Consider the following 70,869-nt stretch of genomic DNA (forward strand, 5'->3'; position numbering starts at 1 on the left):
CCTGGCCGAGCTCAGCGGCCAGCAATGGGCACTTGTAATGGCACCAGCATTCACCACTACGTCAGGCTTCTGGGATCTGACCAGGATTAATCCTTTACCGGGCTTCTCTTCAGGCGTTTGTCTGACAGATGTTATCCCGTGCATTTATTTTCCATTTTTAAATCACAGCAAAGAAACGATGCACGGCTTTAACTTCATGTGTGAAATTGTGGGTTTTGCATGGGCTGTCGCCGTGTGCCCTGCAAACCAGGGATCTACCTTGTCACTTCTCTCCCAGTTCCCTTTCTCCCCCTGGGCTCACCTACAGCTGTGGGATAGAGCCGGGAGAGACGCGTTTCCCTTCGCAGCCCCGAGCCTTGGCACGTGGTGGCCGCGGAGCCGATGCCGCTCTCCTCCTGCCCCGCTGAGCCCCGCGGCGCTCCCGGCCGCCCCCACCTGCTTTGCCCTTAACGGGGCCGGTGCTGCCGGGGGATTATTTCGGCCCCGGCTGCGGGCGGTGGCGGGGGGGGCTCGGCAGACGCGCCTTATACGGCCGGGCCCGGCTCACCTGGGCCGGGGCCAGGAGCGCCTTCTTTGGGCACCGCCGGGCCGGGGCCGCGCCGGGCCCGACACCAAATATGGGGACGGCCGGGGCCGCATTCCTGGGGGCCGGTCGCTCTCGCCGCCCGCCGTGATAAAAGGCTCGGCGGCGGCCGCGGCGGCCACGAGTGACCCGGCAAGGAGCGGGAGCCTCTCTCTCTGCCCGACGCGCGCAGCCCGCAGCCAGCCCAGGTAAGCCCCGGCCCCGCCGCCACCGCCCGCGGCTGCCGGCCGGCCGTGAGGCTCAGCCCCGCTGCCCTGTGCCCCCGCAGACACAGCCGAGACCATGTGTGACGAGGACGAGACCACCGCGCTCGTGTGCGACAACGGCTCCGGCCTGGTGAAGGCTGGCTTCGCCGGGGACGATGCTCCCAGGGCCGTGTTCCCCTCCATCGTTGGCCGCCCCCGCCATCAGGTACGGCGCACTCCCCCTCCGAGCCTCCCCGCACGCCCAGCCACAGCCGTGGTTGCGGATCCCTGCTGCTTTCCAGCCCTCCGCATCCTCCCGTCCTGTCGGGGAGCCCCGTGCTGCCGCCCGTGGAGAGGTTGCTGAGCCCCCGCTTTCCTCCCCTGCAGGGCGTCATGGTGGGTATGGGTCAGAAGGACTCCTACGTAGGAGATGAAGCCCAGAGCAAGAGAGGTATCCTGACCCTGAAGTACCCCATTGAACATGGCATCATCACAAACTGGGACGACATGGAGAAGATCTGGCACCACACCTTCTACAATGAGCTGCGTGTCGCCCCAGAGGAGCACCCCACTCTGCTCACTGAGGCCCCCCTTAACCCCAAAGCCAACCGTGAAAAGATGACCCAAATCATGTTTGAGACCTTTAACGTCCCTGCCATGTATGTGGCCATCCAGGCTGTGCTGTCCCTGTACGCCTCTGGCCGTACCACTGGTGAGTGCAAAGTCCTGATGGCTCCTTGTCCTCGAGCAAGGGTGCCCAGGACAGGTCCCCTACCTCTGACAAGCACTCTGCCCCCAGGGCAGGACCCTCTGTGGGCCACATCTCTCATATGACTGCTTCTTGTCTCCCCAGGTATCGTGCTGGACTCTGGTGATGGTGTGACACACAACGTCCCCATCTATGAAGGGTATGCCCTGCCCCACGCCATCATGCGCTTGGATCTGGCCGGCCGGGACCTCACGGACTACCTGATGAAGATCCTGACTGAGCGTGGCTATTCCTTTGTCACCACAGGTAAGCACCATTCCCTCCTCCAAAAAGTTCCCTCTCGCTTCCAACTCTTGCACTTCTAGAGATGCTCTCACCCCATTGCAAGCCCTGAAAACAGTTCCCGGGGGGAGCTTATGTGTGCTCGGGGTCTGGAATCCCAGCAGAGCTATGGAGGCAGCGCAAGTGCTCCCTGTTCCTCCTCTACAAACACTGATGCCTTGGCTCCCCCCTGACAGCTGAACGTGAGATTGTCCGTGACATCAAGGAGAAGCTGTGCTATGTGGCGCTGGATTTTGAGAACGAGATGGCCACGGCTGCCTCTTCCTCCTCCCTCGAGAAGAGCTACGAGCTGCCTGACGGGCAGGTCATCACCATTGGCAATGAGCGTTTCCGCTGCCCAGAAACCCTCTTCCAGCCTTCCTTCATCGGTGCGTGCCCCCCTCCCTCTCTCTTCCCTGGGCAGCTCTCCCCTCTCTCCAGAGCCACCCCGCAGAGCTCTCTCTTTGCACTTAACCTGTGCCTGCCTGTTTCCCCCTGCTGCCCCCAGGCATGGAGTCCGCAGGTATCCATGAGACCACCTACAACAGCATCATGAAGTGCGACATCGACATCAGGAAGGACCTGTACGCCAACAACGTCATGTCCGGGGGTACCACCATGTACCCAGGTATCGCTGACCGCATGCAGAAGGAGATCACAGCCCTGGCCCCCAGCACGATGAAGATCAAGGTAAGGCTGAAGCACAAAGCTCCTTGGAGCAGCTTCATGGGGCCGAGCACAGCCCCGTGCCCGCCCCCGCAGCAGAGTCCTGTGTACTGATCCCAGCTCTCTCCGTGTTTTCCAGATCATTGCCCCGCCTGAGCGTAAGTACTCTGTCTGGATCGGTGGCTCCATCCTGGCCTCCCTGTCCACCTTCCAGCAGATGTGGATCACAAAGCAGGAATATGATGAAGCTGGCCCATCCATCGTCCACCGTAAATGCTTCTAAACATGTTTACATGATCACTTTGCCAACCATGCTCAGGATGACAACCTTCAAGGTTGCAGGCAGCCGAGGGCCTGCAACAGCCATGTAACTTTCTATTTTGTAACGATTTCTGGTTACTGTTGCTGCAAAGCTCCATGTGACACAGTGTATGTAAAGTGTACATAAATTAATTTATTTTATCTCGTTTTGTTTGTTTTTAAAACCAATGCCCTGCGGAAGGAAACAAAAAACTTCAAGAAGCATTAAATCATCAGTCATTCTGTCACACCCCTAATGCTGTCGTTTGTCTTCATTTGCTCGGGTTCTTCCGTCACTTGCGGACTTGGCGTGGAGGCGGTGGGGCTGAAGTCCCAGATAGGAGGGGGACTGGGGAGGGGACAGGACCCAGCCAGAGGAGCCAGCTCTGTGACTGCCTTGGGCTGCAGGCTGCACGCCCTGGCACTCTGCAGTGTGCCAGTCCCAGGCAGGAAAGGGTTACCTGGAGCCTTTGCTTGCAAAACATTTCTTTTGGCTCAGCCTGCCAAAAAAGTAGCCCTGGCATGCTCCCGAGGAAGGCAAGGCTGGGGCTGAGGGCAGGTGGCGGGTGCAGGTTAAATAAAGAGCTTTCCACTCCACTTATGGGAAGCCCACCTGCCGTGGTGCTGTCCCCGGGGGGCTGAGGGCAGCCAGGGCCACTTCCTCACCCTGCCTGACTCGCTTGCCCTTGCCAGTGGTCAGGCACGGGGAGCTGCCTGCTGAGGAACCACCCCCTCCTCTGCCTCCTTGAACCACCCCTCCCGGGATCACATCCTGCACTCAGGAACTCCCCAGGAGCCCGAAGGAAAATCCCAGGGGCTTCCCCTTGCCGAGGGCGTTTGCCTGTCCTGAAATGATTTTCAGATGAACTTCCACCCTAGGAAAGTTTTTTTGTTCTGCTGTGGCTATGCTAAGGACAATTTGTTTTGCATTCTGGCTGGTTTTACTTGCATTAAAGTGAGACCATGACATGAGTTCACACTCATGTAACACTTTTGTTTAGCGCTATCCCAAAGCAAAAACTTGTGGGAGGAGCTGCCCTGGTCGTTCCCTGGTACCTGAGAGCAGGGAGGGCCGCAGGGCAGCCCTAGGGGCTCTCAGTGACTGGGGAGGCACTGGAAACTAGTTGTTTCTCAAAAACCAGTTGCTTCTCAAAAAGCAAACATGAATTTTTGTTGCCATTTGTGTAATGGCACACACTCCCTCTGTCAGCTCCCTGCTGGGATTTTGGGAGGTGTTTAGCCTTAAGTCCTCAGTACTTGACCCCTGACCTCAGGTTCACTTGTGGTGATGTTATGAGATGGAGTTTAGGACCTGCTTCTGCTATTTAACTGAAAGACTGTTTTAAAAGCACAGACACAATTAGCTTAGAATAGTAGCCTCATGAGTTAGACAGCAATTTCAGACTCTACTTTTTCACCTATAATTTTAATTTATGGCCCTAAACCCACAATAGAACAGGATGATTTTTGAAAGGGGGAGTGATGCTGAGCCAGCCACTCACCTCCAGCCTGATCAGAATCAAAGGGATCAGGAGATGCTTACTCCTCCTGAATGAAGGCCTATATTTTGCAGTGCCAAACTTGGGTTTAGGACCCCTCATGAGCACAACTGTGGGCAGGGCAGAAATGAGTCCTTCAGTAGTCAAACCACCTTGCACTGAGAGTCTGATGCTGCCACTGCCACGTCATTATCTGCTGCCTCTAACAGCAGCATTTGGTCTCACTCTAACCCACAGCATCAGGTATTCTCTACAGCCTCTGTGCCAGTTTCATCCAGCTGAAGATAAATGACCTAAAGTACATTCTTACAGCTGAAAAGAAATGACTAGTTTGTTGTTTTTGTTGCTTACTCAGTGAACAGAGATGCCGTGAGTCTTCAGCCCATGAAATCATCCTGTTCAGGTTTAAATTTCAAACTGAAACACTCTCTTTATCCTGAAAGCAGCCTTTTATTTGGGCTTTGGGTTTTCCTTAATATTTTTAACAACTGAAGACGCAGATTGTTTGGAACCAGGTGAGTTGGATTTTCATATGGCTCACAAGCCCCATTATTGGGAAGGTGCTTTGGAGAATTGTGCAGTGGTCTGAGTTTGGTCTTTATTGTGCAGTTGTCAGGAATTTCATTGCCCTCCCTGTGCCTCTAACAGTGCTTTTGGCAGCAGGCAGGGGATCCCCAGGACCCAAAGGACCCCCAAGACCATCATCCTCTGTTTTGAGAAAGGTAGAGCGATAAATGGGACATCAGAGGAGTAAAAGGGGATAGAAGGAAGGATGCAGGACACTCACATACTGTGGGAAGGAGGGTAACAAAGGGGAATGGCTCTTCCCTGCACCAAAAACATCCTCTGGGGCTGCAGCTCACTGCTTACTCCACTGCCATCTGGGTCCAGGGCTGGACAATGCTGGACAGCCCTCCATAACTTCAGTCTACATCCAGTAGGCAATGCAAGAAGCTGCCCTTGGTCCAAATATCACCAAGGGATGGACAATCTCCAGACAGGAAGAGTCCTTGAAAGGACAAAAATGATGTGGTGCTGTTTAAATGAGCTTGGGAGGCACAGTCATGGCTGGGTTTTGATGTAAGCTTCTCCCAGATCTGCAGATGCCTGGGCCATTACCTGAATTATATCAGGAGATAAGGGAAAACCTGGATTCTGAGGGAAAGTCTTGAGGGAGCCTCTGAACAAAAGAGCACAGGAAATCCTGGAGTAGATGAGCACACTGGAGGGATTTCCTAATTTTATTTTGATGCCGATTTTTCTGAAGTAGAAACCTGCATTTGCACAGAGAGCAGAATGTGGCCCAGGACAGGCTACCCTCTCACAAAGGGGATGGCTTTGTGCAGGGGGAACTGGCACCCACTGCTTCTCCCCTTGGGTTCTAAAGCTGCAGAAATAAAAACACACAGTATTTACTGGGCTTGGCTTTGCTGGGAGGACCTGAACACCCCCTCAGACCTGGCATCAGTGCAGCCCCACTGTGTACTCTGTTGTCTGTGTGCCTCTCATGGACGTTTGGCCAGTACTATTTATTTAAAGAGTTTTACTAAAAGGACACTTTAAAATTATCACTGCTTTTCACAGGAAACTCCTAAAGTGAGGCATTAAAATGAAGCCCTTCAAAGATTCAAACAATTTTATTTTATAGGAAAATTTTGTGCTGTTTCTATTTCATTAATCCACAGGAAGAAATAATCGAACATTTCTTGTTAGGGCATATTTGTTTGTTTATTTATTTTGAACCAAACAAGCATTTTTTCTTTTAAAAAAACCAACCAAACAAACAAACAAACAAAAAAACAAAAAAAAAACCCCAAAAAAATGCTGTGCAGTTGTATAGATTTCCATGTCTCATCTCCTGGGGCTGGAAAATGGAGTGCACAAGGGTGACTGTAACCTATTGATCAGCCAGTGGATAACTGCAGGCAGTGCTGGTGTGCAGGCATCCCACGTGGGACAGATGCCACTCAGCGTGGGCAGCTTTAGCCACAGGACCATTGGAAATGTCCCCCAACCCTGAGCGCTGTCCTGGGAATTGCTGGTGGCTTTGGGGATCCTCTTCAGATCATCTTGGCCAGAATGTATTTTGGAGGGACCAAAATGTTCTGGCTGCAGGCTTTGGGAAGCAGTTGCATTTGCAGCTTACTAAGACTCTGTTTTTCATGTGTCCTGGATCTGGAATACAAAGCAGCTCCTGATTGCTCTGCGGCACGGAAAGCTGGAGCGCTGCTGGCTCCCACTCAGGCTGTGTGCTCTGTGTGATGGGGGTGAGCAAATAGTGGAGAAATCTTTCACTTCCCCCCTCCAGGGCACCCTGTCAGCCTTGGAACTGCACTGCCCGGTGCAGAGCTGGGGCCGGCAGTGAGCAAAGCCCCGCACTGTGGTGGCTCCGGGCAGCTCACCCTGTGTGCTCGCAGGGACCGCGGCCAAACCCCGGCTGGTCGCGGCTGCTCAAGGCCACGCTCTGAAAATAAAGCTGCAGCTTGGAGGCACTTCTGGTGTTGATGTTCAGGGAGTGCCACAGGCAGCCCGGGAATGAGCCTCGATGTAACCCCACCTCAGGGAGCTGCATATATATATAGATCCCTGGAAGCAGTTTTCTTCCTTGGCACATCACTCCCACCCATAGCTCCAAACAAACACTCCCCGCTCCCCTGTGCCCTCACTGCTTGGCTTCCAGCAGCTTCTCTCTCTTCCAGGGTAAACAAGTCTTTAAAGTTGAGAAATCTATTGCTGGAGGGAGGAGGGAAAAGGGGGAAGATGGCCTTGTAAGAAGACTCTGGCACTTGCTTGGAGATGAGCAGCCCAAAGTCAGCATCAGCAGGCATCAATCAGCCCTTGAGCCTGGCTCACAGAGACACAGGGACCTGGGCTGTGTTTGCCCTTGAGCCTGGCTCACAGACACAGGGACCTGGGCTGTGTTTGCCCTTGACCTGGCTCACAGACACAGGGACCTGGGCTGTGTTTGCCCTTGACCTGGCTCACAGAGGCACAGGGACCTGGGCTGTGTTTGCCCTTGACCTGGCTCACAGAGACACAGGGACCTGGGCTGTGTTTGCAGTGGAGCTCACGCCCTGTCATGCTCCTGCTGGTTTGTCCTCTCTCCAAAGCAGAAGTGCTGCAAGGCTTCAGGTGCAGTGTGTGAGGAGACCTCTGTATGGGTGGAGCTCTGTTCTTTTCCCATGGGAAGAGCTTCCTGGTGCAGGCAGGCAGGGACAAGAGTGCTCCCATGGGCAGAGTGATGGTGGTCACAGGAGAGTCACCCTTCACCTCACACTGCTGGTTCCTCAAACCCCCAGACAGAGACAATATCTAATGTATTTGAGTGCAAAATAAAGGGATTTACACTGCTGCTTGGGGTGGCCAGTGCTGAGCTGCTGGTGCTGCATGGCTAGGTCAGAGCTGGGAAGGGGCCATGCAAGAAGCACAGCACTGCCAGCCGTGCTGAGGGAGCAGACAATGGCAGAGCAGTCCTGCTCTTCCCAAACCTCCCTGTGCCTGCCTGCAGAGGGAAGGAAGGAGATCTGAAGCAGATCAACACGAAAGAAGCCCACAAGGTTTCCCAGGGCAACTATACCTGCTTCTGTAAGGCTTTTAAATTCCCTTTAGCAAGAATGATCACAAAAAATAGTTACAATAACAGAGGCATAGGAGTATAACCAGTTTGAGTCTGCTAGCATTGAACAATGCTGTCACTGGGGTACCTGCCTGCAGAGCACAGCCACAGGGCACTGTGGGGAGCTCTGCCTGCCCTGCACTACATTCTGTGCTGAAAATTAGGAGGTCCAGGTGCTAAAGCTGCCCACTTTCTTGCCACAAGTTTTTCAGAGTGGTCTGGGGGGACTGAGGCACTTTTCCAAAGGCAGGGTATTGTCTCTACAGGGATTTCTCATCCTGGAAGCCCTTATCCTCAACACATGAAAAATTAAAAAAAAAATCTACTAAGAGCTACCAGAAATTCTTTATCCCAATCATTTTATAGTGATGTAGTGATGGTGTCATTCCTACTTAATCCCAGCAGCACTGCAGCAGGTGACAGGCCATGTTTCTGTGACTGCAGGAACCAAGCAGTTCACATTGAAAAGTTGATTTTCTTTCTCCTTTCTCCTTTCCCATACCAAATCTCCATCACAGTTTTCCTCTGTGACCATGAGCATGTCAACATTCATAGCTCTGTTTGTTGCCAGCAATGTGGCTTTCCTATTTTCCATCTCAAAGGAAGATAAAGAAGAATAGCTAATACCCATAAAGGGTTTTGAGATGTTGTCATAGAAGGTGTTTGGAGAATGCGAAATACTTGTGATCCTAAATTTAGCTCTGAAAGTCATACAGACCAGTTTCCTGGCACAAATACCAGAGAAAGTCTTGAAATCTGAACATTTTCCAATTACAGCCACAAACTGGAGGCTGCAGCAGCCACAGGTGGTTCTGGGAATCTCTGGCTGTGCCTCCTGCAAGTCCTTTGCCTTGCTGAGAGCCCAGACCTCCCACTTCCTCCCAAGCTGTTCCCACCAGCAACCCAAAACACCGGCAGTTTCTGTCCTCATTTGGGTGTGGTGCTTCTATATTGGACCTCCAACAACCCTTTGTGATAAGATTATCTTTCAAATCTAATAGAAGTGACAAATTTAGGAGAATTGCAGTGTTCAAACCAGTCTACTCAGGGACTATATGCAAAATCCTTCTTGGGATAAATCTTTCAGGAGAAACATGGTGGTTGATTTTAGATCTTCTACTTTGAGATATATTCCTTTCTTCTTTCCTTAATTTTTGTTAGTCCACTGAAGACAGCCCATCCTGGCTGGCCAGGACTGCATGGCCAAGGTGTTCTGATTCCTTTGTTCACATTTGATGGGTTAAATGCCAGACAGGTTAATAAATAAGATTGGTTCTGCTTAGACAGCAAAATATGGTATTAAGTGGAACTTGGGCCTAAATTCCAAAGTCAATTTTAAAAGGGTGTAATTTAATCCTTGAGCTACTTATCTTCTGCTGACTCGTTGCTTTATCTTTTTTAGTGCCTGCTGCACAAGTGCCTCAGTGGAGAAGCTATTGTTTGACAGAAAGTTGATGTAACCCCTTCCACAAAACCTTGACCAAAATCCAGAAACCAGGTGTGGCTCTGCCCAGGCTGGAGGTGCTTGGTTTCCTCACCAGTTGCAGCTTCCCATGGCAAAGGCTGCAGCAGGACAGTGGGCAGCCCGGGGAGTGCACCTGCTGAATGTGCATCACTGTTTAAAAATAAAAGGGGAGAGAAAAGAATAACATGGAAAATATTGCAAGGTCAGCGGATGGCAGGGGAAGGGCTCGTGCCTGGGCAGGGGAGTTTGGGCAAGGACAGGACAAATACTGGGATGGAGGCATAGCCACGTAAAGAAGAGGTGTCTGGGATGTTCTGCAGCACAGAAGTAATGGAGAAGGCTCCGGGTGCTGCAGTGACATTACACTCAGTATTCATTTCTACTGTTTGTGTGTGGTAGATTGGCTCTATTTCAGCTTTGCAGCAAGGTTTCAGCCATGTACACAGTCTCAAACACCCTCTGCTGCAATGCAAACATGCTGGAGTTGATTCAGCCCCACTGAAGCTGAGGGGGACCTGCAGATTTAGTTAATTTTTAAGTGTTTGAATGGTCAGGGGTCAGATCAAGTGAAAAAACCATAGCAATAAAAGCAATCACAAGAGGAAGCAGAAAGGAGAAAGAAGGAATAATTAATTTTGCAGCTGTAGGTCCAGAGAAACCTGGCTTGGCTTGAGGCATGGAATATATAAGATATATGCATTGAATCAGTTGCCTGTTCTGCAGAGAATTTATTGCTCATTTCATCATTCACATAATTTTTTCTCCATTTTCTATGGAAGAATCTGTCTGAATTAAGGATCAGTTGAGCAAATGAGGGTATAGAAGAAAACTGAAGAGCAGTAAGACCCAAGTCTGGACCACAGGTGTTCTGGAGGAGTTGTAGTTTTGACAAATAAGATACATGGGTGGGAAAAAAAAAAAACATTAAGAGAGAAAATGTTTTATGACATAATCGTTATGCCATTGACTTTGTGCTGGGAAAGAGGGCTGAGCTGCAGAGCTGGGAGCAATGGCAGGCTCACTCCAAGGAGGTGTTTTCCTTTCTGACTCTGGTTTATCTCTGACCAGCACAATGGAGTGGCTTTGGAATAGTTTTGGAGAAAGAAGCATGAATACACTGGCTGCACATGGGAAGGGTGTTTTTGTATGGGAGGTGTAACTGTAAGGAGGGTTTGGTATTGCTAAATGAATATTTAAAGCAAGTGTCTGATAAGTTCTTCACTGGCAGTTTGACTTGTGAGTCATGTTGCACAGTCCCCAACCATGCCCCTCTCTATTTATAAAGTCATGCCTTGCTATATCTGACTCTCTAAATGAGCCCTTCAAGTTGTGGAGGGGATTCTAGCGGCACAGTGTGGGAACCAGGGAACAATTTGGAGGGGTAAGGGAAGTTAGAAAGGACACCACGAGTCACTGCATGCTGACTGCCCTCTGAAGACCAGATCAAATGGGCTGCTAGGCTTTTTCACCATGAAAAAGTCCAGGAGGCAGGGGTGGATGGCTTCAGTCTGCTGGGCACGAGGTGGAGGAAGAAGAGTAGGGTGAAGGTTCATCTGAGCCGAGCCCCTGCAGGTGTTCCAGGATGCGTGGAGGAGCAGGGGGAGGTCACTCCAGGGAAGCATGCCAACAAACCCAACAGCCAGTGCTTTTCCCCTGTGCACAGTGCCTGCAGGAAGGCTGGGGAGCTGCTGGAGCTGCTCCCTGCCTCAGCTAGGAGTGGAGTGGAGCCTCAGGGGGTCCCTGCTGGCATCTGCCCTGGAGCCCTTTCCAGGTCACTGCCCCCCAGCTGGCTGTGGCTGTGGGGTGCCTCGGTGCTGACAGGGCTGAGATGTGCAGGACAGGAGGGACACATCTCCAGAGCTGCATCCTCCTCCCCAGCTGGCTGGAGCTGCAATAAAGTGTGTTTCCAAGTGCTGACAACATACTGGTTATCAAGTAGGTGCAGGACAGGGGAGATGAGGCAAAAGGACATGAGGAATGCATGGAAATTGTACTGGGAAGCACAGCAGGGGTGCCAATAAAGGTAGAAGGGAGAGTCCTGACCTGATTTGTCTATCTCTTCACAAACAACAGGCAAGGAGGGACAAACACACACAAATTGCTTCTAAAGAGTGATTTGGATGAATGCATGGTCTTATTTTTCCCTGCCAGTCCTTTTTCCATAGTGCTCATCTGCAAATGACTGGTACATGAGAGATGAGGGCTGAATGTGGGACACAGGTACATCCCGAGCCTGCCTTTGCAGAAATGGGGCCCTACCACATGAAAGGATTACCTGGGGAGACAAATGCTACCACTCCCAATGTCCCCCCCTTCCTCCTTCTTCCTCCCACTTTCTATACTGACATGATGCCATATGGTCTGGAATATCACTTTGGTCAGCTGGGGTCACCTCTCCTGGCTGTCTCTCCTCCCAGACTCCCATTCTCCCCCAACTTCCTCACCAGAACCAAAAGCAGAAAAGGCCTTGGCTCTGTGTAAGCCCTGCTCAGCAATAACAAAAACATCTCCACATTATCAACCCTGTGTTCCGCACAAATCCAAAACACAGTGGATCTATCCATCCTGGCCACTGTGGAGAAAATTAACTTTACCTCAGCCAAACCCAGCACCTTGGGAAGCAGATTGGTGGGGTTGCAGCATCCCTTGTTTCTGAGACTTTAGTGACTGAAGGAACTGGTTTTATTCCTTCTCCCTTCTTTCTGTGTGCAGGAGCTAATTGCTTTCTGCTGGACGTGGTTTGGCTCTGAAGGACTTCACAAGAAGCCAGTTTATTTCCTGTCCAGCTCAGCAGGGCAGCACTGCCATAGTGTTCATTCACCTATCCTGAGCGCCCTCCTCCAAAGAGGGTTTGGAGCAGACAATGGGGCTGAGCACCACATCCATTTGAGCCAGAGGAATATGTTTGTCTGGTCTGGCAATGCATGAGGAGCAGGATTGTGGGGTTCACAAGGGTGCCCCTACAGCTGTGGGATGCTGGAACTCAGGACATCCCCCTGGGTGTCCCGAGTTGCTGGGACCCTTGCCTGTGTGCCTGTCAGAGACCCTGGCACACAGCCCAGAACACCTGTGGGTGTGATTATAACCTGTGGAGCAAATAACTGGCTTTGTATGAAGACCTGCAAGCCACAGCAGTTTAAGTAGTGGCTTAAACTTAAAATTATCACAGGGTGAAAAAGTAGATTTTGGGAATTTTAAGAATAGGGAGCAAGATTTGGGCATGTCCAGCCTTTCTTCTTCTTCTTCTTCTCTGCCTCCATCTTCTGCTGTGATGTTGGCACTTTTAGATTGGTTGAGAGTAGAAGCTCACTGTCTAACATAGGTGATAGGTATTGGAAAGCAATTGTAAACATGTTATATGTAGTTTTTAGTATAAAGACATAACACAGCCCCGGGGGCAGGCAGAGTCCTCTGACTGTCCTGCGGGATGGACCTCGGCTGGGCAGGAGAAAGAATTTTATAGATAAGACACAATGAACAATTCTGAGACAGAAAACTGAAGAACTCTGACTCATCCTTCGAAGGCACGGGCCAAAACAGAGACCTTTCACCCATCTGGGGGTCACAGTGATCTGCATCTTTCGAGAGTGGGAGTGCCAGGAGCACAGGCCAGAGCCCCAGACTCCCATCTCCTCTCTCAAGAGTAAAGCCACCCACCTCAGCAGCCACTGCTAGCAAAATGCCCTGCTCAGTAAGCTTCTCCTATGAGCTTGGCTCAGTGAAGCTTTTTTAGTTCTGTGTCCCCTAGGCTTCTCACAGTGTCCATCATCTCCAACCCAGGGCAAGTATGGCAGCAGGTGAATGTCATTGCTGGGGCAGGATGTGACAAGCTCCACAACCAGCTCCTTTTCTACACCACCCTTGGCTCCCTTCAGTGGCAAAATCAGCACATAATTTTCCAGAAGCAGCCTGGCTGATGCTTACAGTGATGCTCCTGGGCATGGATGGCTCACTTTGTGTGGGGTGGCAGGGAGAAGGGAGTCAGGGCACCAGGGTGGATTTTTGCAGGGAGAAGTCTGGCTCACAGGAGGCTCAGGCTGGATTCCCACCAGCAGGCTGGGGAGATGAAAGCCAGCCTAACACTGCTCTCCAGAGCCAACAGGTTCCCCGTGTTGAGTGGATAATTCATTATAAACAATACATGCAGACGTCAGCCCTCTCTGGAGGAGCAGCTCACAGGTTCTCTTCAAGAGCATCCATTTGTCAAAACCATTCTCAAGATAATTTCTGGTGCCTCAGACGGATGCTGTGTTTCAAGTTGGGGCTTTTTCCACTGGGCACAGGTTTTGCTTGCTCCCCATCCTCTGAGAACTGAAATCTGAGAGCCAAGCCATGCGACAGCAGAACTGAGGTACCCTTCTTGTAGGGATGCCACAGGATCCACAGCTGCTTTTTGATTGCAGCTGGCCTTTTTGGTGACTGTCCTTGTGAGGAGGCTGCATTTCTGGAGGATGGAGAGCACTAGAGGGGACAAACAGGTGCCCGGAGACAAATACATTAAAATTTTAATCTGATGAAATGGCTGTAGTGTTTGCTTTTCTGTATTTTAAATCATTACTGGGTTTGCTGAACGGCTGGATATCCTCCCAGGAAGTGATGAGGAAACCCTTAAGACACGATTTTACAGAATGCTGTGCGATGTGAGGGGCCGCAGATACACACCCTGCTGCCCGCCGAGGGAGGCTGGTGCTTTAACTACCCTGGAGGCGGCTTGGGCTGGAGGAGGCACGGGCTGGCGGCCGTGTGTCCCCTGCTGGCCATGCAGCAGGGGCCGGGGGGTTCAGGACAATGCCAGACAGGCCAGGATGGCTGACATGCAGCTCTGATGGTTTCCCAGCGGTGCTGTCAGGGCTGAGCCCCTGCCGCAGGGCTGTCCCGCCGCCTCGGCCACCAGCGGGTCACCGGCGTGCGTCTCACCCTCCCCGGGGTGTCCTGATGCTCCTTGCCTTGCAGCAGCATTCCTTGCAGCTCCCTCAGGCAGAGCCGGGGGGATGCCCAGGTTGTTTACCCAGACACAGAAAGTCCCTTTCCAAAAGGAAAACTGCAAAGCTGGTGAGCGGTCGGCAGCGCTTAGCACGTATGTGTGCGCTCAGGCTGCTGGCCGGGGCTGCTACCAAGGCAAGGGAAGGGGCACGATAAGACTTTAATCTCCCTCCTCGCTGGGGGATAAACGAACCCTGGCTGCGTGGCATTTGCCAGCCCGGTAGCCAAAAGGCTGATCCCTAGCTGCCGTGAGCTGCTCTCAGGGGGTTTGCACATCTGCAGACTCCAAGGGGTTAAAAATAGATCCCACCCCGCTGATGGCACATTTTATGTCCATTTAAAGGTGTGCCATGCATTTCCATCCTCCGTGAGACCTGAGTAAATGCCTTCATGCTGCTGACATTTTGTTCAAGGCTCTTTCTCTCTGCTAAGCCCACGGCTGCCCGGGCTGGCTCCCCCACTCTGAGCGCTATTTCGGGGGGCTGCCTTTGCCCCCGGCTGCCCTGCACTGAACGAGCAGCTGCAGTGTGAGCGCTGGCATGTCTGCGGTGCTCCTGCCGCAGTCCTGCCCCGACACACAGCCAGCCGATAATGGGTTTGTATTTCTGAGCAAGTCAGGGAGCTGCTCTCTAAACCAGTAGAATGTTTTTCATTTTTTTGTTATAACAAAGAGAATAGCTGTTAGAAAAGCACCATCCTTTCTGCCACTCGCTCGTGTTGGCCGTGTTGGGCTGGCTGTGCTGCCTTTCGGGGTGGACATCCCAGCAGCGTTCCTCTGGCACACGTGGTTCTCCAAGCATCCTCCACGTGTGCTATAGGGAACATCTGGGGCCGGACCTCTGTGCTCCAGCCACCGCAGCTCCAGTGAGCCCCAGCCCTGGCCCGGCCCCTTTGGAGCTGCAGGGCTGAGCTCCCGCAGTGCCCCCTCCCCACCGCCGGCAGGGTCTGACCCCAGGTGTGCCGGGCATGCTGCCACCCTGGGCAGCTCTGCAGGTCAGGGAATTTCCCACCCGGGGCTCCTGGGGCCAAGGAGGCTGCTTAGGGTGTGGATGGGGTCATTGTAGCACACAATCGAGTACCTGAGCATATTTGGAAGAAGGAAAAGTGAAGAGGAGCTGCTGCCTGCTCTGCTGTGGAGAAGAGCAGTGAGTGGGGGCTGGCGTTGATGTGGTGGCACTGGTCTGCAGCCTTTGAGGCGTGTGCCGCTGCTGCTTTGGCAGGGAGAGGGGAGCAGGGAGCAAGGCAGGAGCCATGGCAGGGGGGTACCAGCAGGCTTCCTTCCCAGAGTGATGCTGGCAGGAGCCCTGTGCTGCTGGAACTTGAAAAGGGGATTTCTCCGCTGGCATCCACTAGCTCACGCACAGACCAGGCCAACACCTCATGCCACATGAAACCCAAGAAAGCTTGGATAATCTCCAAAGGGTGGATGAAATTCCCATATCAAGCAAGCTTCGCTGTAGCTCTGCTGAAGTCCAGGGAGGTTTGCCTTTGTGGGAGGACCTGGGTACTTTTATAAGGGGCTCCATTCCTTCCCCAGGAGCCCCCAGCCAGTCAGCGTGGCTGAGACCATATTAGGGATGCCTCTCCCTGAGCCTGAGCTGCTGATTTCCACCAGGTTTTCCCCAGGAAGGCTCCCTGCAAGGTTCCCCCTGCACTGTCTTAAAGAGGCACTGAAGGCAGCATCTTTGGCATGAGAGACAGGGACAATGGGACCCCACTGCTTGTCCTCTAAGCCAGCACTTGTCCCAAATGGGTAAAAGTGAGGACAAGCCAAGGGGGAGCTGTCAGCCTATGCCCAGCCTACTGCTTGTGATTTTCCAGCTTGCCTTTGCCCTCCTCACCACCATTTCCTGTTTTTTTTTCTGCTGCCCCTGTGCAATTTTGGAAGCAGTTTAGAAACTCAGCTCAGCAGCTGAGCCTTACCTCAGTTCAGAGCTGAACCCTCAATGTGACTGGCTTTATTTGGGATGAAATTTTACACCAAGAGGCTGGAACTCCTGCTCACCTGCAGGAGGGCAGGTAAACCCCTCTCAGGAGCTCCCTGCATAGTTTTCCTCTTGTCCCCATTGTGGCATCCTCCTCCACCCCATGTGCTTATCAGGATCTAGGGCATCCTTTGGGACTGTTTTGGGACTATAGGTGACCTGGGAAAGAACTTCAAAACCATTAGGTTTTCTGAGCTGGTGCTGGAAGTGCTTCAGAAAAAAGTGAGGTAGCTGTGGCAACCTTCAGTGACCAACCTCAAAGCACATGGTCATAGCACTGGGATCTGTAGAAGGAGTTTATGGTTGGATGAGGGTTTTTTTTGTGTTGAAGACCCACTTATTTCCAGGGGGAGGAACAATGAGATTAGGTTGCAGAGATTTCACAAACTGACAGTGAAATCATCCCAGAGCCAGCACTGAGCTGCCAATAATTTCTGGTGTTTAAAACCAGATTTGGTAATATGAACTTGAGCCAGCCTTGTTCCCAAGCCTTCTCATTGCAAATTCTGTGAAGCTTTTTCAAGCATTAAATTATTCTCTACAGATCATTTGTTATTACCCATCAATTTACTGCTTGGGAAACTGATCCATCCCCATGCAGGCTGCTGTGAGATGCAGGACTGGCACTGGGCCACCATATGGGCAATTGTGGGGCATGGGTTCCTATGCTGGAAGAAAGATCCCAAAGCCATAGGAGCAGCTTCTGTCCCCACCATCCAGAGGGTTACTCTAGCCCAGCAGCGATGGTCTGAAGGACTGATCTTTCAGAACTCATCATTTCAGCAGCACTCCCTTGCTGCTGTGAGACAGGGAGCAGGTTACAGCACAGGTGTCTCTGTTTTGCCCCCAGATTTATGTTCTCTCAGTGACAGATGGGCTCTCACACACATTACATGGTGGAGATTTTGAATCCCTTGCTTGTGGCAAATGCTGTACCAGCCTCTTGGGTGTCATTCCAAAAGAAGCAGAGGAAAAGAGAGGAAGATCCTCTTCAGTGGCCAGGTGGCTGCCCCAGAGCTCCAGAAGGAAGGGAGTATGAGCCAAGGGCAGCTTTGGGCAGCCATATGAGCTCGAGATGAGACTGAAGAAAAGTGTGTGGGCACAGATACTACTCCATCTCCTGATCCGTCTCTGCCTGAGTGGGTGCACTTGTGCTGCCTCCTGCCCTGAGCCGTGGAGGTGGCATTCTGCAGGTGTTACTGAGACCAGGAATCTGCAATGTCTTGCACACTGCAAGTGACTGTGTTGGACTCTGCCACTTGGAGCATGGTGCCTTGATGACTTTTTTGGGAGCGAGATCCATCCACAGGGCCAACTGCCTCAATCCCTGTTTACCTTTTCTTTCAGGGAAACTTCATAAATAACACGAGTTATTCCTGACACATCCAAAACCCAGGCATTTTCAGACTGGGTTTCTTTGTTTTGAACCACTCTTTTAAGCATGGTGAAGGAGAGCTGAATGCAGGTGCCCTCAGTGGCCCCAAGCCTTTAGCAGAGCCCTTAATTTGCAGGGAATACATAAGGATTTTTAGAGAGCCACTGCTTGTAAGGAGCTGTGGGAAACCCAGACCCATCATGAAAAACACTCAGGCTGTAGCTGAGAGTGGGGTGTCCTGCACTGCCCGTGGAGCTGCACACCTGGAAGGCAGCTCCCTGCCCTGGCCATGGGACAGGCAGAGCTGAGCAGACCCAGGGGTCACCAGTGAGCCTGCTGCTTACTGGGGCTGCTCAGGCAGCACATAAAAAGGGACAGGTGGGAAATGTCTCCCAATTCTCCTGCCTCTTACTCAGCTGGCATGTAACCTCGGGTTTTTCTCAGACTGAGTGGGCAGCCTGCAAATGTGTTGCTGGGAGCAGTGCCTTCACAAGCACCCCATTAGTGCAGGCTACCCTGCTCCCTTGCCAGGAACTGTTCGCTTGACCAGTTTACAGTGGTCTGCTACCTTGCAACCTTAAGGGGCCAGGAAAAATAGAGGGGAAAAAAAGAGCTGACACCAGTATGGACTTTATTCTTTGCTACTGTGACAATTTAAAAGTGGGAGCTGAGCTGTGTGAGCAGCCAGCCTCACTGGGTGCCCAGTCCAAGATTCAGGGCTGCAGTAGCCAAAAGGCACTCGGGTGGGAAATGCCTCTCCCTGCTCCTGGCCACATTCCTAGCACACAACCCAAGGAGCTACATTTCTCTTTTCATCTTTTAGCAAGGTGGACCTTTGACAAGACTCAGAGGAGTTGCTAAGGTTGCTGTGAACTCTGCTGCTGTGGGCGCTTGGAGGCACAGCCAAAAGATTCAAGCAACAGCAAAAAGATTCAAGCCGCTCCAAGAAAAATGTGAGACTTGCACAAATAACAGGATTTGTGATCAGAGCTGCCAGAGAGGTGTTGCAGGGCTTCCCCAGCAGGTTGCAACTCACAACAACTGTCGTCAAGTTTCCCAGAACTCTGGATACCAGGATCAGGCAGTTCTGGGAGACTACTGCATCCATGTGCACTACTGCTGACTGTCCCTAAGAGCATTTGAACCAACTCTTCTGATCCTTCTCCCATGACAGTGTTACCCTGGGGGCAGCTGGTGTAGGCCTAAAAGGGATAAAAGCCCATGAAACCAAAGAACCTCTGCACCTGCAGGGTTAGCCAGGATACTGTGAGCAGCCTGATGGGTTTGTTTTTGAAGTGATTGGGACAGCTACCCCCAATATTTGGCAAAGATACACTGATCTAGGTGAAAGCAGAGTTTACATGTCTAAAAAGATTGTGGTTTTCCCTATCTGGCAAAATTTTCTTGCTGATTTGGAGTTTATGCTGTTAAATACTTTAAAAAATGCATTTCTCTTTAAGAAGCAACTTATTTGTTTCCCCTGGTTTCTTTCTCCTCCAGACTTTACTTTTAAGCAAACTCAGCAGCTCAGTTTCTGACTCTGACAGCTCCTGATTTGGCTGGAAGCCAGTCTGTGGATCTGAAAGATGTGTTGACATGTAATTTTTCCACTCCTACTGCAAATGAACTGTCCACTTATTGCCTGGAGCTAGGGAGAGGGGCAACAGCAAAAGACTGCAAGTCAAAACTGTGTGGAAATGACCCATATGGTTACCCAGGGTGTTTCTGGACCACACTCCACAAAATAACATCCATGCTTATTTTTCATTACCTGCTACTTTCTGCATAAAAGTCAGGCTATCTCTCTGCTCTTGGCTTCACTGTGGTTATTTCAGACAGAAATAAGGCTGTTTTCCAGCCCTGGCTGCTGTCCTCCCTGGTGGGAATGGTGCTCCCATTCAAATGGGGGTAGTGGAGGAAACTGGGACTCGTGGGGTTTGGCATCAATCAGTCATGGATCTGGTCAGAAACTCTTGACCTACCTGCCCACCTGGTTTGCTGTGTGTGGAAGAGCAATAATAGGGATTAAGAGGCATTATAAAATCCTCAGGAAAAAAGTGTTTTAAAGGAAAAAAGTGAGTTTAGAATTTCAGTGTTATGATGCAAATGGTGTCTTTATTTCTTTTTTTTAATGAAGGCAAAAGTGCAGCAAAGTATGCAAGGGAGGAAATTCTAATGATAGTATCAGCCTCATAAATGTTGTACTTCCTCATTTAGGAATCATCTAATAACTGGCTATTCTCAGTACATGGAAGTCTCTGCCATGAGGTATTGAAGCCAAAACTCATTAGGATTAAAATAATAATAATGTTTATACAGCTACACTGAGAATATCCAGAGCTGCAGTGTCGAGGATGGGAAATGATTCTTGTCTGGCACAAGACAGAGCTGCTTGGCTGTAGCTGGAGGGGTGAGGGAGGAGCTGCTCTTTGCCCAGGATGGTTTCAGCATCCTGCCCTGGAGCTGCAGAATGTCTCTGGAGCTGGTTTGGGATGCTGGGCCCTGTTGCCTGGCAGCTGCTGCACTGTACATGTCAAGATTAGACTGTGGCATGGGGAAGGTGCCTGGCAGCCACATCCAGGCTTTTGCCTGCATCAGCCTCAGGTAAGGTGTGAAGTACAGTATCAGCTCTGCTGGGTGTCTCAGCACACTTCTGTCACAAGTCTTCTTACACAAGTGGTCCCCAGTCCAATTCCAAGCCTTGCAGCTGCCCCTTCCCCAGGCACTGGAGGATGTAAACACAAACTCTTGGATTGGGAGGGTTGCACTGTGAAGGAGAAACCTGGGCAGGAGTGTGAAGGTGCAGCTTACCCCATACCACACAGGAGCTGGGTGCTCATTGTCATGTCAGCAAGAGTGCAGCCTGAGCTGTACAATGGAGAGGATGGGTGGAGGCAGCTGCTAACAACAGCCACCCTCACCTGTTAATCATGAAACATTGACACCTTGCAGGCTGTTGTGCAGGTTAGGTGCCTCCTCTGAAGGGTGCAGAGTTTAGGGGAAAAAATTGCAGAAAATGGGAACTCACAGACTGTGTGCCAGGATCTGGAACCTGTCACACTGGCATTTCCTGTGTGATGGATGAGACATGGATTAATGACCGGGCAGCAGGTTTATGAGCACCCCGGGAGGAGTTTGGTTTTGCAAAAGGCAATCCTTTCCTGATAGAGAAGCCATCAAAGAGCATCCATATACCTCTGATACAAATGTGTCTTTTTAAACTGGTGTCAAGGTTCAACCCCAGCTGGCAACTCAGTACCTGGCAGTCCTGGCTCAATCCTCTCACTCTTTGGTAGGACGGGGAGGAGAAAAGGGAGAAAAGAACAGGTAATACCTGTGGGTTGAGATAAAAACAGCTCAATGGTTGAAATAAAGTGAAAGATAATAATACCAATTATAATAACAACAATAATAACATATAATGATAGCAATAAAAATGAGAGGAAGAGAGAGATAGAACCCAAGAGAAACCAGTTGCTCACCATCCACTGACTGATGCTCAGCCTACCCATGAGCAGTGACCAGTGGCTCCTGGGCAACTCCTCCCAGTTCATACACTGGGCATAATGTTTTGTGGTGTGGAATATCCCTTTGGCGTTTGGGTCAGCTGTCCTGCCCATGCTGCCTCCCAGCTTCTGGTGCACCTGCTCTCTGGCAGAGCATGGGAAACTGAAAAGGCCTTGATTTAGGGTAATCACTGTATTACCAACAGTACTGTCACACTGAACCCAACACACAGCACGGGACCGGTTACTAAGAAGAAAATTATTTCAAAATTATTGTCCTGAAACCAGGACAACAGGGAACAGAAGTCCTTTGGGAAAGGAAAGACTGATACTATAAAATATGTGGAGAGAACAGCAGCATTTTCATAACCACATGTGACCAGCTGAAACTGTGCAAGGTGGTTCAAAAAGACATTTTGAGCAAAATAACATTTTATAAAAGGAAAGGAAATTCTGCAACCCCCAGACCGTTCCTGTTTATGTGAATCCACTCACGTCATCTGCTCGGGTAGATTGAGAACAGTATCAGAGTAAGAAACCAGAGTCCAGGTTAATTGGGGAGCAATCTGCTCTCTTCTCCAGACAGCACTGCTACAGCTGCTTTCTCTAGGGCTGTCTCCAGTTACAGGTGTTTATAAACCTGTGGTTCCCTGTTGTTTTCCAAGAAATACCCTCTGTTACAGCAGGTGGTGCTGAGGACATGGCTGGACCCCAGTGGGACCACTAAGGGCAAAAGGGACAACCCAGATGCCACTGGAGCCCTCAGTGGGGAAAACAAACAAGCAAGGCAGCTCCCAAATATAATCCTCAGGACAGCACTGGGTGGGGGGAGAAAACTGCTGCATATGCCTGGTTTTATTCCAGGGAAGTATGTGGGCAAGGCTCCTGCATGTCTGCCTTGGGCAGGGTACCGTGAGTGTCACAGCATGGAGAGAAGAGCTCTCTGAAGGAGCTCCTCTCTCGTTTTTGAGGCTGTTGAGCAGGGGTAGGTGCCCTGTGCATGTCTTCCCAGTAAATACAGTGCTCAGACTCTCCCCTCTGGCAGCCCTATCACCACCACCCACCCCTGAGAGAAGCAGGCAGAGCTGGAGGGAGTTAGGACAGATTTTAGAATGGAACCTAAAAGGTTTATGGACGCAGATCTGCAATGTGTGTGCCTGTAGCACAGGCACCGGGTGTCACTGCAATCGGCCTCTCCTGAGTGCATTTTCTTGAATTGCAGCTGGACACACTGGAATTCTCCAACATCCTGCTGTCACAGGGGCTGTTGACATAACTGCAAGGGCTGGGGGGCTGGAGGGAGATATCCAAGTGCTTCTGCAAAGGTCAGACAACATCTCTGTCCCCCTCACTCATGCCTGGGCACGGGGATGGAAAGCCTGAGCCAGTACATGCAAAACCAGAGCTAAATACTCCTCGATCTGAGCATTGATGAGAGTAAGTCAATTTGGTTATTCTAGCTGTATCGATGATTGCATCACTGCCGCGCAGCCGGAGGTGCTGTGTGTAACACCCGCCCCCTCACCTTAAAGCCACCAACACTTTTGTTTCACTGTACGAGTCTGGGCCATCGTTTACCATCCCGGGGATCCGTGCCAGCTTGTGTGTTTTTTTTTTCTTTTTAATTGTGTCAGTCAAGGGACGCGCAGGGCAAGGCAAGGAAAAATACTGTTTCTGAAAATCCGTCAGTGCCCCCGTGTGTCGGAGCGGGGGCTGGCGAGGAGGCCGGAGAGGCTCTGTGCAGAGCCTGCGCATGGAGAGGGCAGTCCGGTTTGCAGGTGTCCAGAACAGGGCGCTCGCCGCCCGACGGGCAGCGGGTGGGGCTGGGCGGGGGGATCACGCTGTCCCCTCCCAGAGCGGGGCTGAAGAGAGCGAGCCGTGGCAAGGGCTCTGCGGCAAACCATTTTCAAGGACAATCGTCTCCCACAGGGGCAGATTCGCCGCGATGCCCTAAATACGGTGTGTGAGAGAAGGAAATATCCAGAAATCGCTGAAGAGCCGAGGGTGCGTGTCCGTGTGCGGGCAGGCAGGAGGGCAGAGGGCGGCCGCAGAGGCCGCCCCGGTTTCTGCATTTGTCTCTAAAGCACTTCGTATCCCCAGAGACGGCGGCCGCTCAGCGCAGGGCTGGATCAGGCGAATCCCGTTCTGGCGACGGGTTTTTAAAGCAGATTAGTGGAAAATGGAGAGGGGTGCGTGTTGTTGCAAAGGCGTTCGCCTCCCTCCGGCCGGCCCCGGCTGCAGCGCATCCTCTGCTCTCACAGCAGCAGCACGGGAGGCAGCGACTGCCCTGCGGCTGCCCCGCGGCTCGGGTGCCGCAGGCACAAGGCGCTGCTGCTGCTGCATCAGTTCTGACGCACTGCACGGACTCGCTGGGTTCAATGGGCCCCGACAGGCGCCGAGCAGCGCCAGGCTGCCGCTCAGCCGGGCGGCGGGGAGCCTCACCCGGGCCCCAGCACGCCTACTGCTGGGCCCAGGGCTGCGGTGCTTTGGTGTATTTACGATCTATTTTATATTTTCTTTAATGGTTACTCTGTCATCCTGTTCGCTGCGCCTCATGGCCCCGTCTCCCCCCCTACAGGCATCCCTCCCCGCTCGGGGCGGGGCTGGACGCCGCTGTTTGGATTTAAACGTAGCAGCGGGAGGGGGCGGGCTCGGCCGGTGGTTCCCGACTCCCGGATCCCGGCTGCGGCTCCCGGTTCCGCCATGGTGGTGCCGGCGCGACGAGTGAAGACGGAGTATATGAAGCGCTTCAAGGAGCCCAAGTGGGAATCGTGCGGCGCCTGCTACCTGGAGCTGCTGCACTACCGCCTCAGCCGCCGGCTCCTGGAGCAGGCGCACCGGCCCTGGCTCTGGGACGGCTGGGAGCAGGACAGCGGCAGCGGCGGCGGCAGCACCGCCGGGTCCCTTTCGCCGCTGGGCGCCGGCAGCCCCGCGGCCGCGCGGGAGGAGGAGGAGGCGGCGGCGGGAGCGGCGGCGCCGAGCGAGGCGGGACGGGCCAGCCCCGGTAGGGAGCGCGGCGGTGGCGGGGGGGGGACACGTGTGTCCGGTGCGGCCCGAGCCCCCAAGCCGCGGCGGAGCCGTGCTGCTCTGCCCTTCTCCGCGGGGCTCGGCACAGGTGGCTCTGTCCGGGCCGCTCTGCCGCGGCTTGGGGCCGATCCTCGACCCCGGGGGCGCCCGGGCCCGGCGGGGTGACCGTGCGGGGGCACCCGGCCGCCGCCTGGTCCGTCTTACCCGCCCCCAGGACATGGCCCGGGGGTGGCAGAGCCCATCCGCTGCCTCCAGCAGGATCCCGGCTAGGCCTGCGGAGAAGCCATGGCTGCGGCGTCGGAGGTGTCTCTTTAAAGAGCCAAGTGGTGGCAACTCTCATCCTGAGTCACAGCCACTTATGTAAACTGTTGCCATGGGAGCCAAGCATCTCTGCAATTATATAAGCGGGTTCTCCGGCAAAAGCAGCGGCAAGTTGTGTGCCAGTGGCTGGCTCTTAACGCAATTGCTTTCCTGGACCTGCACATGTAATCTGTCTCGGCTGAACTCTTGGTTCTTAATGCCACCTGAGGTTGGATCTTGGGTGCGCAGCTGAGTGGGGTCCACTACGTAGCCTGAACAAGCGCTGAGCTGGTAACATTTTGTTCTCTTCTAGCACAGAGTAATTCCCTTCTGTTGTCTCAAAGCCTAAGAAAGTGGTTAGGCAGATAATAACATAGTCAAGCTTCTCAAACTGGTATTTTTTTTATCCTATAAGATACAGTTTCTTACCTGTAGTGAAAGAATACTGTATCTAGCAGCCATTGACTGGTGTTTTAAAATGCCTTTTGAATCAGCTGTCTCTCTGTTGTGCAGTAGCAGGGAAAACCCTTGAGAACTGTTAAACCTCATGCTGCCTGCTTGTTGTGGTGTGTGGTTTTTTTTTCTTCCCTCCTCGGAGTTAGATGTGCTTGTCTGGAGTGGGGAAACTAATCTGATCCAATGCCCTTTGAGACCTGAGCTTTCCAGAATTATCTGTGTTCTGATAATCAAGACTAAACTCCATTCATTGACCTTAAGAATTCCACATTACACAAAAGCTTTAGCTGTGCAGTCATCTGTTCCAGAGGCCTGGTGTTTCAGAGCATGCTAGTGATGTGGGGTTCTGCAGTCAGCTGGGGGGGCCTGTGGTACCCAGGTCTCACATGGGGTGCACACAGCTGCTGGGGTAATACATTCCATCTCCCCAAAAGCTGTTGTTCTGATTTCAGGTGGGATAATTTTATGCCTGTTAGCTGGTACAGTGCTGTGTGTTGGATTCAGGATGAGAATAACACTGATAACACTCTGATGTTTTTAGTAGCTGCTCAGCAGTACTTACCCTAAATGAAGGATTTTTCAGTTTCCTACGGTCTGCCAGGGAGCAGGTGCACCAGAAGCTGGGAGGAAGCACAGCCATGACAGCTGACCCAAACTGGCCAAAGGGATATTCCATAGCCAGAAAGTCCTGCCCAGTGTACAAATTGGGCGGAGTTGCCCAGGAGCCACTGGCTGTGCATCACTGGTTTCTCTTGCGTTTTATTCTTCCCTTTTCATTACTATTATTATATTTTAATTTATTTCAACTACTGAGCTGTTCTTATCTCAACCCATGAGTTTTTCTTATTCTTTTTCCATCCCCCTGTAGAAGGAGGGAGTGTATGACTACGTGATACTTGGTTGCTAGCTGAGGCTGAATCACAGCAGCTATGCAGTGATGGAAGCACCCCAGCTCACCAGTATGTAACAGAGTATTAGTGGGCCTTGTTTGGCTTTCCTCAATCAGGCCTTGAGGAAGCTAGACTGGGACCATGTGTGGAAGAACTCCATAGTATCTTGGTGAGAAGAACTAAGGGGTTGCAAAAGATCAGGGAGTGGTTGCATGGGAAAAGGCAAGGCTCTCTAAAGGCTTGGCTTCTAGTGGGAGGAGGTGGAAGCTGTTGAAGCTGCACTCAGAACCTGGCATTCCCAGCTTTTCTGATGCACTTTGAATATGTACAAGCCTGGGGCAGTTGTTGTAGGGACCTGAATTTATTTTCTTTCTTCTTGTTGAGCCTATGGGTAGAGCACATACATGTGCTACAATCTAATGGCACTGGCAGTTGCCAAGGCTAGAGACTGCTGGCCAGGGTGCACTGCTCACTCATAAGCCTGCTCCCTGACTCCTTCCCTGGCTCCTCTCTAGGGAAAGGTCCAGCTGGCGTTACTTGGTATTCTGATTCTAGTTGGGATTCAACAAGGAATAACAGCTGGCTAGCTGTGCCTGTGGTCAATGATGCAGTGACTATCCAGTGCATCCAGTTGTGTCCTCAGTCCTGCAGCAGTGGCAAAGGGACTGTGAAGCACCAGTGCCTGCCAGGCTGCAGGGTTTTGGGCAACTGTGCTTCTGTGACTGATATACCTTTGCCATGGATGCTGTAAGAGAATGCCTAAGGTTTTGCTAGGTCCTCGCTATTTTATAGTAGGAGAAAAATCTGTACTTCACATTCACTTCTTTGCCAAATGGCTTAGAATAAACATTTCTTAACTTCTGTGAGTATTTAAGAGCTTTGCTAAGTCTTTAGCAGAAGGACTGAAAACAACTCTGCTTAGGCAGCTGGATTTAGTGGATATTTATTGTATCTTAATGCACATATAATATATAAGAAGGTGACCCATTTAGTATTGGACAATCCTAAGGATACATTTTTCTTCTGCTTAGTGGCTGGCTAATTAAGGCATGTGGAAGAGATAACATAGAAACTACCACTCTGAGGCTCTACTATTAAACTGCCTTTTTTTTTTTTTCCTTTACTCTGAAAGAACTTAATTACACTGAAGTGCTGTGGGGGTAGCTGAGTGTGCTCATGTTGATGACATCTTTTGTCTTCTGAATCTGACATCCACCCACATGCTGGAACATCCTAGCTGTTACCTGGCTACTGCTGCTTCCTGCTGTTTTGCGGGGAATCTGATTTCTGCCTGAGTGGTATTGACAGTGCTTGTTGCCAACAAGCAGGTCAGCACTAATGTTGTTTAATATCTGAGGTAAACACAATTCATAATGGCATGTGCTGCCCTGGTTTCCTCCTTCCTCTCACTGAAATGAGCCCATGTGTGTTTGTAAAAGTTGTGAATGCTCCTGGTGTGTGAAGAGGAAGTGGATGTAGGCAGCTTGGCTTTAATGTTCAGTGGTCTTGGTCTAAAGCACTGCCAGTGTGAACCCCTGGGGCAGCATGTGGGACAAAAGTGCTTTGTTGCTGTGTCTTGCACTGAAGCTACGGCTGAGTGAAATCAAGGTGTGCTCAGAGACAACTTTGGGTGAATTCCTTCTGGCCCTCCACTTGTGGCAGCTGTTTGTGGGATTGTTCTGTGGAACATGCCCAGGGACAGGTGTGCTTTAAACATAATCCCACAAAATCTTGACCTAAATGAACTGGTGTAGTTGTGGTGTAGACACATCCTCAAAGCTGTCAACAGAGCCCAGTGGGCTGGTAAGTAGAAGACAGAAGCTCTTGGCAGCAGTGCTGCTGTCAGACCTGTTGCTTGTGAAATGACACTGCTGCACACACATGCAGGATGAAGGCATCTTTCAATCCTTATTGCCATTTTGCCTTCAGCATTTTTGTGCAGTGGTCTTAAGTGACAGCAGTGACAAGCTGTCATTGAAGGAGTTGTCTCAAAAGTATTTGGGAAGTGACTGATGTGGATTAGTGGAACTAAACAGAAGATTCAGTTTCAAACTTGCTCCCTGATCTTGTGTGTCATCATGTTGCAGGGGCATTTGCTGGCCCATGTATGTGGGAAGAAGCAGTCTGTAGTGGGGGAAGAAGGCAAGGGCATCAATTCAGGGGTTTATAGTACTGTTATTTAAAGTTGCTCCCATTTTTTTTTTCCTTTGGAAACGAGCTTTGCTATCAAGCCAATCCAGTAATTGCTTTCCAAACTGCTGCAAATGAAGCTTGCATGAATCTAATCAACTCTGAGCTGCTGTGTGGCTGCTAGCTCCTTTATTGCTTCACACAAGATCTGCCTTGAAGAAATTATGTTGCAATCTGCTTCATCTGTAGTAATTTACCTTCTATCCAGCTGTAGTTGGTTGATACCCATAACTGGTTATATAGCCCTTCCAAGAGGTTTAGGAGACCTGGCCCACTTGGGGAGGCGATGGTACAAAAACAGGAAACTTGGGAGTTCTGCCTGCAGCAATGCAAGCACAAGTGCCTCTCCTGGTGCTGAGGTAGCGCTGAGGTATGGAGCCAGTGTCTCTATGCAGAGATAACACTGCTGACCCTGTGGCCTGGCCCATGGGTCTAATCAGAAGGCTGTTGATATCTGTAGTAAGTCATCAGGGCCTTTGAAATGGGGGTCCTGTGTGGCAGTGCTGTGGCTGACGGCCGCTCTCCTGGGCTCTTCCTGCCTGAGCCAGGAGCGGAGCTGTTACGCAAGTGGGCGATGCAGCAGGGTTTAAGTGACCTCTTCTGGGCAGGAGCTTTCAGCAGCCGTGTTGGGTGGGCCTGGTCTGCCTGTTAAGCACTTAATCCCCTCCTGTCCATCCAGTGTGCTCTGCTTAGCATCCATGATGCAGTTTGAAACATTTCTAGCTTTCCCCCTCTCCTGTCTAATCCCTGTAATGCTGCAAGCCGGTCAGTTCTGAGTTTCCTGTGTCTGCTGGAGCTGATGCATGGTGCTCTGCATGGGAAGGAGATGGGTAGGAGCTGCTGGGGCCTGGACTTCCTCATGAACAGTAGGGTCTAAGTCCTGCTTCAGCTGCTGCCCTTCTGACTTTGTGTGAAAAATAATGCCTAAGAAAATGGCTTGGATATAAACTGTAGTTTTAAATAAAAGGCTTAAATAACTAGACATCTTGTGCCTTCACCAGCTGAATTCTGTGTAAATGGCACTGTAGCAGTGGGTTCATGGAAACCCCTGCTCTAATAGCAGGTGCTCATAAGTGCTACAGTACACTCTGGCATATAGCATTTACTGTAAGGCTGTGCACAGGACTCTGTGTGCCATTTACCCATATGCTTTTAGTGCTATTTTGGGACAAGCTGGCTCAATCATTTCTGGACCAGCTGGAGCTGTATCCTGGTGAGCAGCATCCCCAGGCATGGCTGTTGCCTTGTATTTTAAAGCTGAACTATCCATGTAATTGCAGAGCCCCCACCTTCCTGTATTTTTAAGTCTCTAAATGCCACTTCTGCTGTTTATGAAGTCAGTGTTGCTCCATCCCCCTTTGCAGAGAAGGAAGATGACATTTTCCCTTGAATGGAGGATGGAACAGCTTTCCTAAAGGAAAAGCAGTCTTGTGGCAGAATTGACAGCAATATGTTCCCTTTCAGAGTTTAATTTTCTCAAAACAGTGCTTCCTTCTGATAATGGACCTAGGCAGTCTTTCCTTTAGAGTGGCTGTGCAGGGAGATGCTCAGATAATATTTTGTAAGGGGATAACTCTGTGCTGCCTGTTTGCAGCCATGATGAATGAGCTGCCTTGTTTCAGAGTGAAGCTGTGTGTCCCAGAGCACAGGGAAAACAAGAATAACAAGTCTAATACCACACTGAGCTCACTGCTGCTGTCTTTTACCAGCCTTGTCTATAATAACTGAAACTACATCCAGCCAATATTTAGGTATGTAAAATTAATCTAGCCATTTTTGCTCTCAACATGCCACTACTTTGGCCTTGACTAATTTTTTTTTCTTTGGTTGTTTGTCATGTCATTCAAGTGAGCTCTCAATAAATACAGCTCTAAATACTTCAACATTGCTGGTCACTCTTTACCAAACACTCAGCTGCACTGCAGTATCACCTGTAGATGAATGCTACACCTGCACATCTTGGAAGACAGTTATAGGCAAGCCTGAACTGGGCCCAGCAGCAGGGCCTCAGTGCTGCTTGGCAGCACATAGAAACTGTGCTGGCCAGGCTGACAGGTAGCAAGGGAGCATAAGGCTTGCCTTAGGGGAATTCTGGGGCATGGAACAAGCCTTGGTATCTCTACCCTGCAAATGTGAAGTGAGAGCTAGAGTAAATGGATGCTTAATCAGTGTGCCAGGCAGGTAACTTCTATTTCATCAGAACTGGATGAATACAGAACTGAGATTAAAGCAGCGTCGGATTGGGCATGCACATGCTTGAAATCACAGCAATTATCAGGAATGGCTGCTATTATGTCACAGGACTGGCAAGCCCTTCTGCTTTTAATGATGAAATCATTTGGGTAAAAACTGCAGTACTTGTCCGTGGCCAACCTGTCAATATGTAAGCAAGCCCTAAACCAGAAGAATTCCCTATGGCAGTGAAGGAATTCCTTCTGTCCATGCCAGTGTATGCTGGTGATGGCTGAATGTGCCGAGACTTGGAACAGGTCGGCGTGGGGCTGGTCCCCTCCAGAAGCAGATGGTGTGATAGAAAACTTGCAAGTTTGGTGTGTTGATGTCAGCAGAGTTTGAGTGATCACTGTGTGAGTCTAGCAGAAGACAGCATCTAGTGATCAGACTTGAAAGGAATTGGTTACTAGTGGACTCCTATACTCTTAGGTGAATAAAAGGCATGTGTCTTGTAGGTGATCACACACTATGGGGCAATAAGATTGGCTCCTATGAAACAGTAGTTCCTCTGTGGTTTTATTTATTAATTAATATTTTATATAATGCTGATTCAGTCTTCAGTGATGATCTAAAACTGCAGTGATTCAGCCTTTAAATTCTTTCTCACAAACCCCACTTTCCATAACCAGTGACTGGAGGACTATTGCTGGCCCCTTGCTATGGAAGGCTTAAATGTGTGGGATAAATGAGCCTTGGGGAGTAATGCCTGCAGAGTGTGGCACTTTAAATGTACAACATAATTCACAGATCAGGTAGCAAAGGTGATGTCTACTACTTTGTGGGGTTTTGCTTCATACTCTCCTTCCTAAGAAGAAAACTGTAACAGAGATACATGTATAAACAGAGAGCTTGAAAATGAATCACTTTTTTCAGTGGAAGCTGATAATCTGAAGGATTTAATATTGCACACAGTCCTATCAGACATCATCTCTGACTAGCTAGCAGCATCTATGTGGCATTCAGTGCTCCATCTGTTTGCTGTCTGAGAGATGCAAGGATGAAATAGTGAAGACAGAAGATCACTGGAAACAGTCTTTAAGCTCTTCCTGGGGCTGTTGGTTATCTGTAACCTCACCAGTGAAAGGCATTTTAAAGTATGGGAAAGCTGTATTGTAGTCACTAAAGAAAGAATGAAGACATTTAAGCAAGGTATATGTCTGTTGCTAAGAGAGCAATGACTTCTTGAATTTCTAAAAAAAGCACAGCTTCAGTGATGTATTGAGAGGCTGTGCAAATCAGACATTAATACGTTGTCATTGGGAGCTTAAAGCATAACTTTTTTTTCTTCTTCAGAGAAAGAAAAAGAAGATCAAGAAAAGCAGGAGAAGGAAGAGCAAGAGAAAACTGTAGAACATACTTCTGTAAAGGAAGCAGACAAAACCAGCCGTACAGGACGACGTCCAAGTCGAAGTGCCTTGTCCAGTCGAAATGATCGAAAATCAGCCAAAAGTCCCCAAAGGACAGATGCACCAAAGGAGAATAAACATCCATTTGCTCTGTATGGGTGGGGAGAAAGACAGACGGATACTGGGAGCCAGAAAACTCACAATGTCCGTGCTTCTGCTTCGGTGAATGAAGTAAGTAAGAGCTTCTGATTCATGAAAAGGCAGTGACTACTTAGTGCCTATAGATGTCTTAACAGCTAGGTAAAACTTCTCAGGGGTCCCTTTATTTGAATGTATGGAGATTCCAGCAGTAGGTTCTATCAATAAACCTGAAGAGTCTTGAGATGTCCAAATAAAGTTCTTTACTATTGGTTTGGAAGCGTCCCGGGTTTGACTAATACTTGCAAGTTCTAATTAAAACGGCCTGTCCTGTTTGTGGCAGTTACAGTGCTATCAGCAAAACTGGCTGTTCTGAAAGTATTTCTGCATTCTGAACTTCATGAGAACAGGAGAAGAGCAGGCAGTTAGCACCAGGCAGCCCACAGCAGGCTGGCATATAAACACTGGGGAAGTCCTTGGCTTTTGCTGGGGCACTTCCTAGACTAGGAGCTTCACTGAGATGGTAGAAGTGCTTTTCTGCTAAGATGTCTTGTCTAACAGCCTGCTTTGGTGGCTTGCCAGTAGGAAATGTTGCTTGCAGCAGAATGGTCTATCAGATGGCTGATGGATTACAGGGCTGGTGTAAATATTACCAAAATAGCACAAATTAAATTCATGTGGCATGGACAGCAATAGGATTTCTGCTGTACTGGGGCTCTGTTTCCTAGCTTAGAAACAGGAATGGAGTGTTTAAACAGATCCATTTCTTTCTTCTCTATAACTCTCCTAGGCTGGTAAAACACAATCATTAATGCATCCCTGCCCATATCTTGTCCATATCCAGATGAAACTGGCCTTTGATGGGCTGTTTTGGAAGGGTTTTGAAGCCCAGGCTTTTCTTTCCTGGACAGCTCAAACCTTTGAGCAAAAGGAGGAACTTGGGCCTTACAGCTTTGGAAAGAGGCTGCCTTTCCTGATAATGGACACCAATGCTAAATTGATAAACTTTGGTCTGTGCTCAGAATAGTTGACTGGTGCTTTATGTTGAATCCTAGAAGAGGCTGAAGCCTGACATGAGCAGAATTTTTTCTATTTTATGTTAGACATCTAATATTTCTTATACTAGAAACAGTAATGGAACACCTCGGCTTGGGTCTTGAGTTTGGACTGAACAAGCAGAACATTTCTGAAACACTCTCAATTATGTAGTGTTTTGTCACTGAGGGTCTTTATGTAGAAACTGACTACTGCCTGCTGAGGTTACTTTATCTTGCATGTTTGAAAGGTGTTACTTACCCCTTATTGAGATGGGAGACAGGATTTTCAATATGGAGATAGACAAACACAAACATAGAAACTGGCTCTTCATATTAAATTTTGGGGAAAATATGATAATTTATTAATATAAAAATGTATGTAATTGTGTTCAGCACATTGTTCAAAATTAAGATCTTTAGTCTCTAAGGGATCCCTAGGGCTTGGTCTTACTAATAGGGCTTAGGGATATTAGGCTTAAGGGATGCTTAGGCATATTGAGGGTTGTTTAAGGTTTTAAATGCTAGAAACAGAGAATTGAAGTTTTCAGAATTCATCTTAGTAAGACTGAAACGTTCAAGAGTTTTTGCAATCATTTAATAGTGGGAAGTGGGAAAGATAATGCAGAACAGAATTTAAAGCACTTCTCATGGAAAAAAAAGAAATCTATGTTCAGTCAGTGGTACAAATTAGAGAAGAAAATACAACCTTGCTCACAATTCCTGTTCCTTCAGGATGAGGACTGGGACAAATAAAAAGTGATCCTTGTTATTTCTGAGGGGTTCCTAGGTTGTTCTCCTTCCATAATACTAACTCTGGTCTTTTAGATTCACGAATCTGCCCTACGAGCAAAGAACAGGAGACAAGTGGAGAAAAGGAAGCTTTCTCAGAGGCGAGTGCGATCAGCAGAGGCAGAAAACACTTGGCGAGCAAAGCCCTCCCCAGCAGACAACCCTTGGATGACAGAGTACATGAGATGCTACTCAGCAAGAGCTCTCTGAACCTGGATTCCCTTAGGCATCCTCAGAAGAAGTCACGCATATCAGGACACTGGTGCAAGGAACCAAACCACTTATGCAAGGTTTTTATAGGGAGTTTCCAGCTGTTAAAAGTATTTGTTACAATGTTTTTATCTTGGCTACCTACCTCACAGTGGGGTGTATCCTTGGAGCCATAACATTTGAAGAGGCTTTTAGATATAACTACCCAAACTTTTAAACAATTCCCCTTTTGGGAATTTTTCTAATGCTTCAGTCAGTTTGTTTTGAGGGTGGGAGGGGGAACCTTAACATACAGGGAGTCAAAGCAAACACTTTTTTGATCATGGTAACAAATAATTTGTTTTCCCTTTTTTGAAGTTCAAGTCATGGGGAGATGGTATTGGGGAAAGACTTTAAAGGAGTGATGGAGGTGCCTTTGTATTTATAAAACTATTTAACACTTTTATGAAAATAGCATATGAAGACAGGCAACAGGAAGCCAGTGTGTCTGGTAACTAGCACTAATAAATGTAGATGCTTTAGGCAGGAAAATACCAAGTATTGTCTGTACCCAGGAACTTAAAAAAAAAAAAAAAGAAAAAAAAACCAACAAAAAACCCCAAACAAAAACAACCTTGTTTGATTCATTGATTCATTAAATCAGCGGATGCTAACTTCTGTCACTGTTTCTAAGGTCATTAGAATAAACCACTCATTTTCAGGGCAAGAAACAGCTACAGGATCATTTTGCTGTAGCTGTTTCTGTTGTACCAAATAACTAATGTAGACAATCATTTTCTGATAGCTGCCACTCAATAAGCAGTTACTTGTCCTACAAATATAAAGCTGTACCACTGTACTAACCTTGTGGTCACACTTAGTCTGTACTTAATCATGTAAATGCATTTATTGAAGGAGAGGGCTGGCTCCTTTCTGGTGAGGTCTATTTTTAACACTTCAGAGTATCTATTATGCTCAGTGGGGGTCAGAGTGCAATATGCATTCCCCTTGGAGGTATTGTACAGGTATATTGTTAAAGGGTTTAAACTTGAATATTTGTGTTGCTAAAACTTGTAGATGACATCCTGAGAAATTTGCTGCCTCTTGAAATTGGTGCAGAACCCCTCACTTATGGGGGGATGGGGAGGGGGTAAGGGCTAGAGAAAGGAGGGGTGTATCCTTTAGTAAACAAGAACATATAATGAAGTTTGAACATTTTTGTTTTGTAGGTCCTACTTCTGCATAGTAAGACAGTCATTGTGATATCCTTGGTGGTTTTGTTTCCCTCAGGTGGCTGTAAATTATCTTTTTTCAGTTTGCTAACTATGCTTTAGGCAGAGGATCACTGTAGTTGTGAGCTTCAAAGTTTTGTTCAGATGTGTTGTGTGTTAGTTACTTATGCTGGTTATCAGTTTGTTTTGAAGCTTGTGTTTTACAGGCTGGACACATTCCCACAGGAAGCATACTTGCACTTCTAAAGCAGAAACCTGCACTAGTTTTAGCTTCATTCCACAGTCTCAGTGAGTAAGGAGGACTCTAGAATTACTATTGCAACAGAGTATGCATACTTGTGTTCTTGAAGAAAGTAATTGTGCAAAGGGTCCAAGCACTGCTGCCTCCTAGTGTATATTACATCACAAAAGGTTTCATTACTCACAATTTTAATTTTGTTAAAATGTCCTAGAATCCATGAAATTATAACCTCTTTTTTGTTTAACCTGCCTTTTAAGCATAAAGCTATAAAAATACAGACCACTCTTGTTGAAGGCTACCTATTTAAGATCTTACAGCTTTTAAGTCTGGGAAAGCACAGCATGATTAAGAATGTTTTATATGCAGCAAAATCCCTCTAGGGGATTTTGACTGCTAAGTAAACCATCGGCTAGAACTTCCTGAAATTTCAGAACAGTGCCCAAAACTGGGGAAAACTACTCCAGAGAATGCCTTTATTCCATATGAGATTCTTTTGATTTCCTTTTATGCTGTGTTTTCCTCTTTAAATAACTGCTGTAAATATGCTTAGCTTGCTTCTGATGCTATTGCAGTTCCAGAAGCCACCCAAGCTTTGCACAACAGTGTCAAAGCACCAACTCAGTAGTGTTTAACTGCCTTATTCAATAAAAACTTGCCTGTTCCTGTTGCCCACACACTTTGTAGGCTTTATGTAACCACAGCAGATGGATTGTGCCCTCGGTGCATTTTGTCACATTCAACAGTTTCCTTGACTGTGTAGGGCAGGACTCATCTTGCCACGCTTTTGAAGATAGCTTCTACAGTTCTCTCTTCCCACTGGGAATGGAAGAGGCAGGATGACTATGTGCCTGCCTCAAGTACCAGTGTTTGGATAAGATGTATCTTCCATTAGGTGTTGATGTTTCCAATAACTAAAGGAGGCCTAGTGTCTTCTGCCTTGGATACTGGGAACTAAACTTAAAATATTTCCAACAGGCCTGTTCAGGTCTTCAAATGAGAATTTTCAACAGCATCAGGGCAGCTGTATACTGAGGAAATTGTCTAGTCCTACAATCCTTGTCTGGTCAGGAGCTGTTCCCCACAAGGATGACTTACTAAAAGACAGCAGATACACTAATAAGGTCTTGTGAGTTGTTGTTGTGCTTTTTCAAATGGTCTGTAGCCAAAACAATCCTGGGTGCTATGTTGGTACTATCTGGGTTTAAGTAATACAATACCTGAAGTGAGGGGTAAATTATTCTGCAAATCAGGTAGCCTTTCTGCATTTGGGTATTGACTATAAAGCTAGTCTTTTGCTTAGGCTATATGAAATAGTATAGTTCCGATCACTGCAAGCTCTATGTGTGAAGTATTTGGTCTGGAAAACTGCTGGTGCTTTGACATTAACAAATGAAAAGCCAATTGCATTGTAAAGCAGAACTTTCCAGATGTAAAAGCTTTATGTGTATTCCATAGATTCTTACAGGAGGTAGCCATTTGCTTCAAATTGGACTCACTGAAAAGTAGAAAACAATGTCTCCCTATCAATTAAGGAATTTCTAAACATTGTCTTGCATGGACTCTTGAATTTAGCAAAGTGGTGAACAATTCTCACTCCTGTTTTAGAAGTAAAACTTTTTAGTAAGAACACACTCAATTGTCCAAAGTTTTCATTAAAATGACTGTTTATTCCTTTGTTTCTGGAAGTACTTAGCTAAGTGAAGCAAGAGTTTTACAATGTGTAATGCTGCAATTTAACTATAGTGTTGTGAAGATAGTGTTTACAGTGTAAAATGTCACCATGAAAACTGCATAAGAATGTCCTGTAAAATACAGTAGCATGCCTGTTCAGTCACTGCTGTCACATCTTTGCAACTATGAAAAACAGACTTTTTCACAGGAAGCTGAGACAGTAGTCAAGGTGATAGCTAAACTTGGAGCCAACCTTAACAAAACTGAGGAACGGTTTCTGGTAAGAATTTTATCCAGGTAGCACATGCAAATTTAAATTGAATTTTTAACACATAGGGAAGTGTATCTGTTCTCTTTTTTTATGGCATAATGTAGTGCCACTGAACTATAAAGGCCTCTCTGACTTTTTTTTTTTACTATGATAGGGACCAAATGCTAGCAATCTGAGGGCCTAATCTATGGTAACCTGGATGTTCCGGTTTCTTTTCCAGCTCAGTTAGTGCACTCAGCAGCAAAGCCATAAATGGAGCCTGACTCAACACCTTGACAAGTAACCTCATGATATTAGGGGTACAAGTGAATGGGAAGCTGCCTCAGCTATTGTTAGCACTGAATTCACTTTAAAAACAATAGGGAAATACCATCTAAGCTTGAAGCAATATGTGTTTTTTAAAGTTTTTAAACAGTATTTGTTTTTAATGCTTCTGTATTGTCTATGAAAATAGTGTAGTGTCAACTTGTACATGTGAATAAAATCAGTGACACAAAGTGCCTGGACTGCTTGTTCTGTGCTTTTTGGGATCTCAGAGTTTTTATTTTTCCCCCCCCTTACAAGGTCCTTTAGTCCCTGCATGCAAACTGTGGCTTCTGCTTGTCCCAGACATTCTCTCCTGGAATGCAAGTGACAGGCCTCTGTAATAACTAAGTTACATTACAGTTACCATTCCTCCCTCTTATGTTCCTCCTGTAACTCTCCCAGAGACTCTTAACATCCTTTCCCAATCTGAATCACTCTTTTCCCCTTACTATGATAAGATAAAAACCCCAGCTGTACGGGCTATCTTAAATGCTGTGCCTTGGAAAACATAAATGTAAAGCTTTGGAGGAAAACTACAGCTTCCTGTTTTCTCTCTGTTATCCTATGAACAGGTATACTCATGGCAACAGGAAAAATGAAGCTTTTAAAAGCTGGCTACACTGGAGTTCTCTATGCCATGGGTTCTTCAGCAAATGAATGAGACTATTTTTACTGAGGATTTGCAATGTATTTCTTGAGATTTTTATAGTGTCAATTCTTCCAGCATATGAAATATAATGGAAATGAGGTGTACAGACTAATCAGGCTTTTCTATGGCATTGGCTTTTTATAGGTCTTAAGGGAACTCATGAGCCATACTGCAATACCTATTTGAATACAAAGAAAGGATAAGATGAGGCAACTGTGAATCCTATGTGAGTTGCCCAACAGTCATGTTATTGACTTAACAGACAAAGCTTGTACAAGTACACAGGATTTGCTGGAAGAAAATCAAGGAAGATTCTTTATTTGGTGCTAGATACAAGCATTAAATGAAATAGTGTAGGCCAACAGACTCATTAAAAGGCAAGACACAGGCTTTAATAAGACATTTAAATCTCTTCATGAGCTGAACAGCTAAAGCTCCACATCCAATGAAACCTCAGATACAGGTACCTGGTGGTATTTCGTGTAAGACTCCCACCCATCTTGCTTTGTAAGAATTTTACCCTGAAAATGTACTTAGACTATTTATGACTTACTGTTCAGGTGACCTAGGTGTCAACTATAATGCTAAAGCTTGAAATATATTCCAGGGCTGATATTGGCATGATGCTTATTTTTAGAAATAAAAGACTCTCAGAGGAGCAATAGTAAACAATTGAGTTTGCACTGCTGAGAGCTATTGCTTCCAACAGTATTTCTCTAAGGAGTTGCAATTTTAGAAAAATTCTTTCTAGAATGTCAGTAAGATATGCAGCATAAAAGGCTGAGATACTACAAAACATGCACATTAACCAGGTTAATGTGTATACCGTGAAAGTATACATTAAAAATGGTAAAAACATGTCCAAACTCATAATGACACTAGTCTTTCCTTCCAGGGAGGAAGGGGACAGCTTTAAGACAGTTACTGAAAGAATAAAACTGATAACTGCTTTTTAAACCAGAGACACTTGACCAAAATGATCATAGGAACCAAGTATAAAAGAGGCTTTGTATGTAAAAGGGACAGAAAGAAGTAGAAGAAAATCCCTGTGAAACCCCTGAAATTTCTATTTATAAGCAACAGTCCTCTGCTCCTTTCAACTGCTACTGTAATAAGGGAAAGAGGTTTTGATCAATAGCCAACAGCCCTTGCACCACTCTAACAATGACAGGAGAACAACCTCCAGCTCTGCTTGTGCTGTGTCAGTGCCCAGCTTTAGTCAGTGTGCAAAGAAACCTGATTGGGTTGTGGAATGGCATATGGTGGAATAGACCACCCAGTGCCTCATCTTTTCCCAGCGTTCCAGAACTGTTTGGGGTTTTGAACTAATACCCTCCTCAGCTCTGGGGGACAACACATCCCAATTAATAACTGGCTATTTGGACTGGTGGAGGAAACAGCTCCATCCAACTTCCTGCTCCAGAGGACTTGCTTTTGGTAAGTATTTGCAGTTCTGAAAGCCAAACTGAACTGAGCAAGGATTAAGATAGGTAAGCTTCTTTGGAGTTCTCTGATGTTCTTGAAAATACAGTTATGCTGCTTCAAAAAATACTTCACACTCTTACCAGGAAGAGAATACCATTAGGAATAATTGTTATCGGTTCTGTAACAAATCCAATCCTCAATACAACAATCAGAGGAGTGACACAACATGAAAGTTTTTGGACCCAACAGCCTTTTTAAACCTAAACCTAAGCTTTTCAAGTACAAAGCATGCTTAATTCCATTTAATTCAGAAACAACCCAAGGTGCATACTTTTCAGATAAGCATCTATTTGAACCAAAAATGTCAGGACAAAGAAATAAACAGAACTCTAATTTCATGAAAGATGGTATAGCTCAGTGTAGCATTCCTGCTTTGCTCTTGTGCTTTAACTTGCCTTTTCCAACTTGACTATCAGGATACAGAAGTATGGGTTGTAACCACACATTAAGAATTGATCCTGTCAACAGCTTGTTAGAATGTGGCAAACTGAGTAAAAAAAAATAAACCAACAACCTCTCACTGACAGTTGCCAGTGGTTTTATAATTCAGGTTGTAAATACAAACTATTGTGCAACAAACAAATGTGACAAAGCCTACCTCAGTTACATTTGTTTATATGATAAAAAAATAAAATATTAAACTGCTTATAGTGCAACATTCTAATAGCATACATAAGTATACCATGCTTTGTAGATTTACTGTTACATTATTTACAGTACACTGCAATGCTTTAAACTAGAGGTGAAAGAACAAAAACAGGTAATGGAAAACATTTACATACAGTATGAGCCTTAATATTGTCCACCAAACTATCCAGTTCAGTTTGCAGACTTGTGTGGTGCACACATTCCTGCCCCCTACCTCAGGACACCTTTCTGTCAGTGGTCTGCTCTGTTTGTAGATAGTGGAAAGATGTTTTTAAAAACTGCATAGCCTTCAAGCTTTTCTGTTTCTTCGTACACCATTTGCAAGGACAGCTATAAAATACATAAGAACTCTATTAATTAACTATATCTGATAAATCTGAAAACTGAGCTCTTGAAATAAGATCAATAAATTTTCATTTCTGTAGGGCCAAACCAAAGCTGAACTTTAAAGCTCTTTTCCAGCAGTCTCTTAGTTGAATAATGGAATTATATAAGAGGAAAGCAGTTCAAGGATACAATATTTAAAATTCTGGGCTTTAATTGGGAGCTAAGTTCCCAATTAACAAAGGAAAAAATATGAGAATGTAGAATTATGTGGTGCCTTATTTAATGCTCCATAAAACTTCTGCTGTGTGCACTGCTCAAGCTGATGAATGAATACAGTAAAAGTGATGCAGGAACTATGCCTACAGTACTTATTTGATATCACCGTCCTTGTACTAGAGAAATAATGATTAATTACAGCAGACTAATTACCTATACAGGGAGAAAGGACTGTCCTAAGAGAGCCACTGCACACTGCAAGGAGTTACGTAAAATCCAGTGACTATTGAGAACTGTCTTAAGGACAACTCTCTTCTAAACACAAGCAAGACTAACCACGGAGCTATTCTTAGGAGTTTGTGACTTATGTCTCTTCTCCTACAACTGCTAAAGGGAAAAATTCTTTCCTCACTTTCTCTGAACAACATCTTTGGAAGAACTTTAGAACACTGCACACGTTTCCCAGGCTGCAACAGCCCCAGAAGAACTAATTAGATGACAACACTGCTTAAGCAGCAAATAACTACTATCCTCTTGTTTACATTTCTGCTTATAGCAGACAGGAATCAGAATAACTTTAGGCTGCTTTTAGGTAGGGGCAGAAATGTCAGTGGAAGTTTGAAATTTAGTGTTATCTTTAATTTCTGAGTCTCAGTGTTTAAGCCTCATTTTTAGAAAAGACTTTGTAATAGCTTAGGACAAGATACTGTACCATACATTTTGTGAATGCTTACTTGTTTGTTCCCAATGCAAGTGAACTGAATCACTCTCTCTACAGTGCATTGGGCAGCTATTAGGCCTATAATGCATTTCAGGAATAGAGAATTTTAACATATTTCCCCCAGCATTACTCAGATTAAGCTAAGATTTAGAAATACTTCAGTAAGAGGTCTAGTCTTCCCAGCAGATGAAAGAAGAAAAACCAGTGTATAAAAACACCAATCCATTCCACTGTGCATTATTTCAATAGATTCTCTGTAACTTACAGGCTAACTGTGAAAAAGACTAGCACCCAATACAGCACATTTATGAAACATGCTAATTTGCCCAGCACCCCAAGATTGTTGTAGCCTTACCTTCTGTATCTAAAGTAAGTATTTGGGATTTTGTGTTTTGTTTCTCTAACACCCACATTCTTGAGCACTTTGTGCTTGTGCTCTGCGTGGTGATCTCAGCTGTCTCAAGGCAGCATCTCCATACTGAATACCTGAGCCCATTCTTTCTGGATCCAATTCTCCTAATGAGAAACAAAATGGTCACAAGAACATAGATTATGTGCAAATAATACATTCTAAATTAACCATCAACATTAAAGGAAAAGCATAATTATATTCTGATCTATTTATGGAGAGATTATCTCAATTCTATCTGCTTTTAGGCAATTTCAAACCTGAATAATTTTCTCCTCTAATTTAACCATATGCCCTTGATCATGATGACAAAGCAATCTGTCTCAGAGTTAGGCTGCAAACAAGAAATGCATTTGCACTTCCTTGAGCAAAAGAAAGGTCTAAAATGTTTTCTGCGAATACAGTTAAAAACTTCCTGCTTGCAGAGGCTCATAGCAAAGAAAATAGTACTGTAGATACCAAGCCAAACAAAAATGGATCAATCTGATAGAAAGATGCCAAAAAGAACTGTTCCCCAGGGAAAATGATAACCTTTCCAGCTTCTGGTATCCACTTCTGCCTACTTCATACCTTCTGTCTTCAAAGCTGTTCTTATGGCTGTATGGTGGTCTGGCCAAGAGAGACTTCCATGAGATCCTTATAGTCTCCATTTTTTTTGCATGATTCAATGGATGTGTGCTGGCACAAAAAAAGCCAGGAGCAGTTGACAGAAAAGAAGACCTAATTCTGTGGTGGCAGTGCCTCTTTAAAGCAGTCATCAAACTACAGTATTGTGAAAAAGTAGCTATACTTTCTTTTTTCATTTGGGTTTTGGGTTTGTTTAGGTTCTTTTTGTTTGTTTGTTTAAAATGAAAGCTGCTGTTTGGCACTGATTTGATGCAGTAATCAGAAAATTCCTTTGAACATACAATATCATATTAATCTAAAATTTTGTGTTTGGCATTGGAAATGTGTAATTAGAATCCAAGACAGACTTTTTGATATGGCCAATACTTAAAACTTTAAAGATAACAAGCAGCTAGAAAAAAGAAAAACTGGAACACAAATTGGCTGTAATGATATCTAGCACACAGGAACCTGTCTCTAGCAGAAACCTGCCCACTTGTGTTGAGAAGCTTCTGCTATATTTCTAGATCTGCAAAAGTAAAAATTATTTCAACTGAGAGGCAGAGAGGTCACTTCAGAGAAACAGTTGCTAGGAAACATCCCTGAAATTTTTAGTATTACTGTTCATACTCTCTTGACTGTATTTCCTGTTTTATATGAGAAGCAGAATTTAGGTTATGACTGCCCTGATATTAGGTTTTTATTCTGGACTAAAAAAACTGTCTAATGTCAGGCTTGGTATTTGTAGGGATGCAGCAACCCACAGAACCTACACTCAGACTTGACTTAAGATAAAGAGGTCTAAACCTACACTCAGACCTGATGATAAGTTGAACGTCACCCACAATTCACACCACCACCCCTTCTTGGAAATACAGATCTCACTTAGACATCCATTCCTATTAAAGCATATGAGAAGCAACAAGAAAACAAATAGGTTATTTTACCAAAATGAAATTTTGGGTTTTTTTGGTTTAATTCCACTAGAGAACTTTGAATGATGATATTTCCATGTGCACTTTTTATTTATAAAATCTTTTATCTGAAAATGAATAAAAGTTCAATTTACCTGATTCAATTTTATTGAGTATTTTCCTTGCACACTGTACAAAGGCCTCTTCAACATTTTCCCCCGTTAGAGCACTGGTTTCCAAGAACATCAGCTCTGCATTTGACATCAAAAAAAAAAATCCTCAAAACAAGTCTGGAATAGCAGGTATAATAATTCAAAGCATGAAAGCCAGGAACAATAGAAATATTTTTACAGAGATCTACAGTCAAAAAGCATGGTCCAGAAAAACTAACTTTTGATGGCAAAACCACAAAAAACATCCTCTAAAATTTCAGGCACCCTAGAAAGCAGGAATCCAAAGATAACCTGGGCTGAGCATGCAAAACTGCACTTGAAACCAAACTTTATACAGTTATACAGTTTCCCATTAATGGAGGTTATAAGCAAAATCATAGCTGGTAACCAGATTTGGTAGAAAAGACTTTGGTTGATAAAAGCAAAACCAGATTTTGCTGATGGGAGGACTGCAGCACAGAAGCTCAGACCAAGACTGGCTTTAGCTGACACAGAATTGTGTCCTCAGAGTAGAAATTCTGAATACTACAGACCAGGTAATAGTCATCTGGGTCCATGCCCTGCACTGAACTCAGTTTTCAATGAATAAAACTCATTGCTTCAAACTGCAGCATACCTCATACCATTTTGTCTGTTTTCTACAGAGTCTTTAAGATGCTGAAAAAATGGGAATTCATGTCTATTTTCTTCTCAGCTATCTGGAGGCAATGCAATACCTGAAATTGTATTACATTTCCTACTGAATTTATCCCCACATAGAGAGTATTCTTAAAGGAGCAACTGTGAGTGGAAGAACCATTGCTAATGGGACTTAAGCAGTACATGTAGTTTTCACTGCAGGCACTGCCTCTCTGGGCCTCAGGTGTGGTGGTGTTCACAGGGGTCCCAGGAAGAGGGAAGAGACAAGGATCTGACTCCATGTTTCAGAAGGCTTGATTTATTATTTTTTTATATATTATATTAAAACTATACTAAAAGAATAGAAGAAAGGATTTCATCAAAAGGCTTGCAAGCAACGGAAAAAAATGGAATGATAACAAAATCCTGTGTCTGACCAGAGAGAGAAACAACTGGACTGTGATTGGCCATTAATTAAAAACAACCAGATGAGACCAAACACAGAACCACTTGTTGCATTCCACAGCAGCAGATAATCATTGTTTACATTTTCTTCCTGAGGCCTCTCAGCTTCTCAGGAGAAAAAATCCTAAGGAAAGGATTTTCCATAAAACATGTCTGAGACATTCAGGAACTGACAGAACTCTTTTCTGTAGACTGGGTACAAAGTACAGCCTAACTGCACAAAAATATTAATGATCTGAAGGATTATGCATCTTTGAATGCTACATGAAGGTTTTGTACTTACCATTTTCCTGTGCAAACCGGGATGCTTCTAAAAAAGTGACTTCACGATCTGCATCAAGATCCTTTTTGTTTCCACACAGTATTATCACAATATTTTGACTTGCTAACATTCTTGCATCCGTCAACCAATTAGTAAGTGCATTGTAGGTTTCTCGGCTGTGCAGGAAATGAAATCCTTTATTAGGACACACTCATTTCTCGTGAACAGATCACCGAACCAAAACTCAGACAGCAAATCTGTGTTTGTGGCAAACAAAATGCTGGTAGTCAGGCAAGGCACCTACACATTTCAGTGTGCCAGTGATGAACTGGGAAGAACATCAAATTTCTGAAACTATTAAAAGCTTGAGTTTTTAAAAATCAAAATAAAATGAATCACAATATTTAAACATGCAATAATAAAATAATCATAATTATAAACACACAATTATAAATTGTAAAAATGTGTTAATGTGAAAAGCTAAAATTTTAAACTCTTATCTAGTTTTAACCTTTTGTGCATGACATTTTGGGATAACAGAATGAGATATTGTTCCATTTGGAATTCAACTGATACTTAAATTACCAGTGGGATTGTAAGAATTTATGAGGCTTGTGTAGATGTGCTTGCCTGAACTTTCACAGCGGTGTCAGGACCCTCGCTGCAGGCAGCCACCCTGCATACACCACTTGCCATTGTAGCAGTGGTCAGGGTGAAATCTTTCAAGCAGTGAGACTGACAGATGACTCCAGCTGCCCTTAAGCACAGAACACAGATTTCAAAGCCTGCTGAGAGAACTCTTCACTCACAGAACAACAAGCAACAACCTAGTGAACCACCATAAACCAACCCAAAACTCTTCTGACAAGTCAATGGTGGCAGGAAGAATGTGAACACGTGCAATGGTAAGGAGTTTTATTGGCTGCCTATAATATTAAAACATTGAAAGATGCAGAGATGAACTGAATTTTGGCCTACAGTTAAAGAATGTGTAGGCAGAGCTAGATTCTCCAGATGATGACCTTCTATCCCAGCACACTGATCAGCAGCACCACCTTGATTAAGGGTGGCTGAAGTCCACTCTTGTTTCTGTGGCAAGGCTTGCTGAGCCAGTGGCTGCATGTATTCCACCATCAGTAGATCAGCAACCGGGGGGGCCAATCCCCACAAATCTGTGTAACCCTTTAGGATTGTCCAAATCTGACATTCACAATATCTCATGTAAGCAAGCTTAAATATGCACTGTAACAGAAGTACCTCTTATACTCACTTTCTTTTCTTCCTGCCCAATCTTGATTAGAGCATTAGGTACTTGGGGAGGAGTCATTGTGCATTAATTGGATCTGGCAGTCTATGAGCAAAGGAGATGCTGGCTTTCTTACCTGGTTATATCATAGACAAGCAAAGCACCTGCAGCCCCTCTGTAGTAACTCCTTGTTACAGACCTGAAATAGCATCACAAATACACACTTCTGTGGTGTCTTCACTGTTTAAAATCTGGGTTAACATAACACAATCTGTATTATGAAATAGAATTCTTATTTACATCTTTAAAACAATACATGTTTTTAGACAACGTAATCAGCTGTGCAGCAGCAGACTAATTACAACCAGGATTTTGATGAAGCACTTTGATTAAATATAGCTGTATGAGGATTCTGAGTCCATTATGATCCATGTGGTGCTGAAGGTATACAAATCATCATAATACATGACCAGATACAGAACTGGAGGCTGCTATCTGGCCAACACACTGAAGAGACCTCGTTAATGAAGACTATATATCACAGCCCAGCTTTATTTAGTCAGAACTATATCCAAAGGACTTGTCTGATAGAAGACATTTACCTGGACTGCTGCCCAAAACTCAGACTTCTACCATCATTCTCACCTTTGTTAACCAAGCCCTCTCCCAAAATAAAGAGACCTCAGACACACACTCCATCCTCCCAAAATATATTAAAAAAAATCGATGTCCTATTTGATGGTGAATATACCCAGGAATCCATTAGATTTTACTGAGTTTTATCTATGCCTCAGGTGTAGAACACTTAAAATACAGCATTAACAGTACGCTGATTGTTATAAGTTGACAAATCAATTGCTTTTTCTCTAAGAAACTTAAGATATCTCAGTCTTTCTAGAAATGTATTTACCCCAATGAATTTGACTGATCTTTTTTTCTTCTTTTATAAAACTGTATATAATTATACTGTGCATTTGCTTTCATGAAGATTTTGAACAGCTTACAGCTTCCTGACATTTACTTATTCCAGCCAATAGAAGGTCTCCTATACGTAAAGTGCATACTCTTAGTTAAAATAGTTAATTATGAATTTAGCTGGTGAGCAAGATTTTAGGCACCTATTTCACTCATATACCTTAACAGAAAATACCCAATAAAAGAAAGGGCAGAAACTCAGATCCTGCAAGGCAGCATAGCTCTACCAATATCCATGGATCTGTGTCACTGTGTCCAGGTGAGAAGGTGAATATGAAAGCAGACAAACAATTCCGCTGACCAAAAAGCTTTACCTGTTTACAAGCAGAGAGAAATAATATCTACCACTCACAGCAGCTTTTGTACCAACACTTAATAAAATGGCTGAAAAGCATACCTGAACCGCTCTTGTCCTGCTGTATCCCATATCTGCAATTTGACATATTTACCACCAACATTTATGATCTTTGAACCAAATTCCACTCCTATAGTATGATTTGAGTCATCTTTGACTACAAAAAAAGAAAGAAAAAAAAACTTATTAGAAGAATATTTAGAATGAATAGTTTTTACAAAAAACAATTTAGATATTATCAAAACCTCCTCAGTGTTCAAATTACAAACTTCCTGAACCATCAAATTCAGTGCAGCTCATAAGCTCACTGCCACCATACAGAAATGAATGTTCTTACAATTTTTGACAGTTTAGTCAAGCCAAACTTAGTACTAGAAAGGCCTGCTTTAAATAATTTCCAGTTCACTTTAATAGGTAGCAAGATACTTTTTGTCCACTTTTTTCCAACTGTGTTTTCTAATACTTTGATGCCATTTATAATTACAATTAATGAGAATGCACACAATCTTGACCATGAATATGCAAGAGTCAACTCTTCTTTAATGCACAAAGTTAAGATACTTGCTCTACGTATGCTCTTGATATCCCAAAATCTCAGCAATTTACAGCTGCCCTTACTAGAAGCAAGGGCTTGTTTCAAGTTCACTCAGAATCAAGCCATGTTCCTTAGCGCTTACACATCATTACCCTCAAGTATTTCGCAAGAGATAAGATGAATTATTGGTTGTTTGAAAAAGACAGCAGTCACCTTAGATTTACAAAGGTTTCTAAATGCATATTATTTTTGTTTAATCTTGATACCAAATGTACAATCCAACAGAAATTTTCTTTTATGTTATCTGTTCATCTCTGAATAGCATTCACAATTGAATCTCAATCAGGATTTATCATAGACCATAGTCCTTAACAAAGAAAACAGAGTTACTATTTATTTCAAAAGATGCTACAGGCTTTCTAAATCTACTTAAGCAATTCAGCTTTTCTTTCATTATTTTCTCTAAAAGATCCAAGTCTCTACTATATATCCAGGGAATCTTGCAGCTGCAAATTAAACCTCTCAAAGAAAGTAAGTCTGTATTTTCACCAACATCTTGTTATATTTATTTAACAGAGAGTAATGCTCCATATTAGGCTTTAGATTAAAGACAAACAGTGAGCAATAAGAATTTACAGCATGGTTCTGAACATAATTCTTTACTAAAATCCTCACCTACACAAATAAGAGAATTAGGGGAGCTTCCCTACCAATGACAGCTACTCAGGTAGGCAGAGCCTTTACCTCTGGTTCAAGGCAGTGGAGAAGTCTTACTGTCCTTCATATGTACTTACATTTCTTTTCAATAAACTGGTGTAGTAAACAGGATTTTCCAGTTCCAGCATTTCCTATCACCAAGAACTTAAACAGGAAATCTGAATATTGAAAGAAAAAAAAATTGCTAAATTTTAGTATGGACTCACATTTTTGTTACAAGACCAAACCCACAAGCCAGCTACTCTCTTATAGCTGTTATTTCAAAGAGAAGGGAATAGATGACAAAATTAGCAAAATAGCAATAAATCTGAAGAATTATCCAGTGTCTGTAATAGTGATATTACACAGCAAGAACTAATAATTCTTCTTTCTGGAGAGGCAAGACAGACAAAACAAAGCAGAAAAAGCTGAATCTGAGATCAGTTAAAATAGGCTCAACCACAGGTAAATGGTTGGCTTGTATTCCAGGAATGTGTTTTAAGAGCATGTAAGGTATTAACTATCATCAACACAAATATATAATGATATCATTTCTCAAAATCTAAAACTCCAGAGAGGGGTGGTTGTGGTTGTTTTTTTTTTTTTTTTTTTGGGGGGGGTTGGTTTTCTTTTGGTTTTAATTTACCTTAATTTGAAATTCTCCATTAACAGTTTAATACTCATACTTGGTTTTTAATCCCCGTACAGCTGGGACAACCACAGTATTTCTCTGCAAAATTTAGAGGGAAGAAATAATTTTTACTCTGGGATGCCTAGTTTCACATTTCTTCCCCATGTTAAATTAATATACATGTATTTCTCTTACCTATTTATGAGCCATTTATGTCAATGTTCATTGGTAATACACATGTTCAAGATTTATGGCCCATTTCTATTGTTTCAACAGTTACATAAAATGCTTTAATGCTACCACCACAAATCTGCTTTCAGTTTTGCTAAAGACTGAAGAAAGCTTCCCTGCCTTACAGCTCTCAAAAATGATAAACTGATTAAAAAGCTTACAACTGCCACCAAGGCAACCTTTACAGCTCATGCAAGATTCCCTATTTATTTTTCTACTAGCAGCAGAATTTTTACTCTTTATTGCACTGTTTCTCTAAGAAACAGAATGCAAGGAAAATGATTTAATTTGCAATATCAACAAAAATAAAAGCATTAATTTTGTTAAGAGTGGTCAAAGCTATCAAGTGGGCTACATGCGTATTGGCCCAAGGGATGGCCAAATAAAAAGAAAAATAATGCTAAGTAAGTCAAAGAACTGATAAAATCCTCTACCAGGACCTCATTTGAGTACTTAGTTTCAAAAACTGAATTTAAGATGCACACAGATCTATGTGCTCATTCTGTTTAATGAAGGAATTACTTGTTATGGTATATCAAACACTCCCTAGCAATGGTAAAAAGGAACAAGCAAGTTTCTCAAAGGGTAAGAAGATTCCCACTGTTAAAAATACAGAGCTGTGAGTCCTGGAAATGTCTACTGTTCTTTGTCTTCACCCGTCTTCTGGTTCTTATTCATATCTAAAATCAAGTAATGTTTTACTAATGAGTTTTGCTTTTCTACATTTTGTCCCTCTTGTTTGAAATGCTGTAACAGGCTCAGAATAGATTCTGAATTTTACCCTTCTCAGAAGATGGCTGTTTCTTGCTCACAAATATGACCATTTACATGCTCAAGACTTTCTGTTCCAAAATCCTTTCATTTGTCACGCCCCCACCCAGCTGCTCATGCTTTGTGGATTAAAAAAAAAAAAAAAAAAAAGTTACAAAAAGGATTTTCCTTCAGGTTGTGAAAGTTTTATTAACTCCTCTAAAGAAGGGCCCTTCATGTCATCTCAACTGCAAAACACGCTGAGGCTGAGAAGCCTTCACTATATCAAGTCTTCACTGTTAGCATGAAATGTAGGTATCATAAATAGCCCAATGTGTTAGGTTAAGAAAAAATGCATCTCAACGAAAGCCAAGTTTCAATTTTTATGGATCAAATATCACTGGTTAGCTGCCTTTTACACCATTTTGTATATTTAAACTACTCTGTGTGTGTGTGTGTATAATCTCACTGGTTTTATCACTTTCAGAGTACCTCAAAAAGCAAGATATTCTGAGACACTGACATTTAAAATAATCTGTTTCTGATTCTGTCATTTTTCCAAACATAAATCTGAAATCCAATTAAAAGTGGTTCTACTTTGTATCTGGTGAATGTTGTTTGTCAGATTTTCTCCTTAAAAACAATTATAAAATTTATGTTTACCTTCCTTTTTCTCCAACAGAAGCCTCATGTTATTGACAGTAGTACAACAGTCACTGCAAACCTAAACCAGGGAAAGACTGAAACCAAAACTCTATTCCCCCATTAATTTGCACCATAACTGCAAGCACTGGTTGTCAGATGTGGCTCAGGAAAGCATATCTGTACAACTCACAAACCCACATTGAGCAGCAAATTTAACACACTGCTCCCTTCTGCACAGACAGGCTGCAGGCCACTCAGGCCTTGGGACAGCCATGTCACTGCCAGGCACTGATCTGGAGGAGCATCAGAACAGCAGTGTATTTTTCCCTGGGGTGTTTTAAATTTTGCTCTGAAAGCAACAGTGCTATTTGGGGATTTTATATTAATGCCTTTAAATTGACAATATCTTTTAGCAGCACTTCATAATAGACTCCTAATTTCTATCCAGATTCTACTGTGCCAGACAAATTTAAAAGAGACTCTCTCCTACAAATAAATCACTTAGATGCCAGTTCAATGCCTGCTTACTTAGTAGACAACAAATAAATTTCCATCTGACAAAACAGCAAATGGGCTTTTTAAGATGAAACTTGAAACTAGTCACAATTCACTTTTTCCACCAGATGAAAATAAGAGAAATGTGTTTTATTCCACCAAACCAAGAGAAATGTGTTTTAGTCCACTTCATAAAATGAAAATGGCAGCCTTCTAACAAAAAATTTAAAACCTTTCTGCACCAAAGGCAGCAATGTTTCCAAACACATGTAGTGTTAAAGACACTGTTACCTTCACAAATATAACCATGCTTCTATCCTTTTAAACTCCAATTTTATGTAATTATTCAAACTAACAAAAAGCTTTTAGACTTATGTTATCAGTTTATCCATGAACACTGGTTCAGGAAATATGGAATACTCTGCACATTTAATCAACTGCAAAGGACAAGAAAAAGGCTTTGCCAATACCAAATGTTAAAAATACTAACATTTAACAAACTTTTAAGTTCACAGCCCAGCCTATTAACAAATAAGGCAATACCAGGTAAGAACAGGGAGAACATTTTTCATCTTGTTATTCTGCAACTTCTTTCTTATAATGCCTTTCTGTATGACAACCAGTGACACATCAACTACATTTTTATTACTTATTTTAGCACATGATTTAGGATATGAAATGTTTTCTGTTTAAGCTGTACAGATGTATGTAAAAATTAGCAGTTTGGAAGCACAGAAATCAAATTAGATTGCGCAGACAGCTTCTTTTAGACCATCACTGTGGACTCAAACTTTATATATTCATTCTTGGCAATTTCAGCAAATGCAATTCACATTCTAGTGTTTGCACTACTGCTTAATTGCTCTAGTTTTCCTTTTTGGAGTCCTCTTCCCAGAAGAGTTAGTTCATTTCATAGCTATTTTTTTATCTCCTTTTTTTTTTCTCTATTGACAAAGCAGCTCAGAGCTCCAGCATTCCAGTCAGCTGCCAACGCTGTCACCCTAGAGAAACTTTTCTTTTGAATTCTGTTGTTCCTCCTTCATAGAAAAGCTGAAAAGCAACATCATTCAGATGTTACAAATGCTTGCTGCCATGCTGGCTACTGGAAAGGTCTAGAAAAGTTAAAGCACTTCGCCTTTAAATAATATCATCTTTATACAGAAGGGATTTAGGATCAAAACTGAACTCTGCACTAAAGGGAAGAAAGGTTACAAAACATGCACTACAGAAATCATAAGGAGATGAAACCCAGCATAGCATGGCTGTTTAAGGAAATAAGGCATTATAAAGAATCAGCTTACTCCCCTCTGAGAGTTACATGCATCACCTTATCCCAAACAGGGTAGGGGGTGCAGGAAATAAAAAATTTTCTAGCACAGGCAAAAAGGAATAAAACTGTGGCTTCACCCTAAAGATGCACCAGCAGCACAAGCTGTTAAACTACATAAATGACATAATATCTTTTGTGTTTGTTTTTTTCTTTTGGGGGTGGTGGTGCAGTGTGAGCTGAGGGGAAAGGAGAAGAGAGACAATTGTGGGCTTTGACTCAAGCACCAGCAAAAACAGATGGTTGATGTGGCAACCACCCCCAGACATCCAACCTCCTCCTCTGACTGAAGTCTGCTCCAGCAGAAGAAATAGTCAAACTGCTTCTGAGATACTGTAGCTTAGTCCTCAAAACGCAAAGAGAATTAAATTGTTTCCTTCACACTGCTAATACAGTAGGGTAGGGGGGAGTCCAATATTATATTCCCAATCTCAGTTTGAAATCCTCCCAGCTCTTTTCTATAGAGTAGAATTTAAATCACTCATGCTGACCCTTTGGAAACTCATTCGTGGCGTAGGGCAGGAGGAAAGAGTGCTCTGATGTATTCCTACTGGCACATGCTGCCTCTAAATGAAAGGAGGAGCTATTGCCACTGCTTACTCCTTTCTCTAGCAGAAAGTTAACAAGATAAACAGGTAGAACTGATCAACCTGGCTCTATTCCAATCTGCAAAAAGAATGCTTCTGAGTGGGAAGTTCTGCTTTCTTACAAGTGAAAGAGCTATGCTCTCTGAGGAATAAAATCAGATTTGAAACAAACTGAAGACCAGGGTGATAGATGCAAATACCATCAGGTAAACACCATGGGACGGGATGGCGAGAAAAGGATGAATCAAATTGTCCAGACCAAGCAGAATTATTTTCAAATGGATGGAAAGACTATACACTCTCTGCCAATGACAGAGATTGGTAAACTCATGTGAACAGATTGGGATTTGTAGTTGCTGGTGGAAAAAACACAAGGAACTAAGGAGTGAAGAGATTTGACTTAAGTCTTACACATTGCACTTATTCAATGCTAGTACAACTTCCATCCTTCTACCATTTGAAATCCAAAGGTTACTTTGCATTTATTTATTAAGAATAAGCAACTCTCTGTCAGGCTGTCTTTACCACCAAAACACGTATATTTTGTACTGGGAAGTGAGCTAAAACATGCATTTGTTGTTATATGGCAATTATCTACAGAAAGGCTGTTACATCTCAGAAAACTTGAGTTAAAAGAGTTTTCCTATGAATAAGAGATCTGTTTCCAATGTTAAATGTCAAACTTCTAAAAGAATGACCCTTTTCTCCCAAAAGCAGCAGGAAAATATTCTTTCTACATCCAGTCTCAAAATTCATGGAGTTATCTTCTATTCATGTTTGGTTTGGTTTTGGCACTTTGTATGGGAATAAAATGAACACATAAGAATTGAATAGATACTGAATTGAGCACATAAATAATTGAACAGATAAGAAAGCTAAGAACAGAAATACACAACTGATGTAACAGATCTGCAGGAGTGAAAATTTGAATTGTAAGCAAAATTTAGTGTCAAGACTGAGAAACTGCAGAACTTTGTTTGAAAAGAAGGAAGAGACAAGAATCTCAGTAATTGACAGAATGAGTTGTGAAAAGTGAGTGAACAGAAAACCTTCAAAGAAGACAGAATTTGATATGGAGGAAGAAACTAAAGGAGGAAAAAACCCAGGAAACATGAAATTAACAGCGGTGGTCCATGGAAAGGCTCTTTACTCCCTATGGATTGAGAAAAATATAGAAAAAAATAACCCCCCTTTCAACAGAAAGAGAAGTTGAAACCTCACAGCAAAACTAAAGTCATTTAAAAGACAGACAGCAAAATGACATTGGGAAGAAAAACACCAACCCAACCACCAACCAGTTTTCTGAGCCTATCTGTAGGGGATAAAAAGCTTGAGGCTACATAATTAGAATGGGTCATAATTCAGGTGACAAGAAAAATCTAATTAATGACTAAGGATTTACAAGCTACAGGGATTCCAGGAGGGGGATACAGTGACCCCTAGTCTCAGTCACCAGGAGGAAACTGACCTAATACTTCTCCCATCCTCCATGGCCATTGTAACAGCTGGTCAGGAACAAACCACTCTGTTAGGACAGTGAGCACATTAAATTCAGAGAGATCATCAAGCACAGAAGATCCATAATTTAATCACATGGTACTGCTAACTTTGATTTGTCAATGGGCCTGCTACATATGTGAACAGGACACTGCAAAATTAGTTACAGATACTGTTATGGTCAGAGATTGTAGAGCCATTGTATAGGCAAATGTTATGCTATAACTTAGCTTTTCTTCTTCTGTGTTCTCTACAACTTGACACTCTCAAGCCTTCTAGCTCTGAATTTTTTGTAGCCTGTGAGTGCACAGGACTTACAAAGAAACTCCAAAAGGTAATATATCAAACAAGAATTAAACAAATAACAGGAGCAAATACAAAGCTTCCATTTCAAGGGCTTGTTTTCTCAGATACCAAAATAATATTAAAGTATGAACAGCTCCAGCAGGCTTACTATCCCTATTCTACATCACTGGAAAAATGCAAAAAATGCTTCAATGTTCTGGTTTAAGACATCAATCATTTATGTGCCTTACCTAGTATTATTACAGCATGAAAGAAGGAGCACCACTGAAATGCTATCATCTCTGATTTTCTACCAACTCTTTTGCTCAGAGACCACCACAAGCATGGCCAAAGTGCTCTAGATCACAGGAGTACAGAGCATGAAGAACTTGTTTAAACTCAAATCTAGGGGGACAAAGCACTGCCCTCTGGTTTCTACATATAACTTTTACGTGTTTCTAGAACAGGTGGACAAAAGAAGCAGGGTTGGAGTATCCTAATGTTGGCACTTCAAGGGCTGCCCCTCTTTTGGGACACTCTTGCCTTTTTTTGCCCCTTAGTTCTGTGCATTTGCTGTACACCAAAGCACTAACCAGTAGGACAGAACATCAAGCACTGATGACTACAGCATTGAAAATAAAATTACCTACACAGCAGAAACAATCAGGTCACTTGGCCTACTCCTGATGGACACCCCAACTTCCAAAACAGTTTCCAGAGTTGTTGTGTCCAATTCTGCTTTGATTATTCAATTATTCCCTATTCAATTCTGATCCTACTCTCGTGGACTACGAATATGAAACTATCACATGGCTTTTAGAAAATATTTATATGTACAACAGCATCTTTATCCTGGAAAACATCATAGAACTGTATGGAATGGAAAGGGTAGAAAAGAAATCTGTTCAAAGCAGAGATTCAAGTAAAATTATTTAAAAAATAAGTTAATACTATTCAATTGCTTTCATCTCCTCCACCTAGCCAGCAATACCAGCTCTGCTTGCTTCTTTGACTCCTCACTTCTCTTAGATGCTTCCCAGGGACGCACTGGACACACCCTGTCAGCGCCTGCACTCCGACTTACTTCATCGGATGTTTTCCTACCAGCAGCAGTCAGACACCCATTCCAACACAGGGACATACGAACATACCCACTGATCTTTTTCCCTCCAACACACTCTCACAATCAACTCTTTCTGACGCCTGCACGTCTAAGACAACAGGACCGAATCCTTAACCTGACAGCAGAAGCACCCGCCGTCTCCAAGTAAAGGCAGGGGCAGCTTTTCCCAGCGGACACGCACTGCAAGTTTCCTGCTGGACTCCCCGCACCGCAACAAGCAGCGCCCAAGCCGCTCCCTGAAGGAATACTCGGAACGCTCCTGCCGGGCAGCCACGGGCGGGGCAGGCGCTGGGGGCTCAGGGCAGCGGCGGGCAGAGGGACCCGCCCGAGTCCGGGGAGCCCTCACGTCACACCGGCTCCTTCCCCGCTCCTCAGGGGGCACTGCCCGGCCCCGGGCCCGCTACCCCAGTGGGGAGGAGGGAGACGGAGAGGGGGATCCCCTAAGCCCGCCCCCGGATCCTACCGTAGGTCTCGGACATGGCACTCTGCGACATCCCGGGAGGGGTGACCCCCGCCGCCGCTGCTCGCTGCCCACCCCGCCCGGGGTCGGCGCTGCCGGCGGAGGGAACCGAACAGGCCCCGCCGCCCGGGCCCGGCTCAACCCCGCCCCGCCCCGCCCCGCCCCGCCCGCGCCGCTGCCGCCGCCGCGCAGGCGCGACCGGGCCCCGCGCGCGCCCCGCCTCCCCGCGCAGGAGCGGCAGCTGGCGGCCGCGGCCCCGCCCCCAAACACGGCGCACGTGCCCGGGCTGCTCCCGCCCGCCTCCCTGCAGGGTAGGCGGTGTCTGGAATGCGTCCCTCAGCGCCGTGAGGATGGCGGCCCGGCGCGGGCTCCTCACCCGTGCGCGGCACCGAGTCGCACACCGAGGCGCTGCTCCCGCCGTTCTCCGCCTTTTATTCCAGTTGGCGCCGAGCAGGGAGCCGGGCGGTGGCTCACGAGAGGCTGGCTCCCCGGTCGCCGAAACGTTGCGCTATTTATACATTTTAACAAAGGCGCCAGCGTTCCTTGGTTACAAGTTACATAGCTTTTCTTTTAATTAGCTCTCAAACCCGTATTTGCTCGTCATTCTTCTCCTTTCTCACGGTAATTATTCCTCAGGCGCAGTTCCGCTCTCCTTCCGAGCCTGGGGTCGGTTTTGGGCAGTGAGTCGGTGGTCGTGATCTCCCACTGCCGGAATTGCCTTTGCCCCAGGTACTGCTCAGTCCTGACCTCACTGCTGGCGTGCAGACAGCCCATTCATCCTGGGATTGTCTTCCCTTTTCCTAGTAAGGAAAGATTGGCCGAGCATACAATGCTCACAGTGCAATTGCTAATCGTAACTGCGCAGCTATAGCTACTGATAACAACAACAAAAAGTTGCGAAGTTTGGTTCAAATCTTCAGGGGCTCGATACCAGCAGTCCCTGGCCTGTATTACTCTTTCCTGGATGTCTTCACTCCCCTGCCAGCCCTGGTTAGTCTGGCAGCAAAGGGCAGCAAATCTCCCACCACAGCAGCCTTTCCATCGATGCCTTTCCTAAATGATACTTCCTGTGTATCCTCCATGTTTTCCTTTCTTCCAGTCCTTAAAAAAATTCCACTTCTCTTATTTCTGGCTTTTTAAAAATCTTCTTGTTCACAGCTTCCTATTCTTTCCACTTCTCCTTCATCTCCCAAGCTGTAGGAAAAACTGCCTCTGCCTGTCCCAGCCACCTTCTTGCCAAGTCCTTAGCTGGTCAGAGGTCAGCTTTGAAGTTCCTGTCTCTAATCAGTGGAACAACATGTGCTGAGCCAGCACCAAGAGCCCCTCAGAGAATTTGCTGATTGTTCTTCTTGTTGTGGGTACATACAGACAAAGAAACTCCACCACAGTTTTCAAAGAACCAACTCCTTAATGAGTTCATACTACTAACAGTAATTGGAGGTTGTATAAACAGGTCCCCATAGTCAGCACAGTCCTGGTGCACAGAGGATATTGAGGGCTAAGATGTCACATGTGAACATTTCTCTGGGACATCTGCTCTCCAAAATGCCGTGGAAAGCTGAAGAGACTTCACATGAGCTGCACAGACCCCAGTATGTCACAGATGTGAGCTTTGTGTCTGAAAGCTGGCCCCCAAAATGGTACATTCTGAGGCTCAGGTTGGGCTTTAAAGAAGTTTGGTCTAATATCACCAAATCCCTGATAGATGTTGGTTATTTTTGCTCAACCTCCCTGTCCCCACCCCCAGAAAACAAACCCAAAGGATCTAAAAATTCTCCATGAAACCCAAAAACCAAACCGAATGTCTTTACCAAAAAAAAAAAAAAAAAAAAAAAATCCCCAAAGATTCTGAAGTAAACAGATTTTGCCAGATTACCAAAAATATGTCATTTATATCCATGTTATATGCAAGAACAAGGAGATATAGACCTCTTGCACTGCATAAACTTTAGGTTAAGGGGTAAATTAGTCTTGGTTTTTTTATTCTGTGTATCTTGCAAGGTGACTTTGTTTTATGGAGTTTATATTTGATAAATGTGTCATTGTGTTAATACCACATTCGTTTGCTTCCATTCACTCCTGATAAGTTTACATGCACTTATCAATAAAATACATCAAAATTGTAAAGGTTTCCATAAAAGCTATTAGTTTAATATTGAAGAAGAAGGTGGAGATTGGGAGAATGTTAAAGCAAAGGCAGGAGAATGTGAGAGATGAATAGGATTTAGTGTTTTAGAAATTTTGCCTTGAAGAATAAATTAGAACAAATAGTAAAAATCAGAAATAATAAAGACTGCACTAGGTTAGAAAATATATAGCTGATGCCTCAGTAATTTGAGAATGTTGGGCATGTATGTTGATAAAACCATTCTTTCTGAGTAGTAAACAATAAGTAGTTGGAGTTGGCCTTGTCAGTGTCTATCTTAAGTACAAAGGTGAAAAAAAACCCCAAAGCCAAATGTTTAATTCACACAATTTCTGTTGATTACATCTGCTGGAAAAATTTGGCTCATGTAAAAAGAGATCTGTTATGTGAAATTGGATCCTCACATCTCGTACTTCCTCAAATTACTTTTTACCACAGTTACTGTGCCTAAAACTGGTTGTGGTTGTAAAATTGCTGCTCAGGACGTCATGTTAAGGGTTCCCTAAAAGTCCTGATCTCATTTTTTGCTAGTTTTTACTGACCATTGTACCATAATAGGAATGGAAGAGGACCCACAATATCTCACGGGAGCCAGACTCAGGGTAGGGTATTCTGTGAAGTCTCTGCCAAAATAAATAATATGACTCAGGGCTTTGCAGATTTGGACACAGCTTTTGATGACCTAGCACTGCAAGGGGCCAGATTCTTTTGTTTTCTTTTGCCTTTCCTTTCCTCTTTTGTATAAGGGAGCAAAGTTCAGTTTGTAACTGAGCTGGGCTGTGTTTTTGACTCAGCGTCACCATGGGCTGCAGTCTGGACTGGAGCACAGCTGCAGATGGGATTGGCTTTTCCTCGAGGGAGTGGCGGGGATGCCTCGCTCCGGTCTGAAGGTGGCACTACAAGGCTGTGTGGAAGGCACTGCAGCAGCCGGGCGCTGCTGCTGTCTCTGTTAGCTGGGGCTGTTTGGCTCGCAGTCCAGCCTGGCCTCTCAGGTGAAATGGGAATGATGTATTCTGCTGCTCTTCCCTGTTCCTTGCGTGCTGAATACGGAAAGCAACCCAGCATATGTGGAAGCTGCTCGATTTGAAGCAGCAATGAATGTGACTCCAGCAGCCTAAATGCAGTCTGAAGTTGAGTGATTGATTCTCTGAGGAGCCTCTGAGATTGCCATGATCTCCTTGCACGCAGTGCCCTTGGCCAGCTGACTTCATCTGAAAACAACTGGGGTCATCTGAACCTTGTCATCTTCAGCTCCCTCTGGAACTTCCCTTGATCTGTGAACACTTCTGTCAATTTGAGAATGTTCAGCTGGAACATAACAACTACTAGCACTGAAATCAGCACTAGGCAGACATTGCATCACTCTCTTTCAAGCACAAAGTGACATCTATGTATTTCAAATGACAAGAAATGTAGCAGTCTTTCTCATTAGATTACAGCCTTGATTTCAGAAGGACCTCAACCCACTTCATATGGTGTGTAGGCAGTCTGAAGTCCTGATCCTCAGGGATCCAAGGAGAATCTGAGCATCCTCAAGGAACTGAGCACCTAGGAGGTGTAAACTGGTTCAGTCCCACTTGCCACAGCAGTGCTGAAGGTGTTTATGCTGGCATCTCACCAGGGAGAGGGTGACCTCCCATTGTACCAAGTCTGTCACCTGCTCGTGGCCATCCCTAGGCACAGCAAGGGAACTATCAAACCGGCCTGATGCCAGGGAATCACCCTGCTGGGGTTACCAGGACAGTCTATAAAAACTTGTATGCACTCTGTGTTACACCACTAGAAATATCACAGCCAGAGAAATATGATATATAATTGTAGTTATGTATGAAAATTTATAGGTTGGATGCTTCTAAAATCATGGTCTCATTGCGCCACTGCCAGCCCAGAGTGATGAGAGCTGATGAAGGAGACTGCAAAGGTACACTGGTGCTGTAATTGAACTCCTTTTTCTTGCCCCATATTTATTCTTGAAAAAGAATAAATATGAAGACCACAAGCTATGCTACTGAAAGCTGGTGACAGCTATAGAATGTCATGATGTGTACTAAACATCTGCTTTATTCCTTCACCAGTAGGTGTAGTTAGTAGGAGGTGCACCGAGCAGCCTGATATTGTGAAAAATTACCACAAGATGGGGTAAGCTCATTTTAGGATAGCTTCATGCTATAGCTCAGAGATACAAATGTGCCCTGATGTTGGAATGAATACTATGACTTTTCTTTTCATGCAGAGCCCTGCTTTAGGTGTTGTGTTCAGGGAGGCACTTTTACTAACATAAAGCTGTATAAATGTGCTATATTTAGAAAAGAAATGCACAGAAGAGAAAAAAAATAAAGCAAATCAGACTACAGGCCACAGCTTTTAAAAACAGTTAGGGATTTAATTTTTCAGGAATCACAGAAATTGAGTGAAGGGGCCCAAATACTTCTTTCAGCATGTCAAGGGATGCACAGGAAAATGAAGACAACAGAAATTTGGGACATGTTATTAGTGTACATACATTGTTGCCAGTGTCTAGGATACAGGCAGATGGATTTGACACTCTTGTTTTATGAAGTTAGCCTCATGGTGTCACCAATTAACTTCTCTGTTGGTGAAATGATGATAATGGGATGTTAATGGCTGCATTTGTTCACTTTTAGCAATAGGAAATGGCTGAGGGGTTTGATATTTTTAATACCATACACTTGAACTAGAAGATTTAACAGATTTCTCAGGAACACATGAGGTCATGTTCATGTTCTGCCTTTCATGCTCAAATCGGCTCTCCCTATTGAGAAGAACTCATATATAAAGAAAAGGTCTCTCATTTGGGTTCTTTTTCTCTAGTGAATATCCTTGAAGACACAATATAGCAGTCTGGATTCAATTCTGATTCTTTGGTTTCATGGGATGCAGCACCAGGAAGCAGTCAAGGCTTTCTGGGCACTATTTGTGTCAGTGCAGAATGGGAGGCACCTCTGGAGAGGTCTTCAGCCAATGGATCACCATGGTCTGTCAGAGGACAGAGTGGATCACCTTCTCTCCACTGGCTCTTTTTTAAGTGGGAGCCCAATGTAAGCTTTGAAAAACTAACGCAGGCACCCAAAAGTAGGAACTATCAAACCCTACCCCAGGGAGTTTGATTTCTTCTTCTTTTCTCCAGGCCTTGCTTATGCTGGTGGAGAAAGCCCAGTGATGGGGCACCAGACTGGTGGGGAAAACCCATGGAATTACCTGAGCCTGTGCCCCTTGTCTGTCCCCTGCCTTTCTGGCTCCCCAGTGGCCCATTGCTGCCAGCACGCTCTCAGCATCTTCTGCTTGGACCTGGTTTTGGAAGCAGCCAGGAAGTGTGTATATTTGGCTGATGTTACATCATTTTGCAGCTTTTAGGCTTGCTACTGGCAGCTCATTGTTCCATTGGAATTAAAATGGACAACCTTTTGTTCGGGTTTGGTGAGTAAAGCCAAATCTCAATATGCTTTTCTTCCTCTCTTATCTGTTGTATTCCATGATATATGCAGCCTGTAATGGCATCTTTGCCTATGAAAACTGTTTTCATTAAACAACCTAAACAGACTGAAACTCTTGGAATATGTTTGTTTTGTTCCGTGCACAGATGTGGTTAGAGGGAGACCTGGTGGGACACACTCTGGCAGTGCTAAGCTGTGCTCAGTGGAGAGAGCTCTCTGACCAGCAAAAGAGTTTTCTGGTCACAGGTTTCTGTGCTTTTCAGCCTCAGTGTTGTTGAAATAAGTTGCAACTGCATGTAATGGTTTCCTGATGCTAGCTCTCCCTCTGGAAGGTAGTGATGTGCAGCCGTGAAAGCAGCCATGCATCCTGGGAAAGGCCAGCTTCCATGCAGGAGGCCAAAGCATGTCACACTGCACATCTGTCATGGATGTGAGGAGAGCTCAGCAGCCGGAAAAGGGCTGGGAGAAGAGAAGGCAGTCATGTGTGAGGGGATGTTCCTATGGCTGAAATCTTGCTGTAGTTTTTCCTCACCCTGGAGATGCGATCTGTGCCAAGATGGTTTGAGAAGACTAGTCTGCAGTGCAGTGTTAAGGCTTTCATTGCTAAATATGTGATAAATTTCTCCAAAGCCACAGAATATTTCTGTTCTAAAAGCTGCAAGATCAGAATTTTCCAAGTTGCTATTATATACTTATAAAGCATTCCACAAAAGGAAATCTCTTAGTAACTGATACATTTTATTGGATCAGACTTTGGGTTATTTCTTTTTTAGACACAAATGAAATTCAGAATACCAGAGGTCTAAAATGGATTTTTATACAGAACAATTTTTGCATAAAATAAATGTATTCACCTTGCATTTGCTAGGACAGAGGTAATTGAGTTGCTCCATGTACCTTAAGTGTGCAAACTCCCTTGTGCTGCAAAAAGGACCACCACACATGTTCATGAGTGTCTTAAGGAAGAATTTGTGCCTAAATATAATGATATCTGTGTAGGAAGTGAGTCTCAATTCCCAAAATGCAATTCTGTCTCTGGTAATGCATGCCATTTTTCATACTGCCTGGTTCACTTTCACCTGTAGATAACCTTGTAGCTAGTTTTGCCTTGTAGCTATTATTTTCCATAGCATTTTTATGAAAAGAGACATTTGAAAATACTTGGGGCTTATGAAGAAACTTCCTTGATTTCTTGTTTTTTTAAAAAAGAAATTCTGCCATGTTGATTGAAATGAATGGGCATGGATTTCCACCAGGCCTATGGTGCTAGTGGCTGACTATTGCTGTTGATGGCTTATATAAAATGTTTTTTATGATCTTATCTAGCTTCCAGGTTGTCGCTGCCACACAAAACCCACACAGATCTGTTATCACCCATTAGAGCAGAGTTTGAAGACAAATGAGGCAGAAAGGTTCTTCAGCAGATGTTACAGAATTTGTAAGTCTGTCTTGAGACTGGATCCTTACTGTGTTTCTCTTTCAGCTCAATGTTTTGTTCCCTGTAGTCTTTCAAGTGCATTTTATCTGCAGCAATGCCTATAAATGGGGACATCAGAGGCACCAGCTCCTCACAAATGACTCTTGCTCTTACAAGTGCCCCAGAAGGGCTGTACTAGTTTTTGCTGGAGCAGAGTTAATTTTCTTCACAGTGGCTGTGTTTTGGATTTGTGCTGAACACAGGGTTGATAGTATCAAGATGTTTTTGTTATTGATGAGCAGGGCCAAGTTTTCTACTTTTTGTGCTGCAATGCTGGTGAGGGACTTGGGGGGTGCCTGAGAGGCTGGGAGGAGACAGGTCCAGGACAGGTGACCCCAAATAACCAAAGTGATATTCCAGGCCATATGAGATCCTGCTCAGTGTATAAAGTGAGGGGAAGAAGAGGAAGGTGGGGGGACATTTGGATTGATGGCATTTGCCTTCCCACATAACTGTTATATGTGCTGGGGCCCTGCTCTCCTGGGGATGGCTGAACACCTGCCTGCCCATGAGAAACAGGGACTTAATTTGTTGTTTTGTTTTCCTTGTGTATTTTGTGCTTTCTGATTTCCCTATTCAACTGCCTTTATCTCAACCCATGAGTTTTCCGGCTTTTCCCCTTCCTTTTCTCTCCCCAGTCTCACTGGTTGGGGAATGAATGAGTGGCTGTGTGGTGCTTGGTGTTTGGCTGGGACTAAACCATAACAAGAGCAAATGCCTTTCTCAGCCATGAGGGCATGTATATTCTGCAGTCCTTCCTTCTGCTTAAAATCATGTGTTTAAGCCTGATTCTTTTGTATTAAGGTCCCTTTGGATTACTCTGGAAATCTAATTATCCTGGAAGCAGGTATAAGTGGAAGACTCAGAGTCCAGAATTGAGCTTGTAGCTTTTCTGCAGCTGTACACCATGTGGGATCAGGGATAGTGCTTTTGTTCAGGCAGGGGCAAAGAAATTCAGAGCAGATTCCCATTAAGGCATCCCAAAACAGATACCTGCCTACAATCTACTTGGATACTTGCACATGTGCCCATCTGTCAGGACAGCAGTGAGCCCAGAACAGTTGGATCTTCTTTGTAGGTGCTGCTGCTGTGCCAGATGTGGTGTTTGGTACATGACCTCTGTAACCAGAGATGACCAAGTGACTCCTCAGAGAGCTACCACACCTATCTGAATAATGTCTTTCCATTCCTAACCACACTTTCCCCTGATACATGGATTGCCCTGCAGTAGGCAGCTTGAAAACTTTCACAGGCCTTCTCCTTTTAAGGGACAGGTATCATTTGCCAGTAAAAGCTATTGGGCCTTTCCAAAGAAGGTGATGCCACTGCCAGTCCATAGCAATAGGAAAACAATGACTTTAAAACACAAAAGGAGAAAATCATGTGGAGTTCAAAGCACAAATGGAACTCTTTGCTGTGTGGATGAATTATTGCCTGAGAATATAGATGTTTTTGTCCACAAGCAAAAGAACAGAACCTTGTGCTGGAAAGTAAAGTGAGAAAGATATGGAATGGAACAAAATTAGTCACACCTGAAAATACCAATTGCAATTGTCTACAGAACACCATCATCCTTTAAAGCTACACAAATATGTATTTGCAGGCTTCTGTCTGTTAGGCAATGAAAGCTCTGTGTGTTGGTTTCAACAGTGTCTAGATGGACAAAGTCAATTAAAACAATTCAATGTAACAGAAGCAAGGTAGGTCAGCTTCTTCTGGGACACCAAAGAGGATAATTTTATGACATCACTTTGCTGATGGGGGGATGCCCATACTCTACATATCACTGACTTTGAATAATGTTTTGGCTCAGGATTAAATTTTACTGCTGCTGAGACTTAGAATCCCTCTCTCAGTTCCAGAAATCAGATTTAGGTCTGCATAAGGTCCTTAAATATAAAGCTAATGTAAACAGTGTAGGACACTGGATCCTCCTCAGATTAAAAACCCAACCAATTAACACCTCTTGCCTTTGCCAGCTTAATTTCTGATTCATCATTAGAAAATTATTAGAGGAACCTCGAGGATTCATTACAATGTAAATATAGAGCTCTTATATTTTTCATTGCTACCAGCAAAGCAGTTGTTTGCCTGGGCTATTCCAACACAGCCAGGCAGTGCTGAGCAGTTCAGAAGTGTTATCATTTAAGAGGGTGTACTGCTTCTAAATATGTTGTTTAGGCCCTGCTTTCTAGATTTTACACTGCCCCTTTCAAATTAACATCAGTCGAGGTGATTAATGTCTTGTTGCTCTACAAATGGTTTGCACAAAATATAAATCATGAACATATTTTCATATTATCTTGTCTTTGTGACTAACCAAAAATAATTCTAGTAAACTTACAAGACCAGCACATTTCCTTCTTAGCCAGGAAAATGGTTTATTTTGACTTTTCTAAGTAACATACCTGCACACTTTGCATTAAAATTCACTGAGATTAGGTGAATGTCTCTACTCTAAATATTACCAACCTGTATTTCTGAAACATTAGAATATTCCTTCAGGATTGGAAGAATCCTGGCTGGGCTAATACTAAGATTACACACTGATACCCAGCCTTTCTTTGGAATTAAATTTTAGTACATCTTCAGTGTTTAATCCTGTTGGTAACAACTTCGGTTCTGTAATAGTAATCAGATTTTCTAGTGGTGTGTCACTATTAATTTCAGTTAATAAAGAATTCCTATTCAACGTGTTGTTATATTCCAGTGTAAATCATAACTTCTACAGCCACAATATCCTTAGGGGTTACTAAAAGTTTTGGTGAAAACATATAGTAGTTATTGAACCTTTCTGTTGGGCTTTGTTGTATTTTAAACAAGTATGCCAATGGTACCTTTACTTGGGTCTTTTTCCTTGCCAGCTTTTTTGGGGGGATGTATCACACACCATTGACCAGAACTTTTCTAATTAAACTTTCTTATTATTGGTTTGCACAGCTTGTCTTTCAGTTGCCCCTCTAAACCCAGTACATTTACATAAAATTCAAGTTAGAGAGCAATTCTTGTATCTTCCTGCTATTCACTGAAAAGAGAGGCATTGAATTAGTCCTTGTTCTTAAATATGCTGCTTTCAAAATGACCATAAATGGATGACTATGCAATAATATTAGTGTCTCATGAACAGGTTGAAACTCCAGAATGTCACAGACGGGGTCCTCTTGTCCCAACAGTAAGAATTGTGTTTGTATAAAGTAGAGGGGCTGAAAAAATGCAAATAATTTTTAAATTATGAGCTGCAACAACATGGTAGATAATAAAACTCTGTGAGTGTAATTATATTTTAAATTATTCAAATAAGTAATAAATTAGAAAGCGATCTTTCATTCTTAAGTTGTAAAATTTTATTATATTATCTTAGCTATTATCAGCTAAGTAACTGATTTATTTCCTTGTCCATTTATATTTGTCTGAATAATTATTCTAATCCCCTTTCATTATTCAGATGGTGCATTATAAACTGAATCCATTATAAATTTGTCTTTTGTAGCTGACTTATTTTACACATAAAACTTTGCTGAATAATTTTCAGGAAAGGTTCTTCCTAAACAGAAATTTATATAACAGGTTCTCTTATCTAAAATATTTTAAAATAAGTGGATTGTATAACTCAAAACCAATCTAAAATGAGAGTTTTGTTCAAAGAGCACCTACTGGATGTCTTGGTGGTTTTGCCTCAAACCTTTTGTAGGGTTAAAAGAAAACCTGCCCCTCAGGTTTTCCAATAATGAGGATCTTTTTCCTGTTTCAGGCTCTTTCAAGTGTTTCACAATGTGTAGGCTCTTAATGCTCTTAATGTTCTTTGTATTTGGCAAAATGTAGGAAGCCCCTCCCTTGCCCCAGCTCATGCTGAACATGTACATTCCAAAGTCTAGATTCTTTTTTTCCCCCTTGCTGACTTTGATCTTCAGAGCAACCATTGAACAAGGCAGTTGGACTAGATGATATTCAAAAGTCCCTTCCAACCCAAGCTATTCTACGATTCAATGAAATTAAATAAACTTAGGCTACCCACTGATTGCTTCAAGTAATCATCACAGAAATCCTTTGGGCTTCAACTTGCAGCTCCTTACAACATTCTAAACCCACATCATTAAAAGAATATTATTTCTTCATTTCATTCCTAACAAATTGTATAAAATTACAGTCTAATTTCACTGCTAAAGTATAAGTTTGCAGCAGTAATTCATTCTTCAGAATTTCCACACCTCCAGGCCAAGTGGCTATAAATCATGGTGTGTAGGGGCTAGGCTGGCTGAGGCAGCTTCTGAGAGGGGCATTCTCCAACTGATACTATTTCAATTAATTAACACTGCAAACTGCATCCATAAGGCTTGCTTTTAATAGCCTTAATTTAATACATGTACGTATTAACAGCTCAGTGAAATTCAATCATTTGTGGACATTTCAGACTTCAAACCACATAAACTGGTAACGTTACAAATCCTTAGCTTTCCAAGCATTCTCCCACAAAAATGTGTCAAAATAAATATTGCTTTGGCTTCTTGGGTTTAGCAGGTGTGCTCAAGTCAGATTATAGCAACTGCAATTAATTATCTCATTCTCCCTGGACCAATACCCTGTGCTTGCAGTCATTGGTTTCCTCACTGCTGTTTGAATAATATGATTAATTTGATCCATCCTTCTGAAAAATAAGGTTCATAGAAAACAAGTAATTTACACTGGTCTTCCAGTAGTTTCAGACATTTGGCCTCTATAGTTGGAATCAGGAATCATTACGGTTATTGTTATTACCCCTAAAGAAAAGTTCCTCAAATACCCCTAAAATGCTCCCAAACTTTTGTACTAACAATGCCTCACCTATGGCCAGAAGCTGCTTTTAAAGGACAGGCTTGCCTTGTCTATGTACAAACCATACAGAACTCCCTGTGTGGATGCATATAATTATATATCTCTTCTAACAACACTTCATTTTCAAGTAGAAAAATTGTAAGTATATTATCTACTAAGTAATCGCTCATTAGCATCCCAATGAACTGAAAAATGTCTAATGAGATCACATTTATTAAGGACAAAAATGCTGCTACCTCAATCTCTTGTTAAATATAAGTGTCCTAAACAGAATGTCCTTCACAAATCTGCTGGGTCTTGCTTTCTGAAAGGTTTATGGGAACTTAGGAAATGTAAAGATATTTTTTGATTGTACCAAATGAATAACTTATTCATATGCAAATGGAGAAAAACTTTGAACTGCAATCTACCTCTTATTTCATGCAATTTTACTAATTAAGAGAAAGTTGTGAAAATCCTAGTAGTAAATTTTTCTAGCCTTGGTGAAAGCATATATCAGGATATGTATCTGTGAAATCCACAAAGTGTTTGTATTTAGTCAATGTTAGTAATTCCTCAGAAGTGAGGCTGTGGGAAAGCACATGGAACCTGCTCCTCTAGGGTCCCCACACCTTGGCTGGCCAGCTGATGAACGGTGACCAGAATTCAGACTCGGAAAAAGAAAAGAAGTGGCAGCTGCCACAATGCAGGACATAAAAACACCTTCCACAAATAACTCAGCAATTGTCTTGAATCAGCTGTAGTGGGAAGTGTTACTAGGTAAAAGAAAAGGCTGTGATTTTCTAGTGGGTTATTTTCTACTCCACTGTATGAGAGACGTGTTCTTCACAGCCCAGGAGCACAGCCTTCCTCTTTGGGGCTGAGTGATGACTTGCTCTCACATGAGCCTGCAAGAGGTATTGCAGGGGGCCAGCTTTGGGATACCGGGCACTCTGGGGCACTGTGAGGGATCTGAATGATCCAAGCAGATACTTGGGGCAAAGGATGGGTCATTTGCAGCAAAGCAGAGAAAGAAGCCCTGTGGCTTTTGACAGATAACTGTTCCAAAGTCTGGGTGTGGGTTAGATAGGCAGAAAGGGCAAGCCTCTCACTTTACAAAGTTGTTTTCTCTTGGAAGTTGTATTTTTCTTGACCATGGCACATGCTGAGCATCCCACCTGCTGGAAGAACCCAGCACCTTAGTGCATCTACCATAGACATCACCTGACACCTGCAGATCCTGCTGGCTTGAGGCTACCAGCACACCTCTAGAATGGGGGGGTTTCTGTAGCAGAGTCTTTTACAGAAAAAAGTAGCAATCTTCTTTCTTACGGGAGGAGACTGATCCTCGTTAGGTGTTATTGTAACAGCTCTGGTGTGGCTTGCAGATGTTGGTTCTTAGAACAACTACATCTGTTCAGCTGGCACTGTGTGACTGCTCTACCATTTTTCACTCTAGCTGAAGTTATTGGTCTGTGATAACTTCTTGCTATGAGTGCATAACAATTTTTAATGAAGTCTATTTTTGTTTCTATTCACTCCTATCTGACATTTCTGTTGTTGTGTGTATTCTTATTTCTCATGCAAATAAACAGAAAACATTATAGTATCTTGCAAGGAAAAACAAGTTGTCTGAGTAAAGTCCACAACAAATGTAAATGACAGGTATGTGCTGGGGGAGGATGTGGACATGTTAGGTATGCTGTAAATTATAATTTTTCTCTATTTTGACCCAGGATCTCCAGTGAGGTTTCAGGAGCACAAATGGTTGAGGATTTCAGCCACAGTGTTCAGCATTCTCTCATTCATTGTAATAAGAGTCCTGATTCTTTCTTGCACTGATTTTAATTCACTGCACCAGCCTTGTGCCTGAATTTTACACCTGAGCATCTGGCTTTCCAAGGCTTGGAGCTCCTAAACATGAGTAGAGGATGTCTGGAAAACATTACTGTTCCAAATGTCTTTGCACCATATGAAGATAGACTGTCCTTGTATTATCTGTATCATCCCACCTTCTAGTGATGTAATGCAAGGAATGGAGCCAGCTGCAGGTGGAAATTCACTGTGTAAAGCCAGAGGCAAGAAAGAGCTCCCTTTTTTTTTTCTTTTTTTTTTTTTAAGAGGGCCTGGGAAGTCATAGATGTGAACAGAGAAGAGGCAA

At 44.5% G+C, this 70,869-nt stretch overlaps 3 protein-coding genes across 3 annotated transcripts; 2 read left to right on the top strand and 1 right to left on the bottom strand.

Annotated features, from left to right (window-relative positions):
• Positions 1-653: 653 nt before the first annotated feature.
• Positions 654-3,021, top strand: ACTA1 (actin alpha 1, skeletal muscle). The gene is made up of 7 exons (XM_009092840.4): positions 654-771; positions 852-994; positions 1,156-1,480; positions 1,622-1,783; positions 1,996-2,187; positions 2,307-2,488; positions 2,604-3,021. The coding sequence occupies exons 2-7, from the start codon at positions 866-868 to the stop codon at positions 2,745-2,747; spliced, it is 1,134 nt and encodes a 377-aa protein (XP_009091088.1). The 5' UTR covers positions 654-771; positions 852-865; the 3' UTR covers positions 2,748-3,021.
• Positions 3,022-23,819: 20,798 nt separating this feature from the next.
• Positions 23,820-37,702, top strand: CCSAP (centriole, cilia and spindle associated protein). The gene is made up of 3 exons (XM_030235584.2): positions 23,820-24,197; positions 31,582-31,865; positions 33,635-37,702. The coding sequence occupies exons 1-3, from the start codon at positions 23,897-23,899 to the stop codon at positions 33,806-33,808; spliced, it is 759 nt and encodes a 252-aa protein (XP_030091444.2). The 5' UTR covers positions 23,820-23,896; the 3' UTR covers positions 33,809-37,702.
• Positions 37,703-38,444: 742 nt separating this feature from the next.
• RAB4A (RAB4A, member RAS oncogene family) lies at positions 38,445-56,975 on the bottom strand. Its single transcript, XM_009092842.4, has 8 exons — positions 56,843-56,975; positions 48,907-48,987; positions 47,620-47,734; positions 46,384-46,446; positions 45,023-45,177; positions 43,639-43,734; positions 41,910-42,070; positions 38,445-40,620 (listed from the first exon to the last, which is right to left on the bottom strand). The coding sequence occupies exons 1-7, from the start codon at positions 56,871-56,873 to the stop codon at positions 41,955-41,957; spliced, it is 657 nt and encodes a 218-aa protein (XP_009091090.1). The 5' UTR covers positions 56,874-56,975; the 3' UTR covers positions 38,445-40,620; positions 41,910-41,954.
• Between the last annotated feature and the right edge of the window lie 13,894 nt (positions 56,976-70,869).

The sequence above is a fragment of the Serinus canaria genome, chromosome 3 (assembly GCF_022539315.1).
Source record: "Serinus canaria isolate serCan28SL12 chromosome 3, serCan2020, whole genome shotgun sequence".
NCBI lineage: Eukaryota > Metazoa > Chordata > Aves > Passeriformes > Fringillidae > Serinus > Serinus canaria.

Bases quoted from the DNA above. Each gene is read 5' to 3' on its own strand.
- ACTA1 (XM_009092840.4), top strand. From the start codon at position 866: ATGTGTGACGAGGACGAGACCACCGCGCTCGTGTGCGACAACGGCTCC. The intron at 2,188-2,306 runs GTGCGTGCCCCC...TGCTGCCCCCAG, and splicing joins CTTCCAGCCTTCCTTCATCG to GCATGGAGTCCGCAGGTATC. The intron at 2,489-2,603 runs GTAAGGCTGAAG...CGTGTTTTCCAG, and splicing joins CCAGCACGATGAAGATCAAG to ATCATTGCCCCGCCTGAGCG.
- CCSAP (XM_030235584.2), top strand. From the start codon at position 23,897: ATGGTGGTGCCGGCGCGACGAGTGAAGACGGAGTATATGAAGCGCTTC. The intron at 24,198-31,581 runs GTAGGGAGCGCG...TTTCTTCTTCAG, and splicing joins GGCGGGACGGGCCAGCCCCG to AGAAAGAAAAAGAAGATCAA. The intron at 31,866-33,634 runs GTAAGTAAGAGC...CTGGTCTTTTAG, and splicing joins CTTCTGCTTCGGTGAATGAA to ATTCACGAATCTGCCCTACG.
- RAB4A (XM_009092842.4), bottom strand. From the start codon at position 56,873: ATGTCGCAGAGTGCCATGTCCGAGACCTACG. The intron at 48,988-56,842 runs GTAGGATCCGGG...TTCAATATTCAG, and splicing joins TGCCATGTCCGAGACCTACG to ATTTCCTGTTTAAGTTCTTG. The intron at 43,735-45,022 runs GTAAGTACAAAA...TGTCAAATGCAG, and splicing joins CCGGTTTGCACAGGAAAATG to AGCTGATGTTCTTGGAAACC.